General features: G+C 39.0%; 1 long non-coding RNA gene across 1 annotated transcript; it reads right to left on the reverse strand.

Moving 5' to 3' along the window:
* Positions 1-34,414: 34,414 nt before the first annotated feature.
* LOC311444083 lies at positions 34,415-48,814 on the reverse strand. The gene is made up of 4 exons (XR_014697643.1): positions 48,549-48,814; positions 45,129-45,198; positions 37,377-37,446; positions 34,415-34,681 (listed from the first exon to the last, which is right to left on the reverse strand). It is a non-coding gene; the product is annotated as an uncharacterized lncRNA (long non-coding RNA).
* Between the last annotated feature and the right edge of the window lie 23,275 nt (positions 48,815-72,089).

A 72,089-nucleotide genomic window follows, 5' to 3' on the forward strand; every position in this document is an offset into this window, starting at 1 on the left:
ATCACCTCCCTTGACCTGCTGGCCACACTCCTTTTAATGCATGCCAGGATCCCATTAGCCCTCTTGGCCACAAGGGCACACTGCTGGCTCATGGTCAACCTGTCATCCACCAGGACCCCCAGGTCCTTCTCCTCAGAGCTCCTCTCCAGCAGGTCGTTCCCCAGCCTGTACTGATAACTTCGGGTTGTTCCAGGTTCAGGACTCTACACTTGCTCTTATTAAATCTCATTTGGTTACTTCCTGCCCATCTCTCCAGCCAGTCCAGGTCTCGCTGAATGGCAGCACAGCCTTCTGTCATGTCAGCCACTCCTCCCAGCTTTGTGTCATCGGTGTACTTGCTGAGGGCAGACACTATTCCCTCATCAAGGTCGTTGATGAAGATGTTGAAAAAGACTGGACCCAGCACTGACCCCTGGGGAACACCACTAGTCACAGGCCTCCAGCCAGACTCTGCTCTGCCGATCACCACCCTCTGTCAAGGTCAAGGCAAGGAAAGTCTTCATGACTGAAAGTTAACTGCAAAAACAGCGTTCCACTATGACATAAAAGTGGAGGGAAAAATGAGAATCACAGAGCTACCCAAACTTCATGTATGTACTTACAACGTATAAAATCCTAACAGTTCTTACAAACAAATGAGATACCATGCTATATTAATTTCACTGTTTTAGGATATAATTTTTGCACTTCATATTTTCCAGTATTTCTATCCCAGCATGGGGAAAGAACTGTTTCTCTATGTAAAGTAGCAAAATTGTGTGTGAGGGCAAGGGAAATGAATCATAGCTAGAGACTGGACAGTTGAGGCAGATTAGACATATCAGACAGCAAACGGCAGTGTGAGGTACTGCAGTGGATCTGCCTGTGCTACAGAGCACAGGAAGAGTTATGACATTTATGCATTTTCATTTCCACAGGTGGGGACCTCAAATCATTCCGTAGGTTAGGCTCTTAGTATCTCTAATCTAGTACTGCCAAGGCATACAGTTGATATACTTCTGACTTGTCAAAAAAAGGCACAAGACACATTTAAATCTCTTCATGGCCCTAGCATGAGACATTAAGTTTGAGCTACTTGTGAATCCAACAGTTATTTCAGGATGTTATGTCCCAGGCAACACATTGCATTTTCAGTTTCCAAAACTGACTTCTCTTTATAAACTGTGCTTTTCATTTCTTCTGCATATTTCTTATGGAGCAGTCCAATATGAAGTATTATTTGAATTACTATGCAAGAGTATTTCTTATTGATTACTCTGCTGAATCAGGTGATTCATGATACAAATTGCCCAAATATTCTTCATTTTCTAGATCTAAGATATTAATTCTTACCTTTTCTTGGGTAAAAGAACAAATAAAATATTTTTATTAGGTGCTAAAAAATCAACATATCCTATACCTTTCCCTTTTCTTAAAGAGAAAAACTAACCACAGAAAATAACCTGGTGGCCTGATGGCTGAGGCATTTTCCAGGAATTGTACCTGTTTCTGAATTTCCAACCTAAACCTTAGTCCATGGTCTTTTGTCTCAAAAGAACATCCTACCTAGCAAACAAAACTTAGCTCACTGTCATGAACTAAGAGGAAATTTATTGACAAAAGTACTGTAAACCTTCTGCAGTCAATTCTGCAGGTTCAGTTTCTAGGGGGCAGAGTAAAACTCTTAAACAGCGCTGGCTCACTCAAGTCCTCTTAGAAAAATAAGCCTGCCAGTAGTCTTTCACAGAAAACTACTTGCAGGCTTTTCCATCCTCAGGCTTGGGGCAGTTGGACTTGCATTTTAGGAGATCCTGTCTAGTTGAGGAGAAGACATTTGTCCACTAGATCTTGTACAAGATGTCTTTTCATTCTCCTTTTTTTTTTTTTTTTCACCACAAACTTTACTCTTAGGAATTTTTTCCCAAAAGAGCATTATCCCAAAAAGCATTACCACCATAAGATTGTCTGTCCATGATAGACTAACACCTTTTAATGCCTCCACCTCTCCCCCTCCACAAAAAAAAAAAAAAAAAAAAATCAGGAAAATTTCAAGTCCTCGGTATTCGCAGATGTAACTTCTTTGAAAATCATACAAGTAAGTGCATTATTAATGTTGTGCTTCTTTCATGGCACTATGTATTGGAGAGCTGGATGTTGTGCAGAATGCATGCTGATCATGCAGAACAATTCCTTCACCAGTATGTTCATATATGATCAAGACCAGACTGATATGAGCAGTCCTGCAGTATGCTGTGAGTCTGTCTTGGAAACAAGGCCCAGCTGTGTTTGGAATGGGCTTCAAAGAAAGAGCTTCAAGGTTAAACTTGAAGGCAGGGTGCACTGAGAATGACTTACCAACTTTTTGTGCTTTCAGGTGCAACCAGACAGTGGCAGAATAGAACATGAGGGAAATCACAGGTTTCACAAGTCCTCCATCAGAAAAAGCACACAAGTTGAACTGCACAGCAGACTGGCATGTGCTTCAAAAGGTGCTGCAAATATTGTGACAGGAAGCACTGTCCACAAAAAAGTCTGCAGAGTCCTCTCTCAGTGCTGCTGTGCTCGACCTATCCAAACTAGCTGCAGTGTCACCCTAAACTATACGAATCACAAAAAAATAGTACAGAGATAAGTGCATTCTACAAAATGAATGACACGGCTGAAACAGGAGCTAAAGTCCAATGAGGTACCAATTACAGAATATGTTGCTTGGGATTGGATTCTATAACAGAGGCATTTATGCATCCAACATATCAACAGGCCTATCTAAGCAAACATTTTCAAACAGCTTCAGACTTAGTTTACAGCCATCTACCATCCCTAGGTCTCCTTGAGTAAACTATTTGCCAGAGGCTAAGTATTGGCTGAGTTGATTACATGGCAAAACTCCCACATAATTCAGCTTTCTTAAGATTTTATCCAAATTGTTTTCTTAACAGACTTTTTTTTCTTACCAGACTTTTTCTTATAGACTTTTTATTTTAATCCTTAAAACTATTTTTTCCAAGAATAATTCCATTTTAGTTTGTGGTGATACTGGAACCACTCACTTTAAGGTTCTTTTTCTTTGTTTTCTGTACATACTGATTTTCACATGGCATCTCATTTTAGTATCGCCTGTGTATCTGCACAACTTCAGATGCAGCAGAAATCAAAGGTAAAAGACATTATTGCAATGACTAAATAGTCCCTACCACTAGTCATATGTGCATATCACAAGTAAATTACAAAGGAACAACTACAGTTTTTAAAAGCTGCACTTCTAGAATAAAGCAGCAAAAGAATTTTATTTTTCTGCTAGATGTAGTAAAAGGCTGAGCATGTAATTGAATCAAGCAGGAGAACAGAACTTCAGTATGCTGAGAAATTGCTGTAAGAAGAAACTTAATATGTACATCTGCTGTTAAAGCAAATAACAGTAGCTTCTCTGCAAGCCAAGTCTAGAAAAGCTAATGTTAGCAAGATGTGCAAGACTAAATAACAAGCATCAGGGTCATGCATCTTATTAAAATCAGTATTTTAAAAACTGCTTGCTTAAAACATTTACCTTGACATTGTAGATTATCTTGAATACAAAGCCAACCCTTATTCAGTTGACCTCTATTTGATGCAGCTAAATCTCAGATATATGATTGATTTTTGGTCTTCTTTATTCAAAGAAAAATGTGGAGCAAAAATAAAGTTACAATATATTTAAAATTTATGCTTGCAGAGACAGATTGTGGTGAAATTCAGCCAGCTTCTTTTCATGCTGAACTAGACTAGAAGATTGGACAATATATATTTTGAGGGATCCATCACTAAAAGATAACCTATATGGTTATAATTAGCAATTTTCCTGCATCTCAATTGTGTTTAGTACAATTCACAAACTCGGGATTCTTCCTGAACTGGTGGCACTATTTAATCCATTGTTGTTCTCTGTAACTGAGAGCCAGCCTTCTTTGGAGATATGACTATATACTTTGTAATTGTTATTAAAGTTAACAATCATAAACAAAGAAACCTATAATTGTTTGCATAAATCTGTGGATTTAGTAATGAGAATTGTTGGCATAAAAATAATTAATTTAAAATTATTAACTGTCAAGCCCTCTAACATTTTGCAGCACCCTGAATTTGGGCACAATAGAAATTCTTAAAAAAAAAAAAAAAAAAAAGAAGGTAGTTTTCCTAAAACTAAAACTGTAGTTTCTCTTGGTATCAGATGACAATGCAAGAAAATGCGTACTCTAACATAAACAACACACAACAACAACAAACAAAAAAGATGTCAGCTATGACTGGTAACTGAAAGGTCAATTCTCTTTCCCCCCTTCCTTCTCTTCCTCACTTCAAATGATTCAATCAAAACAAAACAAAAACAAAAACAACAACAACAAAAAGAGAACAAAAGTAAAGTGAGCAATCTCATCAATGAGCAGCCAGGGACCAAGTTAAGAAAGCTAAAGCTACATGGACTGTGGCCAGGGAAGTCAAGGGCAAAAAGAAGAGCTTCTATGTCAGTAATTAAAGGAAAACAGGAGAAAACATAAGCCCTCTCCAGAAATAAATTAGAATGCAGATAAGGAGAAGGCTGTGGTACTTTATACCTTTTTTGCTTCAGTCTTCACTGGCAATTGTTCTAGCCACACCACCCAAGTCACAAAGGCAAAGGCAGGGACTGAGAGACTGGAGAACCACCAGCCATATGAGAGATTCAGGTTCAAGACCTTCTAAGGAACCTGAAGGTGCACCAGTCCATGGGACTGGATGAGATGCATCCGAAAATCCTAGGGGAACTGGCAGATGAAGTTGCTAAGCTACTCTCCATCATATCTGAGAAGTCGTGGCGGTGTGGTGAAGTTCGCAGTGACTGAAAAAGGGTATACATAGCTCCCACTACTCAAAAAAAAATAAAGAAAAAAATAAAGAAAGAAAGGAAGACCTGGGGAACTACAGACAAGTCCGTTTCACTTCTGTGCCTGGGAAGATCATAGAGCAGATTCTTCTGGTAACTATGCTAAGGAACATGAAAAACAGAGGTCATATGGGATAGCTAACATGGCTTCACTAAGAGTAAATCATATCTGAAAAATATGGTGACCTTCTATAACAGGGTTACAGTGTTGGTGGATAAGGGAAAAGCAATTGACACCATCTATTGGTATTTGTGCAAAGTATTTCACACTGTTCTGCACAACAACTTTATTTCTAAATTAGAGAGACATAGATTTGATGGAAGGACCACTTGGTGGATAAGGAACTGGCTGGATGGTCGCACTCAAAGAGCTGTGGTCAACAGCTTGATGTCCCGGTGGCCCGGTGGAAAAGTGGTGTTCCCCAGGGGTCTGTCTTGGGACCAGCAGTATTTAACATCTTTGTCAGTGACATGGACAGTGGGATCAAGTGTACCCTTAGCAAGTTTGCCAATGACACCAAGCAAACTGGTGCAGTTGACACACTGGAGGAAAGCGACCTCAACAGACTCAAGACATCGGCCTGTGTGAACATCGTGAAGTTCAACAAGGTCAAGTGCAAGGTCCTGTACCTGGGTAGGGCAATCTCAAACATGAATACAGGCTTGGTGACAAGTGGAGAAAAACCAGCCCTGTGGAGAATGACTTGGAGATACTCCTGGGTGAAAAGATCAACATAAGCCAGCAAAGTGAACTTACAGCCCAGAAAGCCAACCATACCCTGAACTGCATTAAAAAAAAAAAAAAAGGAAAAAAAAAAAAAAAAAAGATCAAAAGATCAAAAGAGGTGATTGTTCCCCTCTACTCTGCTCTTATTAGACCCCACCTGGAGTACTGCATTCAGCTCTGAGGCCTCCAACTTAAGATGTGATGTGGACCTGCTAGTGTGGGTCCAGAGGAGGGCTGTGAAGATGATCAGAGGACTGGAGCACCTCTCCTATGAAGACAGCCTGGGAGAGTTGGGGTTTTTCAGCCTAGAGAAGAGAAGGCTCTGGGAAGATCTTATAGAGGCCTTCCATTGTTACAGGAATGATGGGGAGGGATTTTTATTGAAGAGTGTAATGATTGGACAGGAGGGAATGATTTAAAACTAAAAGTGGGGAGATTTAGATTAAACATGAAGAAGAAATTCTTCACTCAGAGGGTGGTAAGGCACTGGCACAGATTGCCCAGAGAAGCTGTTGATGCCCCATTTCTGGAACTGTTCAAGGCCAGGTTGGATGGGGCCCAGAGCAAGCTGGTCTAGCAGGAGGTGTCCCTGCCCATGGCAAGGGGGTTGGAACTAGATGATCATTTTTACATCCTTTCCAACCCAACCTATGCTATGATTTTATAATTCTAATCTAAAAATCTGAACAGAATATTTTTTAAAAGTTTGCTTTTTTTTCTTCTCTTGGTAGCTATTGAGCTCTTGATGCTCAGCAATAAAACTTCAATAATATCAGCACTAAAGTTTCGTTTTACCTGTCAGCAGATAAGTAACAGTTTAGTAATGCTTTAGGGTGATTGATGACAAAGTACCAAAAAAATAACTAGTACTATAAACCCTATTTACAACATCTAAGAAGAACCTTGAAAAGATAATACTATGGATTACCTTTGTGTTATTTTCTATACTCGTTATAAAATTTGTCACAGGGTCTTTAATTGTCTCATTTTCCATTTTTTATGGTCTTTGTCATGACAATAAGTTTTCACATAATTCAGCGTCTGTTAGATTGATTCAAACTATGCAGCAGAAGTCTGAATGTGTTAGAGATGCTGTAGCATGATCATCCGACTCTTCAACCTTTGTATGCCTAGTGATAAAATTCGCAGGAGAAGAGCAACAGACATTTTTATGCCCTCCAAATGAGCATCTTTTCCCTACCTGCTGTTTTCACAACCTTATTCCTTCTCTTTCCATGAGCTGTTTGCTCAAGGAGTAGCTAATTAGATTGCAGAGGAGTCAGGCCTGTGTGGGACCCTTTGTGCTGCCAGTGAGCTCCATAACTTTTTACTCCAACCTTTGGTATCCTGAGGCTTTCTCATGAACTGAGAGGATCATTAAATAATCATCTTCTTTTTCTTTTAATGAAATCCAAGACTCTTAATGGAAGTGAATGGAAGTGGAATCACAGAAGAACCTAGAGACTTAGTAAGATGTATAAAACCCAATTGTTTTTTTCATATATCATTATGGATTCCAAGTCGTTTTGGTGTCTGATTCATGATTTTTTAATGCCTGTGGTTGGCAGTGTGGATTATGATTGAGAAGGGCTGCTGTAAGATCCTCAGAATCTTATCTTCCAGTGAAGATATTCATGGCTTCTGGTGCAGCCGTAGGGAAGCTTCCTTAGAGCCTATTTGGCACAGCTCATGAAGAATGCTTTTTGCCATCTCCAGCTGGCTCATTGACTCTGTTTCATCCCCCAAAAAATGTGTCTTGGCCTCAGTTATTCACATTTGTCACATTTTCCCTTCATTTCAGCAATGTAATTCTTGGGCATAAAGACATCATCACCTAAATTCAAAAGGCATTTACCAACATGTATTGCATATTACTTACATGATACTGATCACCGCAAACATATTTTGTATTTCTGCTGTTCCCTACCTTAGTTGTTGAGACTCCGGCATACTAGAATATTATGTAAAGCAAAAGGATGAAGGCAGTTTCTTCTTTGGCACAATCAAACTTACTCAAGTATAAGTAAAACTTTCTTCTTTGGAAGTCTTCAGGCAGTTTCAGAAGAGTAAAACGGCATCCACGGAAAATCACAAATTTCATCTTCTTTGGTTAAATATGAGTTTCTCTCCACAGAGATACTTCTGACATGAATATAAACTAATATACTTATGAATAAATGTCTTACTCAAAAAAAAAAAAAAAAAAGCAACACAAAACCAAAAACAAAACACTTTTGAACACAATATTTCCCTTCACTGACTTCTTCTGAAAGATTACAACAAAAGCAATATATGGCAGTTGTCAGTATCACTCACTGTGCCTGAATGGTGAACCTGGACTAAGAATCTGCACAAACCAGATTTGCTAATCACTGAAATACAAGCTCATTAAAATAGTGGCTGTAATGATATGTAGGATTATTTCCCAGTAAATCCAGCTGCAGGATGGAGATTTTTACTAACTAATAGAGTCTAGGATTCTGGCAGGTGGATGGGAGGAACACACAGTAAAAAGAACAAACTCAGGAAAGGTCTCTTTCCCTTACCATTCTATGTGCCTTCTCCTGTATCTTTGGATTCAAACCAAATGATGAAAATAGATAGAACTACTGTGCCTTTATTATCACAATCACAGAAGTACCACTAGCTCTACATCAGCTTCAGAAACATTACATAGAAGTCAACCTGAACAGAGAGTGCCATGGTGCACTGTAATCATTCCTTTAGTAAGGGCAGGAGACACTGACCAAAAAGATTGGTTGCGCCAGCAGGATAAAATGCTCTAGTATCTGGACAATCCACTTATTAACTCTTATGAGAATTACAGTCCCAGAATTTTTACTTCCAACGAAAAACTAGAAAGGTGGGATGCTAACAGGAAAGCAACATATTCTCCAACAATCTCCTCAGTGCCCAATGAATAAATTTCAGTTTAATTACATAAAATAATAAAACTAATGATAATAATTCATTAAAAAGATGGAACATTAGCACCTGGCTCTTGCTGCATGCTTACATAGAAAGGGAAGGAGACGAGTGTCATCTCTGCCTCTCTTATACTGGCGAGTAACACAGCAAGTAGCTGAGCCAGTGATGGGGAGGGAGATCAGGTGTAGATGGAATGGATGGAAATTAGGCATTTGACATCAAATATTTATGTCCTATGTGTATTATTTGTAACAAAGTAGGGCCATCTCTTAAGGCAGTTATAAAAAAGCGGAATGAAATATAAGCAAAAGAGCCCATGTTCTAAATCACGATAAAAAGTGGGCTTTCATGAGTCAAGGATACTGAGTGAATAGGCTTCATGTCATACATGCATCAGTGATATCAATGGGAAACAGGAATATTAATCTTTCAAACAATCAAATCCCCATAATTAATGCTTTAGACTCTATTTCAGTCATTTGGGTTTTACTCCACAATTTCTGTTGAATGGCTTTTCTGGATATCCTTTGCTTAATAATACATGTATGGAGAAACAAATAAAATGCTTGTGATACTACTCTGTTATGAACGGATGAAGGAGATGAGAAAATATTTGTGAACTTTGTTGGCATTATGTTTTCTGCAGTACTTCAGGAATATGTGCTGCATTATGTTCAGTCTAATGCACAAATATGACTGACACATGCTGGGAAACCCTGCCTGGACCCTGCCTGGAGACTGGGTGGTGTTTTCAGGACGTATCACTATGAAGATGCTAAAAAGGAGAAAATCTGTGTGTGTAGTTTGCAAAACTTAAACTAAGACAAGAATCTGTATGCTTGTCTGTCTTCCTGCTTACACTGGTAGAAAGAAGCAGAAAGAGAGAGCTGCACTGGTATAAATCCTAAGTATATGTGAAGTGGAAATCTGCAGGTGCTGATTTACTGCTATTGCCCTGTGCCCAGTGGCCAATGAGTGGAGTGGGCCACGTGCTATGAAGTTGCAATAAAGTCCTGGAATCCATATCTTCATAGTTACATGATGCAGAAGAGTCATGTAGCAAGTTTAAAGCTGTGAAGTGGCCTACCAGAGAACATCTGCAGGTGGGTTTCTTTGCCTGAATAAAACAGAAATGTCATGTTCTTAAATCACCTTCTGCTAACATATAATTCTGAGAAGGAATTTGTGGGGTGGAATAGCACATGGGAAGGAAATGAACCAAATTTGGGTACGAAGAGTAGATCAGGAAATTCCTTCAAAAGGAGGAAGGAAGGGAAGGTTCCTCATCTTTTATACTTACTCTGTGACTCCCAATATTTGCATACTAAATTTGGGTGTTAGAAAGGAGACAGAAATCCTTAGCATGAAAAAGAACAGCAAAATTCTAGCTACATAAATTCTGTCTTCCAAGAGCTGACTTTGAGGAAATGTTGCCATATTTATTTCTTGTCTACTATCATTGCAGAAAAATGCACTCCCTGTTCCCAAATAAAAAGTAGCAATTGAGGCCTACTAATACAATTTTAAAAGGGGGGGGGGATAAAAATAAAAATAAAACTGGTAGATAATAAAGTATAGATGCATGTGTAGCATTCCTGGGAATTCAAAAGAAAATGGAAAAATATATACATAGCTTTGTTTTAATTTACATTTCATATTGTTGGTTTTTCTTTGGCACTATGTATTCAGCAGTAGCTTATCAAGCCAGTTATTCAACAACAAAATCCCTTATCTTTAACACTGCCTCAACTTCTTAGTTCATTATTTTGTTCCCAGAAATAAGGTGGGAGTTTTAGTTCATTCTACACTTCATATTAGCAGGCTTTTACCATACAGTAATAGGTCTGTTTAGTGCTGAATTGGGGGGGGGGGGGGGGGGGGAAGAGGAGAGAGAACAGAAGGAAAATGCATTTAAAATGATACAATGAAGCATTGTTTCTTTAGTGTCATTGAAAATGGGCCAACTATACCATTTAAAGGTAAATGTAGAGCTCTGACATTTAACTCTGATATTGCAGAACGATGTTTCCAGAGTCACGTGTTCAATAACTACATCACATTTACAATTGTCTTTGAAGTTTTAATCTCAGTTCATGCTACTAAATTTCCATGAAGGTTTATTTTTAACTTGTTATATAAAATGATAAAAAAAAATCAAGGAAGCATCTCCAAGTATGAAATATGTCAAACTGAAAGCTGCTAGTTGTATAACTTCAGCATAGTGATTTTTTTTTCCAAGAGAAAAGTGATTCTTATTTTTTAGCAGTTTTCAGGTTTTATTTTTAAATTGTTCTAAGGGAAGTAGGAATTTTAAGTGTGTCTGTTGTGAAATATAAATATGACTAGAATAGATGATTCCACTAAGCCTAATTTTCTCAATAAAGCTCTGAAAAAAAATACAGTGAAATTATAAAGAGAAAGGATAATGTTGAATTGCTAGCACATTACAATAACTGTGCACTTGGTTTAGAAAACCTGTTTTCATTAACAGCATATACACCATAGACAAATGATTTTCACTTGGGATTGCTGTGGGATTAGAGCCTGAAGAGAACAAAGCCAGCTGCAACCTGCCATGACAAGAACTACTATGTGTTGCTACTTGAGCATGACCACATCTAACACTTCCATTGAACTCCTGTAATGTGTAGTCACCAGCACCACTTCTACTTCTGTTGGTTTCTCCCATCTTATAAAAATGCCTCCCACTCATATCTGCCTGGTATTGCTCTTTCTTTTCATCTTTAACCTCACCAAACACAGTGTTTACAGTGACCACTGAGAATTCTCTTTCAATTCCACATTAGACCTCTAAAATTGCTCTGTTGAAACTTCTTTCCTCATGGCTTCTGTTTCCTCTCAAAGTTCAGAATCATCTTTTGTTTACTTCTCAACCATCTTCAAGTCCTGTCTTTGCTTGCCTCTCCAGTCTGCTTTTTTGAAAGTCTCTCACTCAGCCTTGATTTCGGGGAATAAAGAAGGTTTATATAAATATACAGTCTCCCCTACCCCCCCCCCCCCCCCCCCCCCCCAAAATGCAAATCCAATTATGAGATGTATGTATCTAAGTCACAGAGCCAGCATGTCCTACCAGCAAAACAGGCTACTCTCTTTACAACACCTCTTTCTAAATGCCTAGCTGTGAACTCATTTGAACAGGGCTAAGACTTCTTTTTCTTTCTCTGCTACACCTTTTCAACCTATCTGGACAGTACCTTAGTCTGTAATCTAAGTACCATATTTATCAGTGAGGTGAAAGTTGTATTTAACTTATACAGATTCTTTATATATATCTCCTTTAAGATACAGCCTTTCTTGCATATTCATGTTTAACAACTTTTGTCCAGGGTCTAATCCTCCCACTCTTTGGTTATTGAAACACTCCATAACTTCCATAACAAATGGAAGCCTTCCATTTTCTAGGCTGTAGAAAATCCTGTAATTTTGACTATATCACCTGTTTTTATAAATCCCTCCCCTAATTCCATCTTTTTCTGTCCAGACCCTTCATAGTCTAACCCCCGTGCTATTATTTCCCACTCTGTTTCAGGTTGTCAGCTCCCATCTTCAGCCAGCGAACGATGCCCATACCCATCATTCATCTGCTGCATCCTCAGATGCTTTCTTTTGTGCTACCCTTCATGCTTGGGAGCTCTCTGTAAACATCCACACCTTCAAATCTATTTGCTGCAAGGCCTGTAAAAGACCTGACAGCAGTTAGGTTGGTAGTGCTGGCAACACATCTCATCAAACTGACTTGTTTCCTTCTACTCTCTCATCTGTCTATATCAATCTATTGGTTGGTGGGTATTTTGTGTGTTTGTTTGTTTGATTGAGTTTCCTTTTGATCCAGAACATGTTATATCTGTCACCAATTTTTTGTTCTGATTTTGTCCAGTACCTAGCACAACAGGGGCATGGTTCATGGCAGTGGTTTATAGTAATTCAAATAATGGGGACAGAACACAGCTTTCTCAAACTTATGACAATAAGCTTGAGTTTTATTTCATAAATTGTCTATGAGATTATAAGCATCCTATTTTCAGGTTATGGAACAGACATGCTACCATCTCCAGGGGTGGAATACAGATAGAAACATTTGTCTCTCAACCCAGGTTTGTATCTTGGAGAGCCATTCTACTTGTTAAGTTTGTAGGTCTGGTAATTAAATTTGCAAGGTACCAAATGGTGGTGATTGAGATGAATAAGTATATCAGTCATTAAGGAACAGGTTTACATCTTCCCTTCTCAGAAGAAATTATTAAGTAGCATTGTGTTATATGACATAAACTGTTGAGCAACTTAGTGGCAAAACGGATTCTACAAAAGTAGATTTCTCGGAAATTTCTCTGAAAGCTGTGTGCAAGAGCACCACCTAAAGTAGAATTATCAGATTTATTTCACAGTTGATCAGATCAAATGCACTCAATGGAAATGATCATCCTCAGGTTATAATGGAAGTACAAGTTTTTGAATCTCAAAGATGATGATAGGAGCATTCCTTCTCAATCAGGATGTGTAACAGAGCATACACAAGCCCTGGAGGACCTCAGGAAACAACTGGCTTCACTCAGCTGGCAATATAAATGCTGGAAACATAAACCCCAGTTATCAGATTAAAAAGTGGCTCAGTTCAGGGGAGAGCTATAGGCTTGGATACAGAAATTTTCTGAGGATCTTCAAGGGAAAAAGCAGGGTATGACTTTCCCCAAAGTACGTAGCCCTTCTAAGGGTTCAGGAAATTAAAAAAAAAAATAGTTACTTGTTCCATCCTCATCAGGACTAATGTTTATTTTAGCCTATATTGATCTGTTGTCTTTTTACTATTTCAAAATAAAATAAAGCCCATGAAGATAATAGTAGTTCTAGGCACTAGTCAGAGAGGAGAAAGCAGCAGAGTACAGCATTTATTTGTAACAAGTGCATTAGGCTACTTTCTTTCTGTGAAGACTTACCCAACAAGATTAAAGTTAACGGCATTTGCCCAAACACTTTGAACCAAGCTGCAGCATTAACTTAATACTTTCCTCTGTTTTGTCTAAAAACTAACAGCAATTTGCTATTAAAGGATGTATGTGAGCAGAACTAATTATATTCTTATTAACATGCAGTTTACTCTGAAATGTGAGGATGTGAACTTAATTTTGTCTTATGTGGCGTTTATGAATTCAGATGGTATATTTGTGAGGGAAGGCATTTTCCAGATGAATTTTGTATATAAAAAACACTGTTATATAAGGCAAGAAAATGGTTAAAAAAGTACTCTTACCACAGTATTTTCATTCAGGAGTTTATATCCCTTAGAAAGGTAGACCTAAATAGCTGTAAATCTGACGAAGAAGTTAATTATGAGGGAAAAGGGCCAAAATGTGAGGAGGAGAAGAAGAAATATCATTGGTTTGACAACAACGGCTGCCAGAAACAGCTTGCAAATCATGGAACTATGCGGGGACGAAAAGTTGACTCTAAATTATGGTGAGACTGGGTCTCTAAATCACCGGGGAGCAAAATGATTTCAGTAGACCTTTAATTTTCAGTTATTGAAAGTCAACATCATGGCAAGTAGCTGCAGTGTTTTACAGCAGATCATCATGAAAGTATTTTATTTTTCTTTTCCCAAAAATATATGAAAATTTCAAACACAAGTGAAAATCAATCATCTCACCAATCATACCAAAAGCAGCACCATTCCCAAGTGAGGTATGGATTAGCAGGATAATGAAGGAGATACAGAAAGTCATCAGCTCAGAATATCTTGCACTTATATTGCACTGTCTTTATCCATGCACTCCCAAGTGATGGACCAGTCGTTAATTCTGGTTACTTTAGCAAAGCCAGCAGAAGAATGATAAAAAAGGAACATTTATTAAAACAAGGAATGCCCTCCACCCCATTCTCCCAGAAAGTCACTTTCTGAACACAGGATCTCCTCCTTGATCAGGTAACTGTGGACTTTTCCAATAGAACAACCACCTGATAAACTTTTTGCAGTGTTACATAGGATTTTTTTTTCCTTTCCACTTTCTCTCTTTGGAAATATAGAATCCTACCTAAAACTACATCATTAGTCCCCTAAACAGTAATAAATAAGGTAGGCCTAAAGTTCTGCTTAAGAGCTTAAGCAAACATCCTGTGGCTGTACATATTTGCTGTTTGGAGCCCTAAATACTTCACTGAAAATAAGCCTTGCAAGATTTTCTGTCCGTATCCAACCCATGAAAAAGCTGAAGACAGCAATGCTATCCACTTTCAAGGTTCAGCTTTTCAGTTCCAGAGACAGTGGTTATGTCTCTGCTAATGACAAAAGCAGGGCCATAAAAAAGGATCAAACTTTTTCCCATGATTTTCCATACAGTTACCATATTTTGTGGCTTACTTCCAGACTCTGCCAAAGCTTTGTCTCAAGTAAAATAAATGGGAATAGCATTTACTAAGAAGCATTTCCAGTAGTCTTTTGTATATAGACACCCTTTTTTTGCAGTCAGAGAAGAAAAGAGAGTAGATGCCAAAAGATTTCAGACTTCTCGGATGTTGTAAATGCTACCAGCATTTAAAAGTTGGATTTAGGCAGCAAATCTTGCATGTCTTGTTCATGTTAACTTGCTAGAGAGTTCCTGGCTTGCTGTAGAATGACCTCTCAAGACAAGCTGAAAATCTTTTTATTTGTTTAGTCCTTAACCAGATTGGTTTGCCAGATTGGCATGACAATGCCAGTAGAGTGTTTTGAAGTCATGTGCACTGTCCAGATCGGAAGAAAAGTGAACTTCAGATGCCTTTGATCAACTTTCATGTAAAAACAGTTTCTGAGTACTATCTGATTGTACTAAATTATGACTTGTAACTAGAGCTGTGCAAATAATTTTGGCTCCATTGGTTCAGGCCCAACTTTTTATTGTCTTAGCTCTCTTTCTTTTAACTTCTTTCTGATTACCATTCTTCTTCAAAATGCATATTGGAACTTCAGGTCAGAAGAACTCATTTTCACAGTTCATAGTACATGTTTTTCCTAGCAACCAAATCAAGATGGTAGTGTACATTAAAGGACATAGGATAATCCTTCATCCTGTTTTTACTCAAACTGCAGAGATCTAAATTTTTATTTTATCTTTTTTGTTTGTTTGTTTGTTTTAAAGAAAGTTCAAGAAATGCACAAAAGGAATTTAGTAAACAGAAAGAAAGAAAATAAATAAATAGGTAAATAAATAAGGTATCCATACGAAAAATAATATGGCAATGCTTGCAAAATTTACTGTGACTTACTAATTCTCTTCCATTAACTGAAATTTTATGGTGGTTTAATTCCCTCCCTAACTTTTGTGAAAATATGAAGAGGGATGGCCTTAACAAGATCACATTCTTTCAGACTCCAAATCTCTCCACCAGATGTAAGGACTCTTCAAAGAGGAATACCCTAATGCAAAATGAGGTTATTCTGGATCCAGTTCAAGGGAATGAGCCAAGCATGATTAGTAACATAAGACTGCATCTACAGAACATCTTGTACAAACAGTATCAGAAACATTGTCAGTAAGACACAATGTGTACAAGTAAATACAAGCACAGTGATTTTAGGGAGGCACTGATGGGAATGAAGCATAACAGAGCACATTGATTCACTTGTCATAATAGTGTTATGAAGTATATTTCCCCATATTTGGAAATGTCTATGAAAGCAATAAAAGCCATAACAAAAGCCAGATAATATTAAAAGTTTCCCAGAATCCACTACCAGATCTTTATTTATTTATTGGTGCATTTGGTGTCTGGATATCGATGTGATAGTTATACCATAAGTGGTAATTGATTAAGGTAAGAAAGCAATATTTGTATCCAAAAAATGTGCTTTTAATTATGTTGTATAAATCTGTATAGGCTCTTGATAGGATTTAGCAGAAATATTGCCACTTGGAAGAAGCTGTAGTTGAAGAAATTGCCATTTGTTCTAGCTCACTGTCATGTTCACTGTGTCAAAACTCAAAGAACATATTTCTAAGTAGGCGCCAAACTTATCTAGTAGGAAACTGATCTTTTAACTAAAATTATTTATAAAATACTTGAGAGCTTCCAAAAAAAGCTAAATGATTGGCAATTAAAAAAAAAAAAAAAAAAAAAAAGGAAGAAAGAAAGAATAACAGTCACTGACAAAGAGAAGCTGCAAGAGAAGCCAAATTGTAAGCGCCTCATGTCATTTATAGAAAGAGCTTAGTGTGACATAGATATAAAAGGACATTTAAATGTGACTTGATAGATCTGACTTCACATGGATGGGTGGCAGAATATACCCCTTCAAAGTGACAAGGTAGGAGCGGCCTTCTGCATCAGCAAGAGCCACCAGCTAATCTAATCTGTTTTGGGGGAGGATACTTCTCACCTAAATTCAACAATTAGAATTGTAGGCTCAATACATAGTTGGTGTACAGAGAGTAATATCTCCAGAGAACAATTAGTTCAGAAACCTACGTATGATATATGGACTGACACCCTCTGGGAAGTTTTTTCCACAGACCGTGCAGGGAGTCAAAATTACCAGCATAGGCTAGGCAAGTTAGCTGGGACAGTCTCACACTCTGCCAAATCTAATTTATGACATATATGTTCTTTTTGTATGTCTTCTACCTGTGAAAATATTGGCCCATATAAAGCTTGCAGACACACTTAACTTTCTTAGCATATATCATTTCGAGCCCATACCAGTAACTGCTTTAATATATGCTAATGATGATCTTTATATAGAAACTGACAGAACCTGCGCTTTTATGTATCTTCTTTCACTTTTTACAAAATGAAGCTATGTCAACATATGTATTTTCATGAAGCACACCTATTAAAAATTGTGTTTTACCTATTGAATGAAAATATTGCTTACATTAAATGTTTAAATAGCCAGTGAAATTGAGTTCAACATTTATGCTAAGATGTTTTTAAAGCTTCAAAGACAAACAATCATAATAAAAAATGTTCTTGTTTAATCTACAAAATAAGTACATTTGATTTTAATTATCTAGATAATGACCAAGCAAGTACATCAGGCACATCCCTTCCAAGAGATAATGAAAGGCACAGAGGAGCAAAGAATATCCCTGAGAATAGACCAACGCATTCTGACTCTACAGATGACTTCAGTAATGAAAATCTGTCTGTTGCAAATGACTCATCTTCTGAGGACTGCACTGAAGATGTTGAAAATCAGGATGATGCATGTGAAAATAAAATTATCAATATGAAGATGAGGAACAGCAGTCTATCACTGAAGAGCTGTTTGATAATAATGAAATTGAGGAAACAGCTAGTAGTACAGAAACAAATGAAAGCAGAGGAAATGTCAATGATTACAGTGAGTCAGTAACTATTTCTTTAAATGCAAGAGGAAGAAAGAGCAGACCGCAAAGAAATACACAAGACAGTGATGTTTCTGACTCAATAATGAACTGAAAGGACTAAAAATGTTACATTGGAAGAAAAAAAAAAAAAAAAGAAAAAAAAACAAAACAAAACAAAACAAAACAAAAAAAAAAAAAAAAAAAAAAAACAGAAATAAACTTTGTTGATGAACTAAGCCTGTTAACAGACTTCAGACTTAAGTCATGAGTCAATGGGAAGTGTAGGTGCTTAGGTCCTCTTGGGATTTGTCTCTTCATCTTCTCTGAAATTAAGACTCATATTGACTGTACAAAGAAATAATCTTCTATTTATCTTAATCTTCACATTAGCTGGTGATGCTAGCAGCAGTACTGATGAAAATGTATCTGATGCAACACCACCATAGGAAACTAATAATCATAATGAATACACTTGCTGCTGAAGTACAGAGATGCAAGCACATACATCTGCTTAAAAACACAAACAAACAAACAAAAAACAAAGCAGACTACTTTTTAGCCCAAACAAGTGTTTCCATTATTATTGTCTTCCTGCTTGATACTTTTTTTTTAATCATCTCTAAAAAATTTTTTGTAAATAATTTTAAAACATCAGCTCTTTCTGCCCTTTATTTTCATACCTTCACAGGGATTTCAAAAGACTTTCAGTGTCTACCAGCTCTGTCTAATTATCATTGTGTTGTGGCCAATTGTTTTCTTTCTGTACTTTTTGTCTAAAGATGCTTATATATATATATTGTATATAATATCAGTTATATATATGTATATAATAATAGTTACATCTATCTCTATATAATACATGGTATATATAATACAGTATATAATATATCTTGAAGCAGCTAATGCTCTATTTTTTTCTATAAATTTGTTACTTGACCATAAATTACCACCTTCAACTGATTTGAACTGAAATTATTGTTTATAATGTTCTGTTAAAGAAGAAAAAAAAAAAATCACCCCAAAATATAAATGAACTTGAACAAATGTGCCCTACCATAATTTCAGAGCAAGCTCCCATTTTAAACCTTTTGGCTAGGCTTAATCACAATGCTGAAATGCTGAAGCACATTTTAATTTTCAGACAAGACAAAAAAAAAAAAAAAAAAAAGTAGAAGTATTCTGTTATAGAACACACAACCAAATTGTGCAATTCATACTGGATGTTGCAGAAGCCACATCGCCACATCAGAACAAAGTCACGTTAAAACAAAATAGTTAAAAAAAAATACATAAAATCATGGAAGAAAAGTGTTTTAGAACTGTTAGACATTGAAGTTGTAGATACAATCACCATCATAAAGTTACTGATTAAGAGAAGCCAGGAGGGTATACTTAGCAGTTTTCATCCTATATATATTCTCATACTTTTTTTCCTAGGTATTTGCTATTGGTCATCATTAAGGGCAAGTCAATACTCTAGATGGACATTTACTCAGACCCAGGCATCAATTGTTATATGCATGTTCCTTTTTGTTTGAAGAGCTTCTGTGCTCTACTAGCATTGTGTCTCTTATGCAAACAAGACAGAGTCCAAGAGTAAGAGGAAACTGCAGACTATGGAATTAAAGTTGCTGAATCATAACTGGTCACAGTTTGGTCATCACGGTCTTACCAGCGTGACAATCTCTTCTGTTGGAAGTATGGTTTGATTTTGTGTGTTTGATTAATATATTTACATTCCTTCTCAAAGACCCACTGTTTTACCAAAAAAACCCACCTGCTACTTGTTTCAAGTGCGTTAAGTTCATGTATCCCTTAGAAGGAAGCCCAGCAGCACTTAGAGAAGACAAAAACAAGGCATCAAGATCAATATTAGCCATATACAAGGCAAAACAAAAGCAAGAGAAGTGTGGAAGGAAATAATCGAATCTCTAACCTCATATGCATAAGATACTGCCAATATCTGTCACGTACATTGAAACTGTGTAACTACCAAAAAGCATTAGCTCTTGCTGCAGAGTAATAATTTTATCTCTAGGTGACAAGAGGTAGATCAGCGTTACTTTAAGAGGAAAGAAAATTATTGTAGACCTTAAAACATTTGGGGTATGGAAGTCAAGGCTGGATCTCAGCCTATGCAGGTTAATTAACTAGAAGTTCAGAGGGACAAGAAAAGCCAGAGCTCTGAAGTTGCAAAAACCAAACAGAAGTTTGAGGAGGAAGTATCATGTCTATGATGAAAGAAACTGACTTCTTCAGTTCATCCTCCCACCCTACATAATGAAAACATTTATAAGACAACTATCAACTTCTTTAGTCTGTTGTCTGAAGTTCTGATGGAGGAAAAAAAAAAAAAAAAAAAGAAAAGAAAAACATGAAAAAGGACTTCTTTCCTTTGCCTGAAAAGTATCAAGGAACAAAAAGAATCAGAAAAAAACATCTCAGCTAAAATTTTCAAAAACTATATACTTCACATGATAATGTGAAAATAATAGATTCAGTATTTCCAGAGAAGCAAAGAATTCAAGGGGAAAAAAGAGACTTTTGCACTCATGTATAACAAAAACACAGATTTACATTGATGCTACTTGGTTACTGTGTTGTGAAGTATATTGCATTTCAGAGTATTATCTGTATTGTAATTCAGGTCAAAGAACACTTTTAAGGTATCTTTTATGATTCTTGGGCAAACTCAGATGAATAAAGAATGAGCTGAGTAGGTTTTGATACTACAGATGTGTAAAAATCAAAGGAAAAGAGCTTCCATTCACTCCTTTGAGCTTTCAGAATGCCTCTAGGTCTTTCCATTAGAAGACAGAAGTCCCTTAGAAAGATCAGAAAACAGTATTCTGTTGGGAGCAATTTGATACCTGTAATACCGTTGCCCTCTAAAAAAAAATAAATAAAAAATAAAAAAAAAATACTTATGAACAAGTTTAATGTAAAAATGCTTAAGAAAAAAAAAATAGCTTTGCAAAGTCAAGCACACAAATATGTTTTATTTGAAATGATGTGAATTATCTTACATTATCTAACCATCTTGGCTATGTAATCAAGCACTCCAAGGGCCTGTCTGACTATTACAGCAGTAAGAAAGAACACATGAATTGCCAACACTAATCTACACATTTACAGAATATAAGCAGGCAAGAAATATTCAGTGATCTGAATATTTCACAGTGACACTGTTGATCACTGCTATTTAAACTAAGTCCTCTTTCCTGTATGGAAGTCTCATGCAATATCTGCAAAGCAATCCACAGGTAGCATTTGCTTAAAAATAACCATATATGCACCAGGAAAGAGGCATCAGTACAGTAGTATTAATGCAACTATCTGCTCTTAGGAGCACAGGACTTGAGGGGACCAAGCAGTCACCAAGGCTATATGTTTACAGTCATGGGAAGCAGATGTTGGGTTGAAGGAGGTCTGCTGAGCTTCAAAACCACCTTACCCAATAGGCCACAAATCAGTTCCCTTCTGCATATCATAATTTGTAAATCTAAAGTGAAATAAAAGCAATAACGTATCAGAGAAAAAGGATGAGATCCATCAGTTTCAGGCCTCTCCAAAGAGCAGAGACATTGCCAATTTAAATGCCTACATGCTCCTAGAAAGCCAACAACGAAATTGCTAGAGGAAGTACAAAACAACACATCACTGCCTGAAACACTGCTCTTGAGAGAAAAAAAATATATATGGAAAGTTTATTGTTGTTAAATTCAGTGGTTGTTTTAGCCCTGAGTATTTAAACCAGGGACACAGTCCAAGCACAGAAGATATTTTAAGGACCTTGAAAGAATAAGGATGCTCTGCCCTATAGCTATGGCAAAACTTTGAAATGCATTAAAAATTTAAAGTTTAAAATTTAAAAAAGTGTCCCTGTAATAGGACACCATTATTGCTTAATACCTGCTTTGCTGTTACCCGAGAAGATGACTGTCTTCAGGAAAAAGAAGGAATACCCTGCTGAGGCTCCTCAACAGTCACGTAGCATTTTTATTCCTATCTTATTCACTTCCATTCTTTCATTCCTTTCCTGCACATCAGTGGGATAGTTTTTTCTGTTCTGAGTTGTAAAATGCAACCTTTTGAAGGTACTTTGCTGAGAACAGCTGATTCAACTTTACAGCTTTGCCTCTTCAGGCTTGGTACAGTTAGAGGGATATATCTCAGCTATCTAAAAATTAAATTGCTCGCCTGAGGAAGCCATCCAGCATCTCCTCATTAACTATAAAGAGGAAAAGCACCTTTAGAGGGTAAGTCACCCTAAAATGAATGCATAGGACAGGTAGGGGAAGAGCCTTTGAAGGCAATCTTTACAAGGAACACATTTTTGGCCATCTGCTGAGTAGTGATGGATGTCAGAGTCTTGCAATTCATTTCCAAATTTGCAGGAGAGGAGAGGGGAGTTACCCGGAGTATCTCTCTGTCATATGTGACCTGCTTTATTTATATACATACATACATGCATGTAGATACAAACATAAAGGATGACTAATTGCACTCAGCAAATACAAGCCTGTGAACAGCTTTTGCCTTATTTTTTCAGCATATATATCATTACTGGGGTATAGAGAGACCAGAGCAGGTGGGTGCTGCCTGGGAGAGGTACAGGTAAAGAACCATTTTAATCTTCTTGTTCTTACCCCCAATTTTGTTGTTGGTTGTTTGTTTGTTTTTGTTTGTTTTCATTTTGCTTTCTCTCTCTCTCCTTTCCCCACAATTCCCATTTGAGGCTTGGCATCAAATGGCCAAGAAGCTGTATCTGAAAGCCTTAGTGCAGCTCCCTAATTTAACAGCTGCAGCCAGGCCCACTGGAGTAGGATGGGAAGGGAAACAGGAATTTCCGCTCAAAGCCTTTCTTTAGTGGGCTATCTATCCTGCCACCACAGCACTTCAAAGAGAAGTTGTTCCTTCCTGTCCCAGACCAGGTTCAACCCCCAGCAACTCTACAGAGCAGCTGGGCTCATTAAAGCCCTAACTGAACAGGAAACTGCGCAAAGAACTAAATGAAGTTAAGCATTTAATTTGTTTATTTTGATGCATGAATTAAACAACACTGTAATGAATCTGGTAGCTAATCCTGGCGACATCACAAAAAGTACCCAGCAAATATTTTCCAGGGAAAAATTGAGAGCTCCTTCAGTTCTCTAGATAGCAGTTCTTATATGTCAGACCTCATCCCAAAATCTGCTTTGCAACAGGCTGATTTAGATCAAGGCAAAACTACAAAGAGGAGAATCCCTGCGGAGAAGAGCCCAGATCTTTTTAAAACAGTTGGGTTCCACCGTTGGACAATAGGCTAACAAAGGGATGCTACGTCTTTAAATAGGAGTTTTAACTCATCCCACTCTAATTATTCATGTAAATTAAATTCTACAAGTGAAGAAAAATTCATAAAAGTAGTACTTATTCATCTCAGAGGGAGATCTGGCATATGAATAGTGCCCATAACCTCAGAAGGTGAAATGTAGAAAATATCACAGGCAACTCCCACCTCAAGTTAACTGAACCAAAAAAGGGAGAATCCTGATGTGAAGGAGACTTGAAGGAGATCCTCCCTAATCGCTTCTTAATAGACTTGCAGTCCTGACACAGGAAACAAATCAGGAATTCTGAGGACATGTAATTGTTAATCACTTGCATTCACGATCAAATTCAGTAGGAACTTAGAAACACAATGAACTTTATCACACTGAAAATAAGTCTTCTTGCTAAGAATATTTACAGAATGCTATAATACACTAAAGCAAAAACTCCAGCCATGACAATCCCATTGTACTTCCAAAATTATTTATTCACCACCAATGAAGATAGGGGGGAAATCATTATCACCTGTAATCAATATATCTCATAAGCAATTTTTATTTCTGTGGGATTTAGCAATACTAGATTTATAATTACAGCCTGTTCCAAACACTCATTAGTCTTTCAAAAGATGAAACAGACTGAGATGATCTTGGAAAAGAAAAAAAAAGACAATGAGAAAAAAATATTGAATTAATAGCCCTTACCACACCACTACACTGTGTTAATGAACATTGTGTCGGAATGACATTGAAAGCTGGAAAACTGAAATTTAAAATTTCTTCATATTTGCTCTCCTAGAAAGGAGCCATAGGGTTTGCAAACAGGGTAATAGAAAGCTGCTAGAAGTTCTGTGGAATAAACCACATAATTTGACACAAAAATGGTTAAAAGAATGAGGAAAACTATATTAAGGCTAATTAGGTAGGTGTTTATTCAGTGCCAAACCAACAAACCAACACTGCCAAACCAATATACATTCCTCTTTTTCATTAAACCTTCCTGTCCAGAGGCATGAAAGAAAAACCACACTGGGGTTGTCTCTGCCCAGAAAAGCTATTCTAACAGAAGTGCTACAACCCCTGGTGAGGTTTCCAGATCATGTATGGTTTGTTGTTTTATTTCACTAAGCCTTTCCAGTATAAATAGAGCTTATGCTGACAAAAGAGAGCTTTACTTAGTAAAACTTCTTAAGCTAACACTTCAAATGGGAGCTCTACCAGTGAGAGCATTTTTATTCTTTGGTGTCACTGCTTCTACACTTCACCTTCTGTTAAAATGGAAATGCTGTGAAAAGTAAAATCAGCATGAAAAACAAGCCAAAGTTTCTAGTATAGCCCCCACCAAGCATGAATGGAATGAGAATATGTACATATGTGCATGTGTATAGCAGCACAACTTTGCACATTATAGAGTGAAAAAGGATTACTCTGATACAGAACTGTATCTATACATATATGTATATCGTGTACACATATGCCTACATACACATTAATTTATCGTGTGTATGTATATACAACTGCATCTGTAGTTAGATTGCTTCAATATAATTGCATTAGCACAAAATAAAGATGACCCCTCCACCAAGTAACAGAGCTACCCAGATTTTGAGTGGAAGTGCAGCCTAGTACAATGCCAGAATTACAATGTTAGGCTGAGATGAAAGTTCCCAGAAACAGCTTTACCCTATAATTGGGCCAGTTACCCGTTCCCCTTCAGTGAGTTTCCTGACAGGAGCCCCTATCCTCAGAAGGTTTGCTGCTTACAATTGCCTGCTTCAGCCTCTCCCTTCATCTAATTGCCGGCTTTCTTATGTTGCAGATGGAAAGGCTGATTGCCAGGTGTGAGGGATGGGAAGGATTTTTCCCATACCAACAAACTGCTCAGTGTAGTTTTTTCTGCTTTGTTAGTGTCCAGCAGGTCTAGTTTTGTCAGTATTTAAATGAAGGTTCCTGAAACCATGGCCAGTTCTGCTGTGTTAGGAGATCTGGAGGGCCTCAAGGGCTCTGCAACCCAGTCAGATGCCAGCAGGTGAATCCTGAGCGTGTATATTACAGGACAGGGAATACATTCTGCGGCTTAAATGGTTTGCATCTAGCTGTGTCTCCTGTCCCAGCAGAGTCCCATGTGACAGATCAGGGAAAGTATGGCTGTTACTATACACCGCATTGCAAGTTATTATTCCCAGGTGAGATCCAACTTTGCCAGCAACATTAGCTGGTTTTACTCCAGGGAGACCAACAGCTGTTACATACAGCTACAGCATCCTCTTCTAGCCAAGCGGCACTTCTCTTACCAAGTACTTGCTCCAAGCTGGCTCTGTTCACACAGCTGCACCTTTTCTTTTGGAATTTCTGAGGGGATTGAAGATTTTCTGTGACACTGCTCTTCTGAGCTCATTTTTGGAAGGTTTATTTAGCTTTTCTGCTCCACAGAGGTATGAGATAAACTATATAAAGGCACAGACGTCGTGCAGGAGAATGACCCACTCTCTGGATCCTTTGTGCTTGCTGTTCTTTGGAATCTAGCTGAACTTGCAAAAAATCCTCAAAAGATCGTTAGTGAGATGCCGAAATTCCCTTCAATGTGATCTAACAGGGTCTCCCTGATTCTTTCAGACTCAGGCTAAATGTATCCAGTAGTATCAAAATTAACCTGATATATTTTCCCATAGCGATATTTCTGAGTGGTCAACAATGTAGGAAATAATATTCTAACAGAAAAAATATTAAATTATGTCTGATGCAACATACAGTTAATCACAAAACTTCACAAAATTTTCAACAACTATATCATACATCTTAAGTTTCTATCACATGGATTTATTCTAGTATAGTTAGAAGAGAGATCAAAACTGGCCTTACAGCTCAAAGCTAGTTATAAACTTAACTATGAGGAGACTGCAGTCTCTCCATAATTAGCCCATCAAACAGGGAAGGCACTTGTCAGCCACTGAATACATATACAATTATTCAGCAATGTTTAAAGGAGTAAAGGAATAAACATGATCAAAGAGCATCCAAGAATTAGGGATATATCATTTTAATCTCTGAAAATTGCACTACACATCAAATACATGACAAACACCATAAATAAAAGACAAAATTGATTTATAAAGTTGGAATACCACCTAGGGGTTATAGTGACATCATGCAGCCAAAAAGAACCAGAATGTAAGATTAAATTTCACCTTCAGAATTTATCAATTTTTATTATCTATAGTGCTGAAAAGCACATTGAAATAGATCTCAAAATTTATTTCACAGACCCAAAGCTTGTGTCTGTTTTTTTCATTAAGAGTTCAGATCTCTCAGGCTGGATTTGTAAACCCTTCAAGGAAGCCATAACCTATCCTTGAAATTACAATGACTTGGTTATCTCCACACTTCTTCATGCATATTTTTGGTTGATCTTAAAACTGCAGCTATTCTTCCTCTCTGCTAAAACACAGCCACAGCTGACTGAGTTTCTTCTGCCATTTTAGGTACATGTAAGACTCAGTTAAAGTGTGAGTGATTTCTGCTATGGGTTTGATCATACAGGGTTAGTTCTTAAATCACTTGTTCCACGTGTTCACACTGCTGCACAGGTGAGATAAGCTGTGGCAGTCTCTGTGGGCCACATTCCTGGCAGCCGGGCTGACTCCAGGCTCATGCCACGCAGTATTGGCCTCTGACATCTACACTAGTATGAAAGACTCACAGAGCAATTTGCCTTGATATCAATGTCAGGATCTTGAGCTGTTCAGTTACATTAGATCAACTGTGGTGTATTTACACCAGCTGGATAAATACCCGGGGGGTTGGTTGTTTCTTTGAGTAGGGAAATCTAGAAAGAACATGGCGAGAGAAATCCTTGATGCAGTTCAGTTCAGAAGCAAACACTCCGTCATAATGCAAGACAAAGAGCAAGTATGGGCTCTGCCTAGTTTCTCTCTTTCATGCTAAAATAAAGAGAATGTCACCCATCCGTACTCGTGACCAGCTCAAAACCAGTTTTGTACGGCGCCTCCACAGGTGGCAGTGTGAATACACTGCGATTTGGGGGAAAGACAGCCAGCCCATACAGCAAGAAAGGACAATGTAGACAGGAAAACAGGATGTGATAGTGTGGCTTCTGCATGGTGACATTAACAGAGTTTTATACATAACACTATTTATGGACTGAAAGTCCTGCCCTTACACATTCTGTATGAAGCTACTGTGCAGAAACACCTCACATAAACATTCATATAAATAAAAGTCTGCCACCAAAAAAAAAAAAGAAAAAAAGAAAAAAAAAAAAAAAAAAAAAAAAGAAAAAGTGATGATAACAAATCATCAGAGGGTGTCTGGCCCTCCTAACTAGTACATCCCTGCAACAAGACCAACAAGACCCCAGGTCAGCCAGAGACTTTGAAGAGAGTCTTTATAAACTCCCTTCTTCCAATTAAACCAACCCATTCCACCTCCTCCCCCCACCCCACCCCCTCCCCAAAAAAAATAAAAAGGCCTTTTAATTCAAAACACAGGCTTTATCTGCTTTTTCTTGAAATAAAACCACTGAAAATGACACAGAATGGAAATGAAGGGGTTGATAACCACTGTCCTCCTTGCCCACTGGCAGGATGCATTATTTTCTTTAGGCTTGTGCTTTGTCCAGCAACCTTTGTATTGCAGCAAGCCCTGTATGTCTTTCCAGACCCTTAGGAGAAGTCTGTGGGGTTTTCCACCCCTCTGGCACTCGGGCTGCATGTCAGCTCCCCACTCTCCTTGGCCACTTGCTGTCCCCAGTGCCCCGCAGGCTCCCTGCTAGCAGTGCCCCTCTCTCCCTGCCTGCCCAGGGCAGCACCCAGGGAAGGTTTCCCATGGCTCTCTGCCTGGGATGAGCCAGGCTCACCCCACTCTTTACATGGTTTCCCAGTGCATTCACTAAAATAAAGGGAAGGGAGCGTTATTTTAGCACCTTTTTTTTTTTTTTTTTTTAAAGGAAGATGACATACATTGATGGAAAAACAGCAAACAAACACATAAACCAGATGCCATCTATCACAGGTCTCACTGTCCTCAAGTATCTGACAACTCAGCTTTATTCCCTCTCCTGCTCTGTAGCTCACGGTGTGCCTCAAAGCTCACTGAAAACAGGTATTGATCCAACACGCTACAAGGATAGAGCCTTCTGAGCAGCTCTGGGCCATCATTTTTCCTGAGGATCTGAACACACAAAGGCTGGGGCAGCTCTGAGGGACTCTGGACTTAACCCTGGGCAGGTGCAGGAGTGGCAGTGTCTGCCTGAACTGAATACACCCAGGACACACTCTCTCTGCAGGCTCACTGGCATGAAACATTTGCTCTCTGCAAAGGTATATTTTTTATTGCTCAGCCACTCTCAACTAGATTAAGGTTTTTTTATTACCTTCATCAACTTACTATCTGTCACTTTCAATTATACTGACTCATATTTAAGAATAATGCTAATTATTTTAATGTGTTTGCTGTAAATCTAGCCTATGCTAACGGCTATAATGCAAATCATTTGTGACCTGAATCTTGAATTATAATAAAAAAAATAAAAATAAAAAAAAAATTATTGTTTGTATTGCCATAGTATTCAAAAAGCAATAAGGATGAGAATATTACATCAGATACGTAAGAAGACTGGTTTCCCATCTCAAATATTTTCCCCAAATTAATGGTAATAATACTAAAAAAGATTTTAAAAGGGATTGGAATGATGACAGGTCCTGTATTGCTGTTTCAAACTTCTCTCAGACATGCAATATTAAATGACATGAAAAAGGGAAAACCATCAACAAGAAAGAGTTAGTATAGCTAATTTTCACAGAGGCTTGTTTTGCTCTAAATAAATGTAGGTAATGAAGAACAAAAAAGTCTCAGAATCAACTCAGTTTTGGGGTGCAGGGGCACAGGTAGCAGACACTTTGCAAGCATTTCAGAAAATACAAAGTTCTTTGATTTAGAAAAAACATCAGTTTTCTTCAGATTTTTGAAAAATATTTTAATTCAGGCTTTCTTTTTCAGGTCTCAAGTTTTAAATATAAAATATTACTCCCTGGGTTAAAAGGGGAAATCAGGAAATCAGGACTAAAATCTGCCTTCTGAAGAAAATGACATTGCAGCCAATTTGTAGGAAGATTCACAGTCTGTGCAGTTATACCATATTCTCAGAATAAGGTAAACTGAGAACTAAACATATATTACATATTTCCAAGTTGAAAGATACCACAAGAAAGAATGAGATATCAGTGACACCAAGTCACAAAATAGCCATAATAGAACTAAGAACTTTCTGTCTTTTTTAAAAGCTAGATTACAGAAAAAAAAAAGAGTCAGAAACAATTTCTACAAATGTTAAACCCCCAAGAAAGAATAGTAAACAAGAAATAGGTGGCTATGGGTAGAGTACTGCCATCTGCTGAGAAATTAACAAGAAATAGATCACACTAGAGTAGTGCTTTGCTTACTCATGGCCACATACAGCTGAGGACCCATGAGAATCCATGGCTTGATTCAGAACCTGGGTTCTGGTTCTTGAAGTCTTCACTTTGTTAACATATTTTGATTCAAAGAGTTCTTATCAGTGATGTGCAGGGAATCACAACTTCCAAGGCCCTCCTCTTCCAAGACTGTTTATAGTCTATCAATTCATACCTGTTAGATCACATAGGTATGTTCCCTTATTATGAGCAATATTAATATTAATTATTTGCTGCAAATTTCAGATGGAAAAAAGTAAGCAGTTGCTGCCCTGCCTCACTTACCACACGAGTGCTGAGGGTGAGTGGTTATACCTGGCCAAATGCTAATAGAAATTGTTGATTTCATCTTCTAAATCTTACGAAGGCACTGGACCTGATATTGCCTTTTCCTGAGCAACTGTGTCAGAGGCTGCTATTAACTAAAAGGGAGGCAATTTGACTTACTTTTTTGAAATCAGCTTAAATGATAAATGAAACTGAAACAAACACTGATCCTCAATCTTTATGTCAATGAAATAGAAAATAAATAATCATTTGATATGTAAGGCAATACAACGGTGTTTCTCTATTTGTCACAATTACCAAGGGACTTACTTTTGGGTAGGGCATCCTTCTGTATGGCAGTATTATCATTCCTAAGCATGTGTGATCTGTTGTGATGGGATCGATATTGCAAGGAATTTCTTTTTCTCTGTTATTAGAAAAGCCTGAGAATTATTCCTTTGTATAGAGACAGTCTTCTAAGTGGAAGAAGTGGTATACAACATACAGATGTGCACCCTGAGAAGCCCAGATACCTAGATTTTATTCTGTGTAAAAGATCTCCACTAATTATTCAAAAGTTATGTTACTTTTGGCAAAATGCATACTGCAAACATTTAAACCTTCTTTCAAAACACAGTGTATGACTTAACATTAAATCCTGCTCTTACACCCCCAAATCTGCTATACAATTCCTACGTTTTTATAAGTTTCCTGGATAAGGACAAATCAAATGAGCACCTGTGGTGGAGTCCCCAGACACATCAGTTCTGGGAGTAACTCACTTGATCCAGAACTGCAGACACAAGGACCTCAGGGGCAAGCTGTCTGTCCACAGAGTAACAAAGAAATGCAGGCACATTCATCCTGCAGAAATAACATGGAAAACCTTTTGGGTGTTTGGTGCCAGATTTACCCTGCTGGTGTGGCTCAGGATGTCTTTTCATGCCACTTGCAGTGATGCTAATAGTTTGCTTTCACTGATAGAAAAGAAGGTGAAAGTGGACATATAGTAGGAGTTACTGATTGTAACTCCAATCTGAACCAAAAGTTGACACAAAATATTTGCTAGATAACCTGATCAAGATGAGAGGCACCTGAGATGGGGATCTGAATGCCCCCAAACAGAGGTTATCTAGAACACTATCTACCCCTATACAGATAAACCACATGGGACAAGTCTTTCTGACAAGATATCCCTAGCAAGTTTGCTATTCCTTGTGACTAGAAACCTTAGTCACCTCAACCAAGTTGCTGTCTTGTCTAAATAGTCTCATGCTACAAAGCTGTGAGGTCATTCACAATGTCTTTGATTCAGCCTTAGAAGAGATGGAGCCATAACCTCCTAAGTGTACCTGTCTCTGCAATTACAAAGCAGTGTGCTCACCAGGTATCTCCCAAATGTACACCATGCTGGAGGCAGAAACCAGTAAAGTTGCTGAAATATGTTCCAGATAGTTTGCTTTGTATCTTACTGTGGTCATAGGTCATTTTCCATAGTCAGGTGAATTTAAAATAGAAAATTCATGTTATAATCACATGAAATGTGGCATTTCTACTTATTTCCATTCATTTGGCAGTATGGTTTAAAACTGTTATCACAATTTATATGCCATGGTAACATCTTCTGGTGGTGCTGTGTTGTTTTGTTTTTTGTTGTTTTTTTTTTTTTTTTTTTTTTTTTTTTTAAGTTTCCTGCTTTACAGGACTTCTCCTACACTGATTTCTCTCCTCCTCTCTTCTCTTCTCTTGTTTCCACTAACTCATCAGTACTAGGTAGTATATGGCTTGTTACTTCCACCATACATCAGAGCCTACTTTGTTTTCTTTATCCCACGCTCAACCAGACTGTGAAACTAATTATGCCCCTGGACCTACCTAAAATTACTGGAATAATTAATCTTATTTCCAGTTCTGGACATTTGTACAGGATCTCAAAAGACAGTTGCTTACAACTGTGTTTAAGAATACCTGTGAAAAAAATAGTCATTATCCATCTATTTACATACCTGCCATGTAGAAGCGGGCCCACGCAAACCAAATGAGGTTCAACAAGTCCAAGAGCAAGGTGCTGCACCAGGGTCATGGCAATCCCAGGCATGAGTACAGACTGGAAGAACTCATTGGGAGCAGCCCTGCAGAGAAGGACTTGGGGGTTCTGATGGATGAAAGGCTCAGCATGAGCTGGCAGCATGCACTTGCAAGCCCGAAGGCCAACTGCATCCTGGGCGGCATCAACAAAGGCGTGGCCAGCAGGTCAAGGGAGGTGATTGTTGCCCTCTAGTGTCCCTTTGTGAGGCCACACTTGGAGAGCTGTGTTCAGGTCTGGAGCCCCCAGCACAAGAAAGACATGAACCTGTTAAAGTGGGTCCAGAGGAGGACTCTGAATATGATCAAAGGGCTGAAGTACTTCTCCTATGAAGGAAGGCTGAGAGAACTGGGAATGTTCAGCCTCAAGAAGAAATGACCCCAGGGAGACCTCACTGTGGCCTTCCAGTACTTGAGGGGGCTTACAAAAAAGATGGAAAGTGACTTTTTACATGGGCAGATAATCATAGGACAAGGTTTCAGTGGTTTCAAATGCAAAGAAGGGAGATTTAGATTAGATGTAAGGAGGAAATTCTTTACTCAGAGGGTGGTGAGGCACTGGAACAGGTTGCCCAGAGAAGTTGTGGTTGCCCCATTCCTGGAGGTATTTAGTACAGATTAGATAGGGCCCAGAGCAACCTGATCTAGTGGGTGGCATCCCTGCCCATGTCAGCAGGGTTGGAAGGAGATGATCCTTAAAGTCTCTTCCAACTTAAGCCATTCTATGATTCTATGAATAGACACAGAAGGGGATCTTTGGATACTCTGGCATAGATTTCAATGCTTTCTGTGATAATATTAGATAAAATGCATTGTGTATGTTTTTCAAAATTCTGCTTCAAACACTTGTGCCAGCAAAATGCTGTCATTTTAATTCTCAGCAAACAGAGGATCACCTGCTGAGTCCAATGTTAGGTCTAAAGTTTTTTTTTTTGCCATTTAAAAGCAGTCTTCTGCCTTAAATATTAAATCAGTGGCTTACACGGAGAATCATTATAAATCTCTTGCAAGCTTTTAAATCAATCAGTCAAGCTTAGGAAGCAGTGATTTCGAGAATCATCGCCCTGAGGCTTTGGGGCCTTTTTGTGCAAGGGTAATAAAAGTAAATGATTTTGTAGCTTTTAGGAACAGCAGTTAGTTTCCTTTTTACCTCCCAAGGAGTACCCAGGTTTGACTAAGTAGGTTTACCACAATATTTGAAAAAAAAAAAAAAAAAAAAAAGTTATATAATATTATGTTCAAACTCTAAAAGAAAGAATGACACAAAAAAGTACATTTAATCTGCTTAACCATAAAACTTGGTCTAAAATGATCCTTTACTCAGAAGCTAAATTATGTTCTGGCTAATAATAAAGACTGAAAATTGCAAATGCTTTTCAGTGTAAAGGTAGCTAGAGAATTGCTGCACTGGTGGCAAAAGTAGTGTCACCTAGAATTAAAGGTGCTTAGCATTTTCCATAAATATAACACTGTTTTCAGCTGCTCATAACTTTGGCAGAGCTGAATCATGAAGACTGTAATTTTCTATGCCTCTGCCTGGTTATAGCTTGTTTGCTGGAAAAGAAGAAGCAATTCAGCAAAGGACTTTGGAAGTTTGTCAGAACAAGATTAGAGACAAATTTTTATTCATGAAAACTGTACTTGACTCCATACATCTTCCACAGATTTTCCCATTTAGGTAGGGATTGTTGGACATCAATTGTGCTTTTTAGTTACCTTCATAACCCCTAGTGCTGGATGAAAAATGTGTCTTTGTGAGAACTTGTATAATGTTTGATTTGCTCTGTATCTGCTCACTTTTGTGTGTGTGCATATATACATGTAAATATATATATGTGTATACATTATATATGCTTGTGTTCATATGTATATATGCATACATATAAAAAGAGCACTTTTTTTTTTTTTTTTTTTTCTGTTAAAAAGAGTGTGCCTAAGCAGCAGAAAGGAAGGCTGCCTGTTCATTTTGTTCTGGCTTCTCTACTCTTGCTGAGGTGAAGCCTCGGATCTGCAAGAGTGGGTGCAAGAGGTCTACACCTCCTTGGAGAATGAGATTTCCTTTCTGGGGAATATTTTAAAGTGCAGGGAAAGGAGGTGAAGATGGGAAATAGTAAATGCCTGCAGTGTAGGCTGGGAGGCTCCTGAGTGGAGCAAAGGGCCTTCTTGAAGCCTGGAGGGCAGGGGAAGTCACAGCCATGCCTTCGAGGTGACAGAAAGTAAGAGATTTTTAATTGCATAGAGTTTGTGTAAATTTGTGAGGAAATTAATCTTGCCATTCTGGAAAGCCAGAATGATGGAAAATGGGGATCAACCCAGAAAGATGCAATGTGGCAGGAGATATTTATTTTAAATTCTTTTATTTTAATTGGTGTCACTGGAAAAAAAAAAAAAAAAAAAAAAAAAAAAAAAAAAAAAAACACTCTCTAAGGGCAGAATTATTTTTTTCAGCTCATTAATATGTATTCTAGAGGAATTGAGCTTTACAGACTGGAAGCCCAGAGGTGTATTTTGGCACTGTCACCACACTGCAGTTCCACTGCCAAGGATCTGGCTGAACCCATGTTCTGCGACCTTCCACGTGCAAGGGTCTGGGACCTTGTTCTGGTCTGAGATCTGCATCTGTCCTTCAGCTGCTGGCAGAGCTATTGGCTCTGCTGCAGTCACCTCAAGTTAGGTGCCCAGATGGCTCTCTGCAATACAAAAGAAGGAAGAGAAAGACTTCAGGGATCTATGAGTCATTTTCCTCCTCTTAGCAACACAAAGCCCCTTTGGCTGTGAACCTTGAGGACTAGCTCTGTACTGCATTCCTAACTAAATACTGTGTTTCAAAAAGGAAAGAAGGACCAAGAGAAAGAAATGGCAGATAATTATTTGATGTTCACTGTGATTTTTCCTGATGTGGTGTTTGCAGTCATGTGAGGAAGCCAGGGAGCAGCCCATCACTGCAACATAGGAAATGCCACACACAATCACAGCAATATTCCATCTGTTTTAGTGATCTGTCTTTGATAGCATCAACTGCTGGTTAAATCAAGCACCAGCTAACTCCCTAATGGACAGTTACAAAATTTCCTCTGGAAAGCAAGTTTTTCTGTTATCTCTGATAACTTGTATTTTAAATTATAAAATGGATAGGATCAGACACTATAAAATGTTTGTTTATCAAACACACTGGTGCACATATTAATTTCTTGCAATCATGCTTCTAAGTTATATTTTTGCAACAAATACCAGGGTCTTGATCCCCACCCCCCATCATCTCTTATGATGATGAGTTTCACATATTAATTATGCATTGTGTAAAAGAACATTTCCTTTGATCCTTTTTAAGTGTTGCTCTTTGACTGTGCAGAGAGCTCCTTTGTCCTTACACAGTACGAGGGGGAATAGCAGCCAGTGACTCACCTGTTGGCTTCATTAGGATTGGGAAATATGCAGCCCCCCCCCCCGAAAAACAGGCTAATTTTATGACTTCTTGTGGATTTAGAGTCCAAACTTACATATCCTGTGTTCTAACAACTATGCAATTAGTCATATTTAATCATTTTGTTCTGTCAGCCAAAAGGGCCAACTGTAACCTAGGGTGTATCAAGCACAGCATTGCTAACCAGTCAGAGAAGTGACTGTCCTGCTCTTCTTTGTACTGGTGCAGCCTTACCTCAAATACTGTGCGCAGTTTTGGGCACCACAGTATGAAAAGGACATAAAACTATCAGAGAGTGTCCAAAGGAGGACTACAAAGATGGTGCAGGTTCTAGAGGGCAAGACTGTGGTCCCTTGGTTTGTTCAGCCCAGAGCAGAGCAGGATGAGGGGAGGCCTCATGGTAGCCTGCAGCTCCCTCACGAGGGGAGCAGAGAGGCAGGCGCTGAGCTCTGCTCTCTGGGGACAGTGACAGGACCCGAGGGAACAGCATGGAGCTGAGACAGGGAAGGGTTAGAGAAAGGTTCTGCACCCAGAGGGTTCTAGGGCATCCAGGAAAGTGTCCATGGCACCAAGTCTGCTGGAGTTTAAGAAGCATTTGGACAACTCAGACATATGGTCCAATTTTGGGGTCGTTCTGTGTGGAGCCAGGAGTTGCTCTCAGTGATCCTTTTAAGTCCCTTCCAACTTGGGATATTCTATGATTCTATGATTTTCTTTTGTGATGACTGGCTACAGCGTGCCTGCACATAAGAAAGTCAGAGACAATTCTTACAATTATTACTATACAGCTTACATTATACATTAAATTTACCATGCAAGTAACATAAAACCTACTTTTTGCACAATGGGTTAAGATAAACCTTTGTGTAGTAAATAATAATAATATCTCTAATTTTGGTCATCTTCAGATCAGACCTAATGTTCATTTTGTTCCTAACATATACTTTGGTCCAGCAGATTTTGTTTGTAATTCCCTGAGCTTTGTGCCTTTCTGTCTGTGGTACTGCATTAACATTTTTTTATTGAATTATATTTCTCATTCATGTTAAACTGAAAAAAAAAAAAATAAGAGCTTGCAGCAAACTAAATTCAGGTAGATATAACATCATAAGAGCAGTGTTTGAATAGAAACATGAATCAGGTAATAAATAGCTCTCTTTGATCATTGTTTTTAAAATCTCTTGAACCATACTTTGATTAGTTCTATTTAATATTTAACATCTGGTTAGTCAATTTCAATCTGCAATGAGCGCTGCTGGAAAAATTCTGTGCTGACTAAATACATTTATAATACTACAAAGCTGACATGTAATTGATTTTAGTTCCCATAAAAGGATTATGTTAACTTTTCTTAATCCATATATTAGAGTTTTGTGAAGTCCAGTGAATTCACAACAGGGATACTAAGTGTTTATTCCTTATCAATATTTTATGTAAAAATGATAGGATTATATTTTAGCCTGAGTACTGCTTGCTAGTTTTTCCACTGGAAAATAGCTAAAATGCAGAAAATATTACAGTGCTGTTGTAGCATTTGTAAAGTGAAGAACTATTTTGTGTTTTCTATTCTGATATTAGACAAATAAAACCACATTGGACTGAAATTTGGTATGGCTGCAAACTACCAAGGATTGTCTTTCCTCCTGCTAAAAGAGTACGATAGATGTACATTTTTTAATTTTCATAATAGAACAAAAAACATCAGATTAAATCCTAGTTAAAGGCTTGATTTAGCAAATACAGTATTTCAGACCAACATGAGTTTGAGAAATCATGAAAATTACCAGTAGCCATTGATGCTGGCAATACCCAACTGCCCAAAATTAGCCTGGGTAATTTGGTAATCTTGTTTGTCTCCAACCTAAGAGAATGAGTACCATATTAATAGTAAATATAACTCCCTTATGTTTTTTCATCAAATGCAGAACTAATAAAAGTAAAAAATTATAGTCTTTGTTTACCTGAGGAGAATTTGTTTTAAGAGAATTTCCCTGCTTAATTGATCACGACCATATGCCATGCTGGATGCACCTACGAATATGAAGAATATGCAGTTTCAGAGATGGCAACTTTTTAAGGACACTTTTTAGAGCACAAGATACCTTCATCCCCATGAGTAAGCAATCGAGCAGGGAAGGCAGGAAACTGGCATGGCTGAGTAAGAACCTCCTGGTCAAAATGACACACAAGGAAATGCAGACAGTGGAAACAGGGACACGTGGCCAGCAAAGAGTATGAGGATGCTGTCCAGATATGTAGGAACTGGGTCAGAAATGCCAAGGCACTGATGGAAGTGAGCTTGGCAAGGGATGTGAATAAAAACAAGATTCTGTGGGTACACTGGTCAGAAAAGAAAGGCCAAGGAGATTGTACCCTCTCTGATAAATGACAAGGAATAACTGGTAACAACACACATGGAGAAAGCTGAGGTGCTCAAAAAGTTCTTTGCCTCAGTCATCACTAGTAGTCAGGCTTCCCATGTCTCTCAAGTATCTGAACAGGGGCTGTGGGAGCAAAGTCCCTCCCACTGTAAGGAAAGAGCATGATCAAGACCACTTGATAAAACTAAACAAGTACAAGTCTATGGTGCCTGATGACATGCATCCCAGGGTCCTGAAGGAATTGGCTGATGTAGTTGCCAAGCCTCTCTCCATCCTATTTGAAAAGTGCTGGCAGTCAGGTGATGTCCCTAGTGACTGGATAAAGGGAAACATCACCCCCCCTTTTTAAAAAAAAAGGTAGAAAGGAGGACCCAGGGAACTACAGACCAGTAAGCCTCACCTCTCTGCCTGAAAAGATTGTGGAACAGATCCTTCTGGAAGCAATGTCGAGGCACATGCAAGACAAAGAGGTGATTGAGACAGCATGGCTTCACCAAGGGCAAATCATGCCTGACCTATCTGGTGGTCTTTTCTGATGGAGTGACTGCATCAGTTGACAAGAGAAGACCAACCAATGTCATCTACCTGGACTACTGTAAAGCCTTCGACACAGTCCCACACGAGAACCTGATCTCCAAACTGGAAAGAGACGGATTTGAGGGGTGAACTGTCTGGTGGATAAGGAATAGGCCACAGCCGGAGAGATGCAGTCAACAGTTCTATATCTAGGTGGAAGCTGGTGATGAGTTGTATCCCTCAAGGGTCCATCTTAGGACTGGTGCTGTTTAATGTCCTTATTCATACTGTAGACGGTGTACCTCAAGTGTACCCTCAGTAAGTTTGCAGACAAGGGGTGCAGTTGATACACCAGAAGGAAGGTATGCCATTCAACAGGACCTGGATGAGCTTGAGAATTGCGACCATGTGAACTTAATGAAGTTCAACAAGGCCAAGACCCAGGTCCTGCACTGGAGTTGAAGCAATCCCAAAAATGAACATGGATTGTGTGACAAGTGGATAGAGAGCAAGCTGGTGAAGAATGACTTGTGGGTACTCATGGCTGAAAAGCTCACCATGAGATCTCTCACCAAGGTGATCTGGCTCAAAGGCAGATGCATTCTGCAGCAGAGCAGTGGATCACAGCATGCGGAGGATTTCCTGCATTAAGGCAACTGGAGGCAGCCATTGGAACTGCCAGAAGCTAACAGCCCTCACGAGAGCAGCTGATGAGGCTTGGGCAAAGCCAGGAGTAGGCAACCCTCTCTCATACAAAGGCAGCCCCTAGGGAGTGCGTCAAACAGGAGCACAGAGACCAGAGCAGGCAAACAGGGCAAGATACAGCAGCTTGTGTGTGTGTAGGGAGGGATCAGGGAGGGCCTGGAAGCTTGGCCAACTCCATCAGTGAGCAATGGTATTCACACGGCAGCCTCGCAGAGCTTGGCATCCCCCACAAGTGACACAGACTCCCAGGCAGAGATCCAGGGAGAACATGCTGCCTCCCAGGTGGCAGGCTGCAGGGTGTGCCCTACTCTTAGGACAGCAAAGGACAGCAGGAGCAAGAACAACTGTGGGAGGTGCGCCTAGGTGGAGGCACTCCACCTACTGACAGAGGTGACTGGACTGAGGAGTATCTGGAAGTCCAAGAGGGAGATAGACTGCTGGGATCATTCCCTGCCTTCCCTGACACAGGCCCAGTAGGCAGAATGGACACTCATTAGAGGGGTTTCCCTATCCTCTCACCACCTGGCTGAAAGCACTGACCTAGAGGGTAAGGGGCAATGGCAACAAGTCCCTGCCCAGCATGGCAGGCACATCCTCTCAGGGACTTCCCCACCTTCCCAGGTGCCCGTACACAATAGGTATGAAGCTTTGCACGTTGATCTGAACAATACTGAGGAACATGGTACATCTGTCTGGAAGGTGACACCGAGTTTACGTCTACCCATGCCCTGCATTAAAACAGTTCCCACCAAGAATAAAAGATGGGTCATTATTGTGGGACACTTCCTTCTGAAGGGAACAGGAGGCCCAGTATGCAGACCGAACCTGCTTCATAGAGATGTGCTGCCTCCCTCAGGCCCAGATTAGGGATGTGAAGAGAAAGCTTCCTGCTCTAGTTCGGTCCTCAGACTATTATCCATTATTGATTTTTCAGGTAGGCAGTGATGAAGCTTCAAGATGAAGTCCAAGGACAATTGAAAGAGACTTCAGGGCCTTGGGACAAGTACTTAAGGGGTCAGAAGCACAGGTGGTGTTTTCCTCTATCCCTCTAGTTGCAGGAATTGATGAGGCGAGGAACAGGAAGAGCCAGCAAATCAATATCTGGCTCCGAGCCTGGTGTCACCAGCAGAACTTCGGGTTTGCTGATCACGGGTCATTTTACAAGACACCAGGCCTGCTGGCAATGAATGGGATTCACCTGTCTCTAAGAGGAAAAAGAATATTTGCCCAGGAGTTAGCAGGGTTTTAAACTAGATTTGAAGGGGAAAATGGATAAAACCAGGCTTGACAGAGACAAGCCTGGGGGTGGTATAACAATGGTTATGGGACAGTGTGCTAGCAAGGTCCATCAGTCTGCTGTCCCTGTTGAGGCCGGAGATGGAGAGCCATGAAAAGGCACAAGGGATATTGATGAAATCACAAAAGTGCCCACTAATGGTCATGCAGAAATTAGGGCTTCTCTCCCCAAAAAGGTAACAGGATCACTAGCCCAACTGAAGTGCATCTACACCAATGCACACAGTGTGGGTAACAAACAAAAGAAGCAGGAACCATTGTGCAGCAGGAAAACTATGTCATAATTGCTATCACCAAAACATGGTGATACAGCTCACATGAAGACGTGGGGAGCTGGGGGTCAGCCTCTTCTCACAGGTAACTAGTGATAGGACTAGAGGGAATGGCCTCAAGTTGCTCCAGGACAGGTTTAGGTTGGAAATTAGGAGTCATTTCTTCTCAGAAAGAGTAGTCAGGCAATGGAATTGGTTGCCCAGGGAAGTGGTGGAGTCACTGTCCCTGGGGGTATTTAAGGAAAGGTTGGAGTTATTGCTTAGGGACATGGTTTAGTGGGTGACATTGGTAGTAGGGTGTTGGTTAGACCAGATAATCTTGAAGGTCTCTTCCAACCTTAGTGATTCCATGATTATATGATTGTTCCCCTCTACTCTGCTCTCATTAGACCCCACCTGGATTACAGGGTTCCCAGCATAAGATGTGGATCTGTTACAGCAGATCCAGAGGAAGGCTGTGAATGTGATCAGAGGGCTGAAGTACCTCTCCTATGAAGGAAGGCTGAGAGAACTGGGAATGTTCAGCCTCAAGAAGAAATGGCTCCAGGGAGACCTCACTGTGGCCTTCCAGTACTTAAAGGGGGCTTACAAAAAGTTGGAGAGTGACTTTTTACATGGGCAGATAATCATAGGACAAGGGAGAATGGTTTCAAACACAAAGAGGGGACATGTAGATTAGATGTAAGGAGGAAATTCTTTACTCAGAGGGTGGTGAGGCACTGGAACAGGTTGCCCAGAGAAGTTGTGGTTGCCCCATTCCTGGAGGTGTTTAGGCCAGGTTGGATGGAGCCCAGAGCAACCTGATCTAGTGGGTGGCATCCTTGCCCATGGCAGGAGGATTAGGAGATGATCTTTCAAGTCCCTTCCTATCAAAGCTATTCTATGACTCTATGAAATCAGGCAATGATAGTTGCCAAGGACTACTACCCTTTTGTCATGGTAAACCCATCCGTATTATAGAGTAGTCAATTGGAAAGGCTTTGATCTAAATACTGGTCCAAAAGTGAGGAACAAAATTATATCCATACTACTAAAAAGTGTTGTGCCAGGTACCGATACTTTGTTCCTAGGTCAGTGCCATGGACTGCTTAGACTATACCTCGTCACAACAGATGAGCTAGCTGATATAATCTAACTACACGTGAGGGATAACAGTGCATGTATCATGGTAGAAGGCATATAATTTTCAAGTCTCAGGCAAGTTCTTCATTCTGTTACACAAAATTCTTGTTCTTGCTTTCATCATAATACCAAATGAATCACAACTAATTAAAACTACCTGTTGAAAATTACATGTATGAACACTTCTGGCAGTTCCAGGAACAAATGGAGCTATAACCTTTTTTCTCTTTATGCTAATGGTACTTCTAAAAAGTTGGATTTCTATTGTTCCTAACACATTCCATTATATTTTCCTACCTATTTCTTTAGATTAAGACTGGTTCAAATAAGTGTTTTGCAATGAGGGATCTGATGAAGATGAACCTGGGAATATTAACTACAAACCTTTAGTTGTGAACCAGCTTCTCGGCTCAGGCAAGGTAGTAGCATCTTTGGCCTTTATGTAGTAAGGATGCCTAGGTGTCTTTATTGGTATGAGCTTAGATACACATGGACTGTTAAAGACTTCACAGACGTCTTGTACCTCATTTAAATACCTACTTTCCACCAGAATACTCCAAAAGTCATATGATTTTTTTCATTACTTTTTGTGCCACTTGCTTTATATGTTCCTGTAGTAGGTTTACATAGCAAGGTTTCTGTAGCAGGGGAATGCAGGGGTGGCTTCTGCGAGAAGAGTCCAGAAACTGTACTGTGTTAGCTAAGAGACAGTTTCAGCTAGCTCCAAAGGGACCCACCGCTGCCCAGAGCTAAACCAATAGGTGATGTTGTTTGTGCCTTTGGGAGAGCAGATTTAAGTAAGAGGAAAAAACTGGTGTACAACAGCAGCTGTGAGAGCAAGGAGTGAGAACCAGCCCTGCAGCCCCCCAGGTCAGTGCAGAAGGAGGGCAGGAGGCGCTCCAGGCACGCAGCAGAAGTTCCCCTGTGGCCTGTGGAGAGGCCCTTGGTGGAGCAGGCTGTCCCCCTGCAGCCCATGGGTCCCACATGGAGCAGATCTCCACGCTGCAGTCGGTGGAGGAGCCCCCGGTGGAGCAGGTGGATGTGTCCTGGAGGAGGCTGTGGCCCATGGAGAGCCCCCGCAGGAGCAGGCCCTGGGCCAAGAGCTGCAGCCCGTGGAGAGGAGCCCACGCAGGAGCAGGGGCTCTGGGGGGAGCTGCCGCCTGTGGGGGACCTGTGTTGGAGAAGTTTCCTTCTGATGGATGGACACCATGACACAGATCCATGTTGGAGAAGTTCTTGAAGAGCTGCAGCCCGTGGGCAGCCACCACAGGCTCAGTTTGGGAAGGACGGCATCCCATGGGAGGGACCCCACATGGAGCAGGGGCAGAGGGTGACCATGAAGGAGCAGCAGAGACGAAGCATTAGGGACTGACCTGAGCCCCCATTCCTTGTTCCCCTGTGCCGCTCAGAGGGAGCAGCACAGGGGAGGTGGAAGAGGGTGGATAGAGGGAAGGTGGTTTTGGTTCTTTTATTTGTTTCTCACTTCTGTAGCTTGTTAGTAATAGGTAATACATTTTTCTAATCTTCCTGCTTGGAGTCTGTTTTGCCTGTCACAATAATTGTTGAAAGATCTCCCTGTCCTTATCTCAACCTTTGAGCCCTTTTTATCATATTTTCTTCTTCTTTCCCTTTGAGGAGGGGGAATGAGAGAGCAGTTGTGGTGGAGCTCAGCTGCCCAGCACTGTAAAACCACCACAGTTCCTCACACAAAATAACCAGACCTCTACTTGCAATCAAGAAATGGATATCTGAGGAAGAAAACAATAAGGATGATCAAAAATCTAGTGTCTCAAACAGTTGTATATCCTATTTTATATTTCCATACTGTACTTTTTCCTCTGTTCCTTTTCTTCATTAGACCACAGATTTACAGCATAGTAATATTCACATAAACTAGTAGACACTCTAGCACTAGTAGCACTTTAAGCCTCTTGTTGAGGTAAGTCATCCCTCCCACTCAAACTGTTCACACTAATAAAAGAGGTTTTTCACTTTGGTTTGTCCAGAACATCTAGAAGATCCCTCTATTTTACACATAAGCAACATTTTACTCATTCGAACCACACACAAATTAGTGTTTTGCAGGAAAAAAAATAATAAATTAATTAATAAAAGTCAATTCTCCGATGGCAACAGTGATACACAAACTTTATGTTATTTAAAGTATTAAAAACATTTGAGAAACTTTAAGGCAATTATTTTGGAAACAAAGGGGGCCTTCAGCCCTGCTAACAGTGGGTAATAATTTAAAGAGTTTATTAGTTAGCAGCTATGCTACATTGCTAGCTCCAATCAGTTGCTTTTCAAAGCTAGCATGTGGCACATAAATAATGCATGACTTCAGGGCATATTTCTATGAAAAACCTATTCAAGCCTCTGTTCAGCCTATGAAAGATACCAAACCAGCATTCTGTTATCTGTTTAGACTATTGAAATATAAATATATAGTTACAAGTCCCTGAACATTATTCATCTACTAATATCACTGCTAATACATTTCTGTTTGTTTTACAGAATTCCTCCACGTAGCCAGTCTGAGCAGATCCAATGTTATTACCATGTATGGTCAGAGATGGTAGCTAACCTAACAGTTAAAAGTCCTTCACCAGATAGTGAAGAAAAACTGACACCAAACTGACTGGAAAAACCCTAGGTGAAATATTTAAATCTCAAGTAAGTGGTCAGTTAAGTGTCTGCAGAAGCAAAAGGATAGATAGCATATTTGGTATGCTAATAGAAACCTATTTACTGGAGGAAGTGACAAAAACATCAATCAAATCAGAAAGGGCTATTAAGAACTGTTAACTCCCTTTCAGATGAGCAATGATTTCCATTGGGAAGTAAATAAATATTCATGACAGGGAGCAGTGACAGAAATTTCACCAAAATTACACCCTGGCAAGGGTTCCACACCAGACAAGCTTTAGAAGAGGCAGTTGGCTTACATTTTGGAAGAGGATTGAATATTTAGAGAACTCTACACAACTCCCAGAAAAATCTGTTACTGTGTTCTCTTTTCATTCCTTAGAAATCTGCTGAAGATGTGTTTCAATATTGTCTACTAAGTCATTCAAAACTGAGACTTTCAAGGATTTAAAGATCATTTCTATATCACTAGAAGACCCTATCTCCTCATACTTTTTTTGGTGTCTTCTCAAAAATATCTTTTTATTTTTCCCAAGTTAAAAATTTGTGCAAAAATTAATAATGAGTCCTGGTATCCTATGGAAGTGACAGCATCATTTGAAAACAAGGTTGTGGCTGCTTTATGTGAACAGGAAATAGTGCTTACAAAGTTCTAAGTTTATCGATAACATGAAGTAAAAAGGTTCATTATGCAGACACAATGTCTCAGGACTAGACTGGAAAACAAATATTGGATGGCATTTCCTTTACTTCTCTACAAAAGAAATAGATTTACCTCTTGGAAGTTGTTTCCTCCTTTAGGCTGACACACTGGGAAGCAAATTACAGTTTCATCTCCTTGCCACCTGTTCAAGAAAATAACATTTTTGTCCCTCTTTTAAGAAAAAAAAATCAATGCAGGTTAATAAATATAACAGCTTATAATGCATTAGTGTATTAGTAATGTAACCTAAAATTAAATAACCTACTTACAAATATGGCAGCCTTCCATGCCAAGTTTCAGCCTGGAGCAAGTTTTTATGTTTAAGTTATGAACCTCTAAAATACTGACATGTCCTTAATACACTATCTTAAATGGCTCCATCTTTACCATTTGCTTCTTTTTGATACCAATTAAGGGGTATTTTCAGACAGCTTTGTAGATTGGTTACTTGCATGGAGTTAGTTGGTAAAAATAAATGCTTATGGCTAATCTCAGTGCATGGAAGGAGTGATTTTTGCACAGAGAAGCAAAAGATTTTGCCTGGGATTTTCAGTGAAAAAAAAAGAAAGAATACTCTGGTTCATTTACTTAAAAGCCTTCTCCTTTATCAAGATTGAATGTCAAAATCACAGGAGGAAAAGATTTCTCTGTTTCTCTCTGGTGAGCAAGTTTGAGGAATAAGGAAGTTTGGTTTTTTTGTGAAGCTTCACTGATCATGCAAAGGATTTAAGGGATTTTTTAGTTTATATTTTCCCTTTCTAGATGCATCATAGCAGTCCAGATGTAGACCACTAGGACCTAAAAGGTGAAAATATCTATAAAACATATCTGTGAAATTTAATTTCAGCTTGTTGCTGGTGGGCCATGAGGGTCAGGAACTTGAAAAGGTCAAATGTAAGATAAAGGAAAAAGAGATATTTGGTTTACGTTAAAATAGACATGCTAGGTGAAATTCATTTGCTTAAACAAAGGCATTCGTGGCCACTTCAGATGTTCTTGTGAATCTGAGATCCCCTCACAGGTTTGGCAGATATGACGCAGGAGACTTGTACCCTTCTGGGGTAGCAAGTGGAATCAGATTTAAATCCCTCATGGTACCTAAAATAACAACAGAAACATGTTTTTAGTTATGAATCTCACCACAAGCCTTCTCTGAGTACAGTGGTAGCCTAGACATCATACTCGGTGGACCCCATTAATGTGGCTCAGTTGCTCACTCATGGGCATCCAGTCCCTTTTGAGAAGTCGTAGGTATATTGAACATTGACATGGGGCTGGCAGAAATGGCACAGGACCTGTGCAAACCCCAGATCCTCCTGGCACAGCCACTAGAGTCCAAATTCTCAGGTAAACCACGTAAATGCTAGCTAAATATCTGCAGACTGTTAAACACTTCTCTGTCTTTTCTGCCCCTCCCTCCCCCTCCTTTTTTTTTTTTTTTTTTAAATGCTTACAAGAATAAGGGCAAGAGTAGAGGAACTGAGTTTGAGACAAAAATCCCCATTAATACTGTTTTATATGGTCAGAAGTCAACGTAATCAGTTCTCAAGAAAATCTCTGCTTCCCACATGTGGAGTTGAGGAGGTATTAACGGCAGTGCTTACAGTTACAATGAAAATTACTGTAAATACATCCATCCCTTTTTAAAACTTCAGCCTCAGGTAGGTGCTTCATTTTTTGCATGCATCTTAACCAGTAAGTGGTATCGGCATGGGGATATATATTCAAGCTCGATTGTGGCAATTGCACAAAACACTGAACATCTAATATGGATGAAAGCCAAACCCAAAGATTGTTGTAGTTTCTGGCAAAACATCATCACACCTCAGTGAAAAACTGCACCATGCATGCAAGTCCTTAAAGATAAAAATAAAAGCATGTGCATTTGCATGCAGTGGTACAATCAGCTCTGCCCTTAAAACTGGCATTCTTTTCATACTGACCCTCAATTTGCTGCTCATTAGCAGCATTGCAGTCTTAGCATTGTTACTACCTATATCATGTATCTGCATGTAATTACATTAATGTGTTTCGTCTTATCATAATGGACAAATGGGCAGCCACATGATTCAAGTACTACCATATTATCTCCTTTGTATCCATTTCTGCTTTGTAAAACTATGTTGTATCAGACATTGTGTAACTGCTAAATCATTACTTGGGGGAAGGCACCTAGTCTCGTGTCTGTTTATTGTCCTTATCGATGTACAGTTTCAGGCAAGGGATAGAGTTACTTGACATCTGGTAGACATCAATACCATGTCACAAAACACAGCTTCTAACTGTGGTACTGCATTAGACTAGTATAAAAAGTTCAATGCATTTCTTCCAACAATATATTACAAAAGCTCAGAAATAGAGTGGCATTTTATGAGATCACCAGTCATTTAGAGTTTCTTCATTCTAAAACACAGTAATATGTGGACTTTGGGGAATCAGAGCCAGTGTCGCTGAATGACTCTGAAAGTTATGTCTAATGATTGTGGTTGCTAAGTATCTGTGTTCTTTCCACACTGACAGTCTACATAAAGACAAGAGCTGACTCACTGGTCAGAGTCAGTCACATTTGCCCTTTGACCACTCTACAGTTCATCAGCCCTTTTTGTTATGGAGGCTGTAAGATGTGATTAGAGTGGTTCTTTCTCTTAATATAAATAAAAATGTACAGCTACCAAAACCCTTCATCTTCATTGAAAGGTGTGAAAAATGTTGTAGTTAATGACAAGTTTTAATAATATAGATTTCTAGACCTTTTCTTTGCAAATATCTACCATTGGAAATATTAAGAAATTTAGACCAACCTTTCAGGGTTGAAGTTTATTTCATTTTTTTTACTGACAGGACAATAAACTTATGAATTTTACTTGTTTTTAAAGATCAGTGTTTTCAGGGCCTTTGGAAATAAAAGAAAATGAAGCATTTGGAGTAAAACTGTAACAAGCTTTTGTCAGAACTAAAGATATAAAATTATATCTATGATCTTGTAAAAAGATCAAAAACAACCAACCTGGCCAGCAAATATAACAACAAAAATCAGTAATACTTACGTATTTAATCATATTCAAATATAGCTAAAAAAAAATGATGTGAAGATTCACTTGCATAGGTAAGTCAGTCAGTAATTACTTCTTGCATCCCCAAGTGCTGCCTGACAGCACTATCCATGTAAAGACTATAAAAGTATCCATCAAGTCCATGGCTGAAATCTGGTCATACAACCAGAGGGATTGTTCCATACCTGGATTTAGCACAACCCAGAACAAATATAACTTTTTTTTTTTTTTTTATTGGTTATTATGAATCTTATCCCTAATATAACTTCAAATACCACTTAAAACTCTTTCTTGGTGTTGGCTTAGGGGACCCTAAGTGTGCATTCATGCAAGTGTGCACTACATGCAAGTGTCTGCTCACCAATGTTAATAACTCCCAAAACTGTGCTTGTATTAGTCAACATAGAACATGAAGATAATTTCTGTAAATTCAGTGTACCTGGCTTTCCAGACTGTAGTGACTACCACACTTGTATGAGCTTCTTCAGGCATCTAGTAACATGTTGTGGTAGCTTGGATCAACTTGTGCAGTAGTAGTCCCTCGTGTCTCCTCTGAGCTGCAGAGCCAAGCCACAGCTGCATGTTTCTGAGCAGGTATATGTGGACACAACTGGAGCTCAGCTTTCCCACCTGGCTCAAAATCTCTGTCCTTGCCACAAGATAAATTTAGGCCAGAGAAGAACTGGCTTATCCTTCAGAAAGGACTGGGTGACCTTCAGTACTGGAACACAAGAAATGGGATGAAATGGCTTACTGTAAAAAAAGGAAGGTCACACAACCAAGGACTAGTAACAAGAATTTGGCTTATGAGCTGGTAGCTTATAAATTGGAAATGACAGAGGAGAAAGAATTGGCTGTGTCAGTCAATCACAGAATACTTATGTGAGCCAATGTGTTTTAGCTGCAACAAACCAGTTCCTAGAGCATATCAGGGAAGATATATCCAACAGAGATAGGAAAATGTTAATGTCATCAAACACAATTCACAATTCATTTGGAATACTGTGTTCAGTTCTGTTTATTCAGGAAAGATGAATTCAGAGTGAAATCAGTCTGGAGAAAGGCTAAAAAAATAGTCAGGGGGATGAGGAGCAGATAGCAGAAAGGAGACTACAGCTGTGGTCACAGGTCCAAGTCACTTCTTCCAGCAGCAGCTGAGATGCATGCTGTTCCTGACCATGTCCACCCTTGTCAGGGGACATGGACCTCTAGACCAGCCATCTTCACTCCTGGGGAATTCACCCAGAGAAAAGGGGTGCATGGAAGAATAGGGTTAGGAAGACTTACATAGACATAAGCTATACCTTACTTCAGGGGACAATTTGAAAGATCCCTCCTATACTTTTGAGTACAGAGCTTTTCTAGCTGTTTTATTCTAGGAGTAGTGAGTGCAAAAATTTTTATTGGTTTACTAAGGGCATATCATAGATTAGCAATGAGTATTTCATGGTACAGGGAAACAGACAAGGGACTGCCGGGATGCCTTCCTATCCTATGTTCTTTTACCAGTCTGGTACTTGTTTCTATGTGTATGAAAGATTTTAGATGTCACTTAGATTTTACATTTTTTTAATGTCATTTTTTATCTTTACTGCTTAAAAAAAAAAAAAAAAAAAAAAAAAAAAAGTGTAATAGCACAGATCTGGAAGTGAAATATTCCTCCAAAGGAAGAAGAATGGATTCATAAAGCTTGGCAAATTACAGTCATTGACAAATTAACTCTCTCTCTGAGAGATCAATATCAAGATTGTGCTGCAACTTGGGCTCCATTCCATGTGTCCCACAAGAGGGCAAAAACTCTGCTAAACCATTTCTTTTTATTGTCATTTTAAATAAATGAATGACAATTTTATCATTCAGAGGACCTAGGAATGGCTAATTGATGTTTCAGTCTTTTGCATGTGCATTCAACACGTAAATGCATGCACACGTGTGCCTGTGTAAATAAACATGTGAAGTTGAAAAAGTATTTTATTTTAATGAGAATAATCAACATAGTACACAATTGCTATGCTACTGAAATGGCAACTGCTGTGTACAAACTTATTAAAGAAATTTCAGTGACCATATTTATGAAGGCAATGTAGAAAAAAAAATCAACATATCAAGGAAAGAAATAGAAAATATTGAAGAATGGTACTAAAAAGCATTTCTACCAATGTGCCTCTAAAAGCTTTGAATAAAGTTCTTCAGACCAATTTCAGGTCACCAGAATTTCAAGCCACATTCTTGTCCATATCATATTTTCAAGCTAGTTAACTTTTAGAAGTTACGTAGCACATATACAGGGGAGTCATTTTTACACGGATGTCATTCCTGTTTCACTTTGATAAAATATTCTACGACTATTGCAATAATGTTTATCATTAAATTAGAATTTTTTCCACCAGGTCTGAACCACCTCCACAAAAATAATAATAATAATAAAAAAAATAATCAGTAAACATCATTTTAGCAAGATCGATAGAAAAAGAACAGCCATGTTTGATAGCAGGCTTCAGATGCATTGGATGTCTGGTCTTTTAAGCCAGTCATAAACTCAGCCTCACTGGCCTGTTGAAGAGGGATATGGCTGCTTTGCAACACCAAAGCAGTGCAAAATGGATAGAGCACATCAGTGAAAATGGTCCCAGATGTCTTAAATAATAAAATAATATACTAAATGCTTTGCAGTGCTAATGTGCCTTGTGCACACAGATCTCAAGGCACCTTGCAGACATTAATGAATTAAGCCCTGTAAAGTGGGTAAGTATTATCCATATTATACCCAAGGGAAAACTGGGAAACAAAGATGTAAGATGATGGTCCAGGAAGTCTGTGACAGACGCGGGAACAGAACCCAAGTCTCCTGTTCCCCACTCCAGTGCAGGAGCAACAAAACACTCTCTAAAATCATCTGTCAGTTATTTTTTAAAGTAAATTTAGTCCTTATGAAATTGACAGCCTCAAAGACTGAAGTGCTCTACTAAACGACAGTACAGGTACATCACCCGCAGTGGCTGCACGCATTTTTTCCCACGCTGTCTCAATAATAAGCATCAAATGCATTTGTTTGGAGACTGAGGGTTGTTATTCTTTTGTCCTGCCCATTTAACTCTCAGAATTCTCAGTAGACAGGATTGAACAACATACCAGCTGAAGTTTGTACTAATGTGAGCAGGTAATAATAATTGGTAACAAACAATTTGAGTGATTCAAACTAAAAACCAAGAGTGACCCTTTGTCATTTTGGTACACTCTCCTGTCCATATTTAAAAGGGTAGATTGTTGCCCAGAACTACAAAAATCACATATTTAATGCCTTAAAAGTCAGTAATGTTTTTAAGAAATTGAAGTGTGGGTTTTCTTCTCTCTTCAAAGCTTTGAACTCTATCACAACTGACAATTAAAGTATGACCAGCTTTAGTGGCACTAGCATGGAACCATTCAGGCATGAAGGAACTTTGTGAGGTCTCTAGCACAATCTCCTCCTCAGAGCAGAGCCAGCTCTGAGGTCAGACCAAGTTGCTCAGCTTTATCCAGTCAGGTCTCAAAAAGTTCCTGGAGTGGTAACTACAGGGAGACTTTGTCAAATGCTTGGCTCTCCTCAAAGAGCAGTTTCTTTCTTTATACCTTGTTGAAACTTCCTCTGCTTCAGCGTATGCCTGTTGCCTCCCCTTTATCCCATCACATTTTTCTGTTAAGGGTCTGGCTCCATCTTCTCCAAAACCACCCCATAGGCACCGGAGGCCTATTAGGTGCCCCTGCAGCTGTCTATTATCCAAGCTGAACAAGCCCTGGTCCATCAGCCTCTCCTCACAAGGCAAGTGCTCCAGCCCCAACAATCCCGGTGGTCCTCCACGGAATTTGCCTCAGTTTACCAATATCTTTCTTACACTGGGGGAGTGAGGGGGCAAACCTGGCTGCAGTGTTCTGGGTCAGTGATTGCTGAAAAATGGGAGAATAATAATTTTCCTTGATCAGCTGTCTACATTTCTGTTGTTACAGTCCAGTATGCTATAAACTTCCATCATTGCCAGGGCATGCTTTTGGCTCAGGTCCAATCCCTGTGTTCACCAGGACCCCTAGCACTAGAGTAGCTGGTGGCAGAGGCTTTATTTCTTTCTGATGTGCTTCGATGTTTTCAAATCTACAGTGTTTCTTCACAGTGTTTCTACATTCTTATCTGCATCCTATCCTCACTTCCCATTCCTGTTATACTGCCTTTTTGCTCTGGAATTCAGTCACGAGTTCCAAGTTCAGCCACGCTGGTCTCCTGATGTGTCTGCTAGCTTACCTGAGTACTGGAGTGGACCATTCTTGAGCTTGGAGGTGGCTGTCCTTAAAGACCTCCCAGCTATCCCAAGCTCCTTTGCCCTTTAAAGCTTCCTTCCACAATATCCCACCTTCTACTCTCCTGAGTAAGCCAAATACTGGTTGCCATAAGCCTGGGATCTATACTTTGCCATTTACCTTCCTTACTCCCTTTAGGGTGTTGAAACACACTGCTCAACGGTAGCTACAGCCAAGACTACCAATGACTGTCATGTTACCAGTCAGTTCTTCCTAGTTCATGAGTTCCAGCAAGGCATCACCTTCCTCATTACCTGTGTGTGGTGGTTTTACTTGGGTGGGCAGCCGAGCTCCACCACAACTGCTCTCTCATTCCCCCTCCTCAAAGGGAAAGGAGAAGAAAATATTATAAAGAGGGCTCAAGGGTTGAGAAAAGGACAGGGAGACCTCTCAACAATTATTGTGATGGCTAAAACAGACTCAAAGTAGGAAGACAGTAAAATGTATTGCCTATTACTAACAAGCTACAGAAGTGAGAAACAAATAAAAGAACCAAAACCACCTTCCCCCTAACCACCCTCCTCCACCTCCTCTCCCCAGGCAGCACAGGGGAACAGGGAATGGGGGCTGCAGTCAGTCCCTAACGCTTCATCTCCACTGCTCCTCCACGGTCACTCTCTGATCCTGCTCCATGTGGGGTCCCTCCCATGGGATGCCGTCCTTCCCAAACTGAGCCTGCGGGGCCTGCAGCAGCTCTTCAAGAACTTCTCCCACATGGATACGTACCATGGGATCCATCTATCAGGAGCAAACTGCTCCAGCACAGGTGCCCCACGGGTGGCAGCTCCCCCCAGAGCACCTGCTCCTGCATGGGCTCCTCTCCACAGGCTACAGCTCCGGCCCAGGGCCTGCTCCTGTGGGGGCTCTCCATGGGCCACAGCCTCCTCCAGGACACATCCACCTGCTCCACCGGGGGCTCCTCCATGGGCTGCAGTGTGGAGATCTGCTCCATGTGGGACCCATGGGCTGCAGGGGGACAGCCTGCTCCACCAGGGGCCTCTCCACAGACTGCAGGGGAACTGCTGCTGCCTGCCTGGAGCACCTCCTGCCCTCCTTCTGCACTGACCTTGGGGTCTGTAGTAGCGGTTCTCACTCCTTGCTCTCACTCCTGCTGATGAACAGCTGTTTTTTTTTTTCTTTCCTGTTTTAAATATGATCTCACAGAGTCACAGACAACATTTATTGGCTCAGCTTTGGTCAGTGGCAGGCCCCTTATCTAACATGAGGCAGCTTCTGGATTCTTCTTACATAAGCCACCCCTGCAGCCCCCCTCTACCAAAGCCTTGCCACATAAACCCACTACTCCATGTTACGTTGCCTTCAACACTCTCTGGAAATGTCCTGAATTGCTTGTTTCCTACTCATAACTTTTTTCAGGTTAAGTGATTGAGGTTCCTGATACAGGGTTTTTCACTAGGCATTTTATAAACACACTGAAGATGAGGCAACCACTGCTTCAACTTAATAGTATTGGCTAAAGGCAGGAGGTGTGGGAGTTGAACTTATAACCCTCCTTCTCACAACTAATTCCAATTAGAAATAACATATTTTTTTTTAAATGAAAGCAATTAACTAATGGCATAATTTCTTCAGAGATGTTGCTGACACACTATCACTTAAAAGCTTCACATTTAAATTCTGGGGAAAAAAAAAATCATTAGCTATCCAAAAGTTATATGTTTGACATAAAAGCTACTTGGAAAAATGTTAAAGTATCTACTATGCAAGATAGATGTGCATCAGAATAGAATATGTGCTATATTCCAGTCTCAACATCTGGGAATCCCACTCAACTTACATATAAGTCACAAAACATTCATAAGAAAAATTAGTGTTTGTAGAGCTGGGTTGGATTAAAATAAGTGACCTATGGGTAGAAAGCCTTGTACATCATTAGTGATTCCCTAGGGCAAACTGGTAAGCACTAATGTTATGCCTTCTAGAATGAAGCTTGTTTTCTGGAAAGATAAGCTTATTAATTCAAGTTTTGACCTTTATTGAGCACTCAGGCAAGGTTGTCCACCCTCTGGACACAAAGGTAATAATATCTCCTGCATACGCTGCACTCAGTCACAGACACATTCTACAGTAAAATATTCCACCCTCTTCCTAAAGGATCCTCTTCCATTAAGTAGTAAACGAGTGACACAAAAATATTAACCTAGATTGCTTCCTAAATGTATTTGGCAAGTTAGAAATTGAGTCAATTTTGCAAGGGTTTTGCATTAGCTTTGGTATTTTTCTGTTCACAGGCACATGAAAACATTTTTGTAGTCATAGAAGACTTAAAATTTCCAGTCTTCAGAGCTGCAGTAACTGCAGGGAGAACTAGAAAGGAGAGCAGCATTATTCTGCTGCGCTTTCTCAGGGACTATTCCTGTCTAGAAATATTCCCAGGCTCTGGAACATGGTTCTCCACATTGCTGAACTGTCAGAACAGAGTTTTCTGTGGTTTCAGCCCAGGCTAAACAACTTTCTCTCAGACATTCCCAAGCATAACTTAGGAGTTAGCAAATGCCAAGGACCATAATCAAGTGGTAGCAATTTATATGTGGCTACTCTGTTTTGGAGAGTAAGGATTTTAACAGCATAAATGCCAGCAATTCTGTGTCAATTAGCCTTGGTGCCAGAAAGCATTGCTAAAAATATTTTAGAATTACCATTTTAGCTCTGGCCTTAGAAAGACAAAAGACACACATCTTTTGTAAGGTTGCGAGAATATCTTGCAAGGAAAGCAGAAGAATTAATATGGGATTTTTTGTTTGTTTGTTTTGTTTTCTTTTTTAAAAACAAATTGAGGACTAAGGATTTGCAGACATCATAGGCAAGGTTGACCTTCTGTAAGGATAAAACATGAACTTTTGAATTTAAAACCAGAAGTGCTTATGGTGTCCTATAATTTTTCTAGGCACCACTTGACGTAACAAATACACTCTGTTAGCAAAAAAACTATGCAGACAGTATGTGCTACATAAGCATATCATTTGGTTTATTCCTTTTGAAATGAATTGCTGCACAGCAAATGGCATTTAGGCCTGCTATACTACAAGAGACACATTCTGTTTATAGATTTAATTCAGTGACATTGTCAGGCTCTTATTTTTCTTATTTGGCAAATGGGTGAGCAATAGCTACCTAGACAGATATTTAATAATAAAGATTATAGGGGACATAGAATTGAGTAAAAGAGCTCTTGGCTTGGAGCTCAGTGCAAGTCTTAACCTTGGGTGCAAGTTAAGGGATAAGAAAGAGGCATTTTCCTCCAGAATCAATTATCACAAATGCTCCCACAGTCATGGCCAAAATCACATTACTTGCAATAAATTAGCAATACCTGGCAATTCTTTTAATGTGCCCATAGCTTTAGATGTACAAAAAGAAAAAAAAAAGAAAAAAAAAAAAAAAAAAGAGTTAAAGTTCGATATAAGTAAGAAAGATTCCATCTTATGTCCCCTGCCATTCCTCACTCCATTTTAGTTAGAGCCTTAGTCTCCTGTGTTCATGCTCTGTGTCCTATAGCACCTTTCACGCCCATTTTGGTGCCTCTGCTTCTTACATGTTTCTTTCCTGCACTCTTCAGTACTCTTGTATTCCATTGCCATTTCTATGTTATCTTTTCCTGTTTTTCTCATAGTCCTGTAGTCTGAAATTTAATAGCAAATCTTTACCCTTTTCCCTCTTTTACCTTGAAACAAAATGTGCTAGTTTACACGAGAGAAGAAACTAGACTCAAAAGTGTTCCTGTTTTGGTTTTGTTTTTCTCTGAAACTGTGTAAAGCACATGGAATGTGAAATTTCAGGGTGACTGTCTTGTCCTGGTCAAGCTGAGGTGTAGGCAATGACACTGGTCTTGGATATAAGGATAAATTCTGACATAGTTACTCGTGTTGACTGCAGTTTTGTAATACATAGCTGACTCCAGAAGCAAATATCAGAAAAATAATTCTGTGAATATTTCCCAAATTATATATAGCATGAATTTACTTTATATAGATACATACTTATTACACCTTCATGGAAAGTAAACACGAGTTAACAAGACTAATGCTGGTTTGCCTGTGTTAGTGCTTGGGGAAGAAGAGGTTTAAGCTAATATTATGGATGCAAACATCTAAAGCACACAGATTATTCTCTACTGTTATTATGTGTCAGGAACCATAGACTGGTAAATGCAGAATTAGTAAACTGGTAAATGGAATACATTGATTGCTTTTACATAATATAATACAACTTAAAACAAATGATCAGTGTCCCCATAAATCTTTACTAGTGCTTTTCCACAATGACAATTAAGTAATATAACAGCACCCTTCACTGCTAGAAGCATGCATTCACAAGCAATTGCTTTGTGATGAAAGAATATCACATTTTAATTCTTCACCCAGACACTAATTTTTAGTGGTCTACTTTCTTGTAAGAATGACAATTTGAGCAAGATATTAGTAAGACCAGAAATTGAAAGTTTTCTGAAGTTTTTAATCCTGTACACTTGATGCCATTCAAAATTCTAGGGGCTTTTTCAAGCCATCCCTTTGTTTCTAGAACACACCAGTCAATAAAGGGAAATAATGTGATATACGTGGTCAGGCTGTGCCATAAAACACTATTTAATTTTTAGCTATAATCTCACCAAAACTTTTTCTGATTAATTAAGACTTTTGAAATCACCAACAATATTAATCAAGCTGATAAAAAGTATTCTTGAAGAAACTATAGTCTAAATATTGCATGACAAGAAAATAGGTCAATATCCACAAAGAAAATGAGTTGCTGAATAACATGTGCTTAATTCTAATTAAAACTGTTTCTCTTAGTTCAGATACAACTGCCTAGGTAAGGAATTATCTTGGTGAAGACAGGATTCCTGCTTTCACTAAGAAATTATTCCTGTATTCTCTCATTTAGCTAGAAATAAAATATATGTTATTTCATTCAGATCTTGTTATTTCTCTATCACAAGTACACTGGAATAAGGAAAGTTGCTTTTACCACAGCACTGAGGCAGAAAGAATGGGAAAATGGAAAGCAACTGTTCTCTGATCTTCGTGTACATCAATTACATGCAATAAATTCCCTGCTGTTTGAGCACAGACAGAATCTCAAATGCACATATACTTTGGCTATTAGAAAGTATAAACCAAATAGTGATAAACAGTGACTATTTGTTGCTTAGATTTATTTTCTGAGTAATATAACTGGGTGAAAAAAAAAAAACAACCTAGTATTGAAGGATGTATCATTTTTAATCTCAGTGCTTTGGCTACTGCCAACATCAGATAGAGTGTCATATTGCAATAATTCAGAGATCTCTATTAGTTTCTCTAAGCCTTTATAGTAAATGAAGCTGTTACAACAGGAAATATTAGACATATTCTCTAATTCTCCTCAGGTCTGGGACCTAAATTTATTTTAAGGAGGAATTCAAGATAAACTATGTTTTACTTAAATGCATTACTCTTTCTAACCATTATTGTTTGATACACTACCCAGGTATTTTTTCTCTCCAATGCCTGCAATAAAAGTGCTGTTGCTTGTTTTCGCAGTGCAGAAGTGTTAGCAGCAGCATATTAAGGCTGTGAGCTGCTACCTCGTATTACCAACTTTGGGAAGTAATATTTTCTGATTAATTACATCCAGCACTTAAATAAATGGCATACTCAGAAAGGGTTAACCAGCTGAATCAGCTGAAACAGTGTTTCCTAAAGAACAATAGAAAAATCATTAGTGTGTTAACTGAAACAATACCATACTTTTCTCTCTATTGTTTAACCTTTTGTCCACATTACAAATATCTCAATGTAGTTCTTATCTTTGACCTTGAGGGACTGTAGCTTTATCAGTGCTTCCTTTTAGATCATAGATGACCTTCAGCTGATATCATTGAGCCCTGACCTGCCTCAGTGATCTGCTCACACAGAATACATATGCTGAACAGTGCTGGTGTGTGCAGTAGGGGTAAGTGAATTATTTACAAAAATTTGAGTTGACACCTTTTATCAAATGTGGAAAGATGAAGACAAAACAGCTGCTATTGCTGTCGTAAGCAATCTGCTGGTGATTGAATAAAAGTGTCAAGAAAATGGCTGCTTGATGGCCTTTTGTTCTCTCTCATCCAGCTTGATGTTAGTTTGAGCTGTCAGTTAGGAATCACGGCACAGTGATTTATCAATAGGCTGAGTGACCTTCTATTTCAGCTGGTGCTACAATGAGAAGACAGCACCCTCTACTGAGGGTAGGCTGCCTTTCCACTGGCACAGCTATTATTCCTAGCCGCCAGTTATCACTATCCAGCGGGGACGTGAATCTAAAACAATATTCGCCTATGTTTTTTTTTTGTTTGGTTGTTTTTTTTTTTCTGCTTTTGTTTTATTTTTATCATGTCTAAAATGCTTAGCAGGGAACGCTCAAAAAAGCTACAAACCACTATACAGATTCACAAGCTTTCTAACAAAAGAGAAAATAATAAGTAAATCAATCACTGGTGCTCAGTCAAAACAAACTTGCTGTAATTAGACAATGGAACGTGGAAACACAGCGGCTGCAAGACAAGGCCAATTTGTGACTCGGGTTTGAAATGCGGTGGTTATCTCAAACCAGATAATCCACACATTATTTGCATTTATTCTATAGCTCCCATTTTCACAGCTGTACTTTCTCTCAAATACTCTCACGCGATGAAGTACCGACTCCCACGAAACCGTACTGCTTTGTTGAACTTCTGTGGCTAAACTTCTGTGGTGTTTAGTGCTCTGCACCCATCCTTTGTAAGAAGCTGGTCCTCTCCCCCCAACAAGAGCACCAGCTTGGAGCAAAGCATCTTGCTCTCCTTTCTGCTCTCCCCGATTTCCCAGGGGATGCTGAGGTTTTGAACTTTTGCACGTCAGTCTCTGCTGAGCTTTTCCCCACATGCAATCCTTCTGTCCACCCCCTCCATGCTGCATCCTACAGCTGGTAAAGCTGACGGCAGTCTTAGAGGCAGCGCGGATTCAGGCAAGGGCAGCCTGTGAGCAGCCAGACTGAACTCTTGTTGTTTTTTTTTTTTTTTCCCCCACAGCTTTGCAGTGTGTTCAGCTTCCACTAAAAGACCCCAAGTTATCCACAGCCACAGTATGCTTTATGTCACACCATTAGAGGCTTTCAAAGACATTTTCATTAAAAAGAAAAAAAAAAAAGCTTTCTTCATCAATTCTCTCTCCTTCGGTTTCTTTTCATAGGTTTCAGTTAAATCTTAATTTTACTCAGCTTTTCTTTTCCTCTCCCATAGTCTCACAGTTTGTGGGGCCAACATTCCTGTACTCTGTAAGGCAGTGCAAGGCCCTTCTTTCATTTCTGGAGGAGAAGAAATCTTTACTGATTTATCAGCTGGGACTGGTAACAGTCGATACTTTTAAACTTTTATTTTTTGCTAAGGTTACCAGTTGTAAGTGATTTTTCTCTTGAGGACTGAGCTTTTCACACAAGCATGCACACACACACGACACACAAATTGCCTTTGTTTTTTCCTACTAGTGGAGAAAAAAAGGAACCAGTGACTCAGAAGGGCTAGCATTATTTCCTCTGTACATGCAGAGTTTAAAAGTAATTCTTTCAGAGTTGTTTTTTTTTTTTTTTTTTTAACTGCTGTGATAAAACAATGATTAAAAATCCCAGCAGCTGCCACTGCAGAGAAACAAGTTTTTATTTTTTCTCTTTTTTTGTTAATTTTGCACAGTGGGGCACTTTTTTTGTGTATTTAATTCACCGTTTCCTTTTAGGACCCACATGTTAAACATGTTTATAACTATGGAGACTGGTTCAGCACTTAGCTGTGCTGTTTCTCATCAGAGAACAATCCACGTGAGAGCAACATGCACCAGGCGACACAGCAGAAGTGTAAGTAGACAGAGGACATGCAAAAAACATCAGGAGTAAGCACAGCCAGGGAATAACCTGACACTGCCACGACGCAGGAGTGCCTGGATGAGCCTGTGGAGGGGTTACAGTGCAGTTTTGTGAGTTTTGTGAGTATTCACACAGAGCCTGTGGTTAGATGCATGCAACAAGAGGCTCGCTGAGGCAAAGACTCAGATTCCAGGGCTAGCTCCAAAGAAGAGTCATTCAGAGAGAGATCCTCTTGGTGACACTCAGGCGTGCAGCAGGTTTGGGCCTGATTAGGAGAATGTAGATGAAAAGATATCCTTATAAATCCTTGTAACATCCCAAGCTGGTAGAGTACTAGAGCAGTAAGAATTATTTTCCTTACAAAGGGACATGAATTCCTAGGTCTCTGTCACAGGCAGGTGTAGTCAGCAGCTGAAGAATGAGTTTGCATTCATGTCACTTCATCAATCTGTTTCTCAAAACAAACAAACAAACAAACAAACAAAAAAAAACTTTTTTTTTTTTTTCCCATTTGTTTTTCATTATGTTTTCCTTCATTTTTCCTGCCTTGGTTTCATGTGCACGATTTCCCTCTAGCAGTTCAGAGCCAATTCTCTGAAAGGGTACATTTATGCTGGTGCTAATCTGACAGAACGGAAATCAGAATATCGGCCAACAATTTCTGGGGAGACAAAGAGTTCTGGCTGAAGCAATCTTTTTGCTCACAACATGGCTACCAGCTCAATGCCGAGAAACACCTTGCTGGCTCATATGAAGGTTACCGAATTGCAAGCTGTGCACAGGTCTTAAAAGCAAAATTCTTTAGATCATGAGAGTCTGTAATAGGACATAAATGGACATTTCATCTATAAACTGCCTGCTCATACACTGTCCTCACACCACAGCTAATGCATCAAAACCTGAAATGGGTTCTGTGTGACAATTTATTCCCCTGGTTACAGAAAATAATGTCTTGTATTATCAATAGATTTTCTAGAGTACTTAGATGTTCTACTAAGATATCTTACAAACTTGTACTGTGAGCTTTTATTACCTGTTTATATCATTTCAATAAAAAAGAGTTATAATATTATGCATCTTCTTGTGTCCAAATGGTTACTCATTTAATTTCCTTGTTTAAGTTCTCCCTTTATTCCTCTCAGAAAAAAATATAATAGCTGGGGGAAAAAAAGTGTCTTGAATGCTTTAGTTGCAAAGATCAGCAAAAGACAGCTCACCTATCTTTGCTGTTTGTGGTCATTTTGATAGGGTGAGGGTTCATATTTTTAAACAAAGACATCGATTATTTGCATAAAGCATACTTAATATCTTTAATTGAAGGACCTGAAATAAGTTTAAAAGTATTGATTACAAGCACAACTCCCTTCGATCAGGACTTTTTAGGTGGCATGGTAGTGCTATCTGTTAAGAAGACAACCCAGAATTTCTCTGTTCAAGACCGTTTTGGCTGTAAGAACAGAATTAGTATTTTAGGCTGAAATGTCTGTGCCAAGCATCTTCTTCTGCCCTTACCATGCTTTATCCTTCTTTCAGCTCACATCCCTCCCACGCAGAAACACTGTTATGGGGGACTGTGAGGAAAATATCCCAGCACCTTGGCCATTTGCTAAAGATGTTCTTAAAGAACCTCAGAAAGCTGTGTCTGTACTGGACAGAAAAACTATGTGAGGCTTGGAGGACACCAGGACCCTCCTCACTGTGTGTCACAGACTGGGAGCACTGTTTGGGACTGTAAGACACAGCCTGCAGGGACATGGCATGGCAGTTCTGCAGCAGGGTGAAGGGAGGACTGTTTCAAGCACAATCCCAAATGGACACTTATGGGGGCATTTACAGAGCAGTTAAACTCCAATTTACCTTTGGAGCAGGGAATTTCACCCCCAAGAAACAAACCGACCTCAAATTTTAGTGAATCACAAATCCCTGAAACTATACCTTTTTTTTTTTTTTTTTTTTTTTTTAATCCATGCTAGACATGCTCCATCACAACTGAAAAGGACTTTCTTTGCAACTGAAATTGGAATTTGGGATGTCTAAAAGTAGATGACCACACTGCAGATGTACTTGTATAAGAGTGTGGGAAGGAAACACATGACAAAAAGGATAAGGTACATGTGAAAAGAAACTGGGAGCAGGAGTGAGTGGAGCTGGAGACAGGGTTGCTGTGCGGGCAGTTTGGAAGAAGAGTTTGAACAAGAAGCTGGAAGGTGGGAAAATGGGATTAGCTCAACCTGTTGTTATAAAGCCTGAGGGGAAGAGACTCAGTATGATTTGGTGAGAAAGTGGGGAGGTGGGTGTAGAGTAGGAGTTAAAATTATGTAGAAAAACACAGCTTGGAGGACAAGTGTAATGAAAATCCAGACTAGGGATGAAAACAAGCACAGTTTGTTTCCAAAAGTACACTCTTGCTAGAGAGTGGAAGGAAATGCAGTTCTCCTAGGTATGCTGTGAGCCAATGTCTATCAAATCCCCCAGACTGCCCCCACAGGACACATACACATTGTGGAACTATCTTTATTTGTATGCTCCACATAACTCTTGATGTATTCAGCTAAGAGGATGGACCTGCTGAGCTAACAAGACAAACATGCAGTAATCTGGTATTCCTACCCATTAACTCAAGTGGTTAATGTGGCTTTTGTGATTGATGTCCAGCATTCAGAAAGCACTACTGATGGCTGTTCATGTGACATAAAATGACATTTATGATTTCTCTTTTTTCAGTTTACTGTCTTAGAAACAACTCAAACTGTGTTAAAATAACTTTACAAAAAGACAGAAGTCACTTAAAGATTATGAAGCGTCAAAGTTAGGTTATCTCTGAGAACTCTAATTTGCCCTGTGCCTGTATTTTAAGAAGTTTTAAATTGGTATCAACACATTCTACTTTTTCTGCTCACTTCATTCAGTGCACATGAAGGCTGATGTTCACTTAAGGAACAGGTATTCAATATTTTGTTGCATCTTCCCTGTTCAGTGTATGGCCTAAAGTCTTACCGCACTTCATTCTAATCTTGCTCTGAATACCAAATTAATAATTTCCCAAAGGACTACTTTGTAAAACTTTCTTAAATATTTCCTAGACAGTAGTGAGTTCACTTTCATAACTCCACTGGGAGATGAGTGTCATTATTCCCATTTTACAATTGGGAATAATGGCACAAAGAATGTTGGTGCTAAAGTATTCACAAGTTTGGGATGTTCAGTTTAAGAACAACAGGACCAAGTATTTATGAGCATGTAGCATTCTACAATAAAATTACAATTTACTTCAATTTCAGTTGTGAGTGCTTATTGCTTCTGTAAATCAGACTCCAGACACCCATAACACAAGAAACACACAATTATTGACCACCTGTTCAGTGACTTACCAAGCATCCCACAGGAATTCCCTGACAGATGCACAGATAGAGTGAAATTCCCTGTGGTTGCATTCAGCTCCCTTAACCATGACACCTTCTTTTTTTTTTTTTTTTTTTTTTTCCTTTCTTCTTCTTTCTTTTTTTTTTTTTTTTTTTTTTTAAGTCTCTCATCTCGGCCACTATGCATGGGATTATGTCATCAAACATGAGCCATCTAGAAGTTAGCCCTGAGCTGGTTGTCACGTCTCTCTGTTGACAATAGGGAGGAAGGCTGAATCACTAAACCCCTGTAAAGATGAATGGAATGGTAGAGTAGGTGCCTGTCTTTCCCCGCTGACTAAAGAGAGATCCCAAACTAGCTTAGAATATACAGCTAGCATTTCAAGCATTTATTTTTATAAGGCTAACTTCTATTCAAATAAATCCTTCCCAGTGTAACTTTGTTGTTGTTATTGTAAGAAAATAAATAGCAGCATCCTCCATAACAAAAACTTGACAAATTCTCAGTGCAGATTCACTCTCTTAACTAGGTACATCAAGAGTTACATACGTGGATCACACAAGTAAAACAGTTTCGTGATATATATGTCCAGTGGGAGAAAATTAAACCATAATCCCAGCCTTATAACAGCACATATAGTTGCTGAAAGTAATTTAGTCACATTCTTTCAACATAGGTTTTGCAAGTAAAACCCTGTTTAACTCAGGCAGGCCATGTCCTTGTCTCAGTCCTCCTTGTCATCTCGCATGCACTTACTGCCTGTACTGTCACATTTTGTGATAACAATAAAGGAATCCACATCCCATACTGTAACAGAGGGCAGAATTTTCAATCCACAGAGAATTAGTTCAAATTCAAAGCCCAGATCCCAACTCTTTGGTAAAGACTCGAATAAAGATCAATAACCCTTAGATCACAAACCACAACATGGCCAGATAACTGATTTTAAATCCAAGCTCAGTCTAGTAAATAAGTCCTATCATAAGTGCCTATGTTCTCTGTCTAACTAAAGGATTGAAATAGATACTTTTAAAGAGCTCCAGAGGGCCACTTTGCCTGCCTAGGCATCTGAATCACACTCCATACCTGGAGTTTGACCCTTAGAATAACAAAAAAACACAATGCTTGATCTGGCCTTCTCCAAGTGGAAATCAGGTTGACACAACACTGAAATCTATTGATAAATTATGGTACTTTGGAAAAGGCTGTCTCAAGATGCCATAAATGACAACTAAGTCACAAAGCCACTACGGAAGCCAGTACAGCCTTCAGAAAAGGTTACATCTGAATGTTTGGAATGAAAGAGATATCCAACTTCAAACAAAAGTAAATATGCAGTGCTCATTTGTCTTTACCACTCCTCTACGTGGACTTTGCAGCTTGGACAATTTACAGTTGCTGTATCAAATGTCTTAGCCAACTCCATATGTCGCCTTTGTTCTTTTACTGGTATAAAATAATAGGGTGTGCTCTCCAACATCAAAATCTTAGAGTACTGGCACAAATGTAACATAAAAATAAGCACAGTTATGCTGGTCTTGAACACCTGGTCCATCTCCAGATATCTACAACTGACTGCACAACAACCAGGTGCGCAGTATCAGCTACACACCTAAGGTGTGTAGCTGATCTATACATCTATAAAAAGTGGTAGACTGGTAGACTATATCTGCAGCTATCTACTGTGGCAAAGAATATGTGTTCACACCACCAAACTCAGAATAATACAGCACAGCATAAAAGGTAGGAAAGCTGGCATAGTGTTCAGAGTGGGTTCCATCTGAGTATGTGCAAATACAATCACTGCAAAACTCGTCAATTTCTCACTAATGAAATCTCCTAGGCTGACTCTTCATGTATCAGAGCAGTGGAAAACTTCATCAAATGCAGAAACAGAGACCGGTAGGTCTTGTCAGGATTTACAAAAGACACAACAATATAGCTGATATCTAATACAGCATTGCTTCTGTATGCTCCATTTATTTTTCCTAAGACTTTGTACAAAAGGTGCAGCCAGGATAATCCATTTCATGGGTTAAAAAAGTGAATTCTTTCCAGCCTACAATATTTTTTGTCTCATATTGTCTTCAATCTCAATGTCTTCAATGTGCAGGGATACTTGTCTGTCTTAAATCTCATGTACGTATGCATCATGACTTCTTCATAAAAGGACTATAGAATGTTGAATAATATGTAAATTTTATGTTGTAATGAATTGGGTCCTAAGATCTTTAAAGGTCAGACACCTGATATAATACATCATGTTCTTTAATATCAACTACAAAATAACCGTAATAAATTTTGCCGCTACCATATCCTCACACGCTGTTACCCACAAAGAAGCACCAAAGGAAATGTGTCATTTGTCAAAACATGTAGGGAAACTGACATGTGTACAGGTAATTTTGAAAGTATTGCTAAGGTTAGGCACAGTTACACAAGTTACAAGGTTAACTCTTGAGGGAAGTAACACATTGCCAAAGAGCCTGTTGCTTAAATTCCCTAGAAGATTCATAAAGCCACAAGGCTATTTCTTTTAAAGTCAAGACTTACACCTAATGAAGTGACTGTGAATTAAAACTACCTTAGCAGAAGCTAGACACGTGGCAAATTGAGATTACTGCTGTTGAAGTGGAGTAAACAGAACAAGAAGCTATAACTAGAAAAACCCTTCATATAGACACGCATTCAGTAAAATCTTTCACAACACTCTTCAGACGCAAAAGTTAAAAGTGTTTAAATACCTTGTTGAACAGGAAAGTCATAGACATATGTTTCAATCTAAGCACATACTTAAATGTTAATATAAGAGGTACTAAGAAGGTAGATTCAATAGGTGTTTCCTTACTAGAACTCCTAGCAACATTAATGTGAATGGAAAGAGAGGTGGACAAAAATGTGAAATATAAACCAGAATTTACATATTGTTATGACTGGACCTTGGGCACACTGCATAACCACCTGGTTTTTGTACTCTGCAATCACACAGGTCTCCCAAAAGTGATAAGACAAGGAAAAAAGCATAAGGTTCCCTGGAAAACTTTGACAAAGATAATACATGAGCTAATTTAATGCCTCTTCCCAGTTTGCACAGGTAGACAGCAAAGCCAAAGACAAGCAGTACATATACTCACTGCCCACCTTTTCTTTGAAATGTGAAGGCAGTGAACCTGTTACAAGTTATGTGAGTGGCAAAATCACCAAACTGTACTTTATAGAAACAATAAAAAGAGGAATACTCCATGACCTTCTCAAAAATAGGAAAAGTGAACTCAGGAATGGAGTAGACCATCACAGCACAAGAAAAGGTACCTCCAACCATGGGTTAACACCACCAATAAGGGTTCAACACTTAACTAGAAAGAACTTATTAAGAGATAAATGGTATGCTTTTGTACTATGATCACACAATGCTAACAATCTGGCATATATTCCTGGTATGCTTCTCCTTGTATGGTTGATCTTCCTTCCACTGATGCAGGGTAGAATTAGGTAGGATTTTGCTTCAGATTCATTCACTTAAATTTAGCCACATCCAGTGTAGGTGTCAACTTGACAGCTGGGTGTCCAAGTTCAATTATAGTTGACAGAAAGATCCACAGCTCAATTCAATGGGGCAGTTTCTAATGACCACATGAGTCACTCTGGAGCATACCACTGAAATTCCCACTGTTACTTCAGGTCTCACCTGAAATGGAAACAGGCATGATGCCTGGAGCCTGAATGAGGCAACCGATTATACTGGGAGCTTAAACACCTATACAGGTGTCTGCACCTGTAGGCATTACAGATTTAGACAGATTTAGACAGAAGAGTCTCAAGGTGACTCCCACACTTCCTATTTCCTTGGTGAGATGTAGTTATCCACAACCAAACTGATCATCCTTTGTACATAATGACCTCCAAATAGACTGTTCCCTGATGAGAATATGCAGAACTCAACACCTCAGGCATGGATGGTGATTGAATAGGCTGTTTCAGCCCTAAAGAACCATTACTTCCTCATTAACCACAAAAGAAGCCCTGGTGATGCTCTCAAACATCTAAAGCTATGAGGAATGAATGTGATGCTTAATTTTATGTGCTTCTATGTTGTCACTCATAATGTCTTGATATGTTTTTTATTACTGATCTACTTCCATGGAGTTAGAGTTATGCTCATTGGCAGACAAATAGATGTAGAAGAGAAAGCCCCTGTGAGGAGGAAAAAGAGGGGTGCCCTTTGCCCCTCTTGCAGCAGGAGCAGCCAGGCCTGAACAGAGTCAACACAGGAAAAAGGAAAATCAGTGAGATTTCACAGTCTGTGTACTGGGTAGATTACCCTTACCTACCTTCCAGATGTCCTCTGAACACTACTTCTTAAGTTTTTGCAGCATTTTACAGACGATAAAATGTGGAAATTGTTGCTTCTACACATGTTTCCTAAGTCACTGCTTCTTCTATTGTTAATAGCATATAGCCATCAGGTATTAAAGAAAGAAGAGATTCCCCAGTAGTGTAAAACAGATGTATAATACAGTGTTAGCACCTGAAGAATATAATTTTAATTTTGCCATTTCATAAAGCCTTAATTCATAAATGTTAATGACACTGGGGAGTAACTGTCTTTTCCCTGGAGAGAGATTAGACCTTGTATCATATTATATATTTTCCTGAATGTGGTTTCAACCTGGATTTTATTATCATGTATATTTGATGATTTTTAAAAAGTTGATTCCATTCCACTTATAGAAAATATTTTCATTTACATGACAATTTGGGATTTTAATATACATGACATAAGCACAATTTTTTAAACTGCTAACACATGTTATTTTAAGTCATTTCAGTTCACTGTCAAAGAGTGTATGTATACAACAAATATTTTCACTCACTGGTGTTGCTTACCACAATATGTGATGCACAATCTTCTAAAACATTTTTCAGCATTTTAAATTAATTCTAATATAGGTCTATCAGTTCCTTGTTATGGTGCAGAACTTATATTAAATTCTGTGATCCATAAAACCTTTTTTTGAATGACACATAGTTTAGTTTTTCATTTAGAGGCTATAAAAGTGTTCACAAAAGTTATGTTGGAAAAAAAATGATTGAAAGTGCTAAAACACTGTACAGAATATAAAATTCTTTCATAGACTTTTTATGACACATGAAACATGAGTCTTAAAGGTTTAATGTTACTGACTTTTATACAAGGCTTTTTAATTCTTGATTCCAGTTATGGTTCTGCAAATGAACTGTGACATTAAAAAGAATCAGGCTGGAACTGCCTCAGCTCTCTCTGTAGATGAGTTTCTCCTGGCCATGAAGGGTTCACATAATCTGCCCCACCCTGCCCACGTCTGGTTAGCACTAACTTGCTTTAGCAGCAGTGAAGTGTAAATCCTGCACTGCATTAAATCTGCTTAACACATCGCATCCTACTCAAATTCATCATTAAGGTTAGGTGGGCTTATAAATTATTAAGAAGGGTGAAGTGTTACTTAATTTTCCTTTCTCTTAATATTTAATAGTGTGCTACAACAATTGGGCACGTGATTTAATTGACTGAATACAGAACCAGCACTGATACGTACTCCCAATAAAGACTGTCTCAGAAGAGAGACAAAAACAGTTATTCTATTGTTTACCTAGGGGTAAAGATGGTCATGCATTTGGGACCAGTGAAGGGATAGATTCTCATACCTGACATCAGCTAAAAGAAGCCAAGCTGTCAGACATGAACCACTCTCCCAGTTCATCTGATTTCCTGGACTGTCCAAAGGAGCATTTCACACATTTTCTGGGCCTCTCTGTGGGTTGAACTGCCATGATAACAATACAAAAGATGCTCCCAACCAAACAGAAACATGAACCAATTTGGAGGGGTTTCCTCAGCACACCAAGTGACCTAAGGTACATATGCTGCAACAGGGGCTGCTAACACGGGACGAGACTTCAGTCTTAGCCTCCTTGAATCCATTTCTGCATACGTATCTGCATAGAATAATCATATTTTGCCTGAAAAGCAGCTCAGTTTCACTGGCCCAAGGACTTAAGGAGGCACAACAGTGGTTGAGCCAAGGTTTTGTTTTACCTAGTCATTCACAGCTGCCTGTTTAACAGCTGTATCTACACAATAAACAGAAAGAAATAGGGTATGGTTTATCCCATCATTAAATAAGTATCTAACATCATTAGAAGTGCTTCTTTTTCTCCACTGAGCAATAAAGCAGCTACAATGACTAGTCCTGGTGTAGATGTACGCACTGGTATGTAAGAGGGAACTTGTCCTCTGAGTCACTACAACCTGACGGCAGCCAGCTGAGAGTCCAGTGCAGTAGCAGACTGTGCCCATGTAGGAGCTGTGTCCTGCAGTTCTTCCACTTCTTCTATTGAACATCAAGAGAAACATCTGTGAATGCATCCTTAAAGTAAATAACATAGTGCAGGAGCAATTTTTTGCCCCTGTAAGCAAGAGGCATGCCACTGATAACATCTATACAGGCAAATTCCCCTTGCCTCTGGATCAAAATAGCTTTCTCTCTCCTTCTTACTGAGATTAGCCCTTTGCTCATGCAGAACTGTGCCTGGGTGCTTGTCTGCTAGGGCTAGCTGGTATGGTTCCTTGTTTGCAGAATGTACACTATGGGTGAGTCTGGACTATGCTTAAGCCCAGTCCCCAAAACTGTTCAGTTTACTTGTGTAAATAGTCAAAGGTTGCAGGTGAAGAAGGAAAAGAATATTCCAAGTGATAAGACAAAGGGAAATGGCACCAAGTTGCACCATGGGAGGTTTAGGTTGGGTATTGAGAGAAATTTCTTTACTGAAAGGGTTGTGCAACATTGGAACAGGCTGCTCAGGGAAGTGGTTGAGTCACCATCCCTGGAGGTCTTCAAGAAACCTGTAAATGTAGAACTTAGAGGGTAGGTTTAGATTAGATATAAGGAGAAAAAAATCTTTACTATGAGAGTGGTGAGGCACTAGAACAAGTTTTGAATGTCCCATCCCTGGAGGTGCTCAAAGCCAGGTTGGATGGGTCTCTGAGCTACCTGGTCTAGTGTAAGGTGTCCCTGCCCATGGCAGGGAGATTGGAACTAGGTGATCTTGAAGGTTCCTTTCAACCCAAACCATTCTGTGATTCTACAATTAGTAGCAGTGGTGGACTTGGCATTGCTAAGTTAAAGGTTGGACAAGATAATCTTTGAGGTCTTTTCCAACCTGAATGATTCTATGATTCAAGCTTCTAACTTCAATAATGGATATTTAATTCTCACTATAATTCCACACAACACAGAAGATTGATTGAGACTGAACTTTTAAGGACAGGGACATCTTTTCACTAGTACACCTTACTAAATAATGTTGAATTCTTGGGAAAAAAAAAAAGAACATCATTTAATTGTTATAATTTCTATTACAACGATATGTAGAAATGCCATTCATTGACTAGGTTCCATAGACTATATACTAGGCAATTTACAATAAATAAATAAATAAATAAATAAATAAATAAATAAATAAATAAAAGCTGAGTCTTTTCATTAGATATAGCACTGTTACACAGCACAAGATTACATTTAAAATCCTGTTGTTTGGTTGCCAAACCATTGAAAACATAAAAACAATAATACAATAAGGTTTGCGTTTTCTCATATGCATGTCAGAGAAGTAAATTTGGATGGCTATTACTCGGTAGGAAACCTGGATTAAAATACATGTGCTTCTGGCATTTTAACTTAATACTGCAACCACTACTCTGTGTTAACTTTCTGACATTTCACAAATTCAGTCAAAAAGCTAGAGTAGGAAAATGTCACAAATACTTCACTGAAATTATTTTTTTTTTCTAAAATACTGCTTTGTGTGTTCTTATATCTGCTATCCAAAACTGAGCTATAAAATCCCTTTCAATACCTTCTGCAAAAATCAATTGGCAAACAGAATTTTACAGTAACACTACTTGTTCCTGTTAAAAACCTAGATCATGCTGACTATCTCACAATAGGACAAAATGTCTACACATCCAAGTGCAGAAATTACCAACATCTTGTTGGTCTTTTGCCATGTAGTATGCCTTTAACTTGTTAGTTGATGCAAATGTAATATTATCAGTAGATGGCATGATTGGCTGGGATTCAGTACCAATTTACTTTGTACATGATGGGATCAAAATATCCATTGTAGATTCTCATGCTTGCTTTATATCTCATTACAAAATTATTATAGCTGTAGCTATGCACACTTAGCCAATTTCAGTGTATGCCATATTATATGTTAGTGGAAGTGAATCTCACTATCCTCTCCAGGGTTCGAAAACCTCAATAAAGGTTTGCTGGCTTTTTTTTTAATCCAATTACCAAGTGGCAAAAACACATTTACAGCAAAAGTTAATAGTGCATGATTGTGAAACAGCAATCTAGTT

This window comes from Aythya ferina (genome assembly GCF_964211825.1).
Source record: "Aythya ferina genome assembly, chromosome: 1".
NCBI lineage: Eukaryota > Metazoa > Chordata > Aves > Anseriformes > Anatidae > Aythya > Aythya ferina.